Below are 72,089 nucleotides of genomic sequence, written 5' to 3' on the forward strand. Positions count from 1 at the left end.
CACACTGACTCTGTAAGCTTAAAAGTAAACAGGATTTAGAGCCTAATGCCCCAGGAAAGAAAAAAGTTTTTCCACCATGTCTAAATATTCTTTTCTGTAATTTTGGGGAAGATATTAAGCATCAAAAAATACTATTAAAGGTAAAACTAATTAAAAAAAAAAAGAAAAAAACAATTGACATTAAAAAGAGCAGAAGCGCATCCTTTGCTAAAAAACAACCTTGACGAAGAGAAGCTCAAAAGTTACTACTACTACTATTAATCACTTCTATAGCACTGAAGCATACACAGCGCTGTACATTTTGACATTTAATAGATGGTCTCTGCTAGGAAAAACTTACAGTCTAACTTGGACAGACAGACATGACATATAGGTTTGGGGAGTTTAGGAGTTGAAAGCAGTCTTGAAGAGGTGAGTTTTTAACTTGGACTTGAACACTGCCACATGAAATATCCCATTTCTAGGAAAACTTATAGAACAGTCTGTGTCCAACTCAATGACTGGCTAAAAGAGAGAAACTTGCTAGATCCATGTTAATCTAGAGTCAGACTCAGTTATGGAACATAGTCAGTTTTGTATCCTTACAAACCAAAACTGGGGGAAAGTGTGGCACAGTGGTTAAAGCTACAGCCTCAGCACCAAGAGGTTGTGGGTTCAAACCCACACTGCTCCTTGGGACCCTGGGCTTAATCCCCCCCATTGCCCCAGGTACATTAGATAGATTGTGAGCCCACCAGGACAGACAGGGAAACATGCTTGAGTACCTGAATAAACTCATGTAAAACATTCTGAGCTCCCCTGGGAGAACAGTATAGAAAATCAAATATCAGGAAGTTCTGCTTCACGCAACGAGTGGTGGACACCTGGAATGCTCTCCCAGAGGAGGTTATTGCAGAATCCACTTTTCTAGGATTTAAAAGCAAACTAGATGCACATCTCCTTACGAGACGCATAGAGGGATATGGGTGACTAAAATTACGCCAGGTGTACACCTGGCTGGGCCTCCGCATGTGCGGATCGCCGGACTTGATGGACCGAAGGTCTGATCCTCAGATGGCAGTTTTTATGTTCTTATGTAATATTTTCCTCAATATTAATCCTGCTGGATTTCTCAGCAGCTTTTGACACTGGACCACAGTGTCAAGCTAATGTGAATGGCAGAAAAGGGTATCAGTGACACAGTACTTGCCTGATTCAGATCCTACCTATTAAATAGGCAACAGGCTATACTGTTTGCTGGCACCTCACCACTACAATGGGCATTGCACTGTGGGGTACCATAAGGATCGATAATGCCACCTATCCTGTTTGATATCTACCTCAAACCACTAGCCAAATAGATTTGGTCAATGGATATTCAGTTCTACATCTAAGCAGATGGCATGGAGCTACTCAAACCCATGGAACCAGACTTATCCACAGCCCTGAATAAACCGATAGCCTGTTTAACAGCAATTCAATAATAGGCTAAAAACAGCAAACTTTTATTGAACCCAAGCTCCTGTAGGTCCCTAAAGCAAGTGGGCATTTAACTGACAACAAATTCTCTTTTGGGAGATATGAACTGCCCCTTAAATCACAAGTCAGGAACCTTGGGTTATACCTGGGCTCAACACTTAACACTGATCCCTCAAATCCAGACAACGTTCAGGAGCTGTTTATATCATCTGCAACAACTACTTAGACTCTCCCCATACATTGGGAAGGCAAATCTTGTCACAGTGGCTAATGCTATGACTTCAATGCAACGTTCTTTAAGTTAGCCCCCTTAGTCTCTATCTAGCTCCCATTATTCTATCTTATCTGTCTATATATTACACAGTAATTTCAAGTTAGTTCATTATGAAATATATAGACATAACCACTGGAAAGCATCATAAGAACACAAGAATAAACTTCTTGGATGAGACCAATGGTCCATCAAGCCCAGTAACCCGTTCTCATGGTAGCCAATCCAGGTCCCTAGTACCTGGCTAAAACCCAAGGAGTAGCAACATTCCATGCTACCAATCCAGAGCAAGCAGTGGCGTCCCCTATGTCTTTCTCAATAACAGTAGATCTCATTATTCTCACAGTCATCCTACAGATGCAGTCACATACAAGACATAAATAGTTCTCTCTCTCTTTCTTTCTTTGCATCTGGTTTATTCCATTCTTCTGTCTTGTGCCTGAAGCTGAAGAAAATGCTTCTGCACCTGGAAAATGTGTTCCTGTCCTTTACCTAATCACTGGGTCTCAATGTTTTGTGCTAACTCCTGTAGTGAGATCCTGGAAAGCTTGAGGTTTATCAAGTCAGTTTGCAGGTCATGTACGTCTTCTTCCCCTTCATCCTCACCCCCACCTAGTCCCTGACCCCCATCACCTACCTCCATCCCCTGTCAACTTTTCCTGTTTGTATCAATAGCTGCATTTCTGCTTTTTCTGGCTGGTATACAGATTTAAAAACCAAAAAAAAGTGGGGAGCCGCACGTCAAAAAAAACACGTCAGCCGCAGAAACAATCAATTTATTGCAAACATGTAAATCATATAAACATATACCAGTTAAGCAGTGGCGTACCAAGGGGGAGGCGGGGGGGGGGTCCACCCCGGTTGCAGCCTTAGGGGGGGTGCACAGCCAGCCAGGTCCGGAAAATTCTACCGGGCCGATCAGCCTGCCTCTTCCCGACGTCAATTCTCCCCAACGGCAGAATTGACATCGGGGAGAGGAATGCTGGTCGGCCCGATGTAGGGAAGGAGAGCTTGGGGCGGCAGTGGCTTTGGGGCATGTTCCCCGATGACGGTGACTTGGGGGGTGTTCCCCGATGGTGGTGGCAATGGCTTGGGGGAGGGCAGAGAGAAAGAAAGAAGGGGGGCAGGCAGGGAGACAGAAGGAAAGAAGGGAAACAGAGAAAAAGAAAGGGGGCATGAAGAGAGAAAAAAAGAAAGGGAGGCAGGGAGAAAGAAAGGACAGGGAGAGAGGAAGAAAAAGTTGGGGGAGGGAATGAGGTCTGGGGGAGAGGAAGCATACAGGCTGAAAGAAGGGAAGAAAGATTAGATGCACAGTCAGAAGAAGAAAGTGCAACCAGAGACTCATGAAATCACCAGACAACAAGGTAGAAAAAATGATTTTATTTTAAATTTAGTGATCAAAATGTGTCTGAATTTATATCTGCTGTCTATATTTTGCACTATGGCCCCCCTTTTACTAAACCACAATAGCGGTTTTTAGCGCAGGGAGCCTATGAGTGTCGAGAGCAGCCCTGGGCATTCAGCGCAGCTCCCTGCGCTAAAAACTGCTATTGTGCTTTAGTAAAAAGGGAGGGGGAGGGGTATTTGTCTATTTTTGTATGGTTGTTACTGAGGTGACAGTGCATAGAGTCATCTGCCTTGACCTTTTTGAAAAAAATCCAGAATAGGAATAATAATTAACATTTTCTCAGCGTACAATGTTCTTTGTGGTTTTTTTTTTAATTTTATTGTTGATAGATCATTTTGACTTGGTCATTTTAAAAGTAGCTTGCAAGCCCAAAAAGTGTGGGCACCCCTGAGATAGAGCATTGAAGCTGCGTGTTTCTGCCGTAAAGGTCATCTCTGACGCAACCGGAAGCTGCATCAGAGACGACCTTTACGGCAGCCATATGCAACTACAACGCTCCGGCTGCTGTAAGAAGGCAGTTTAGACATCGCCGGCCACAGGGCAGGGAGGTTTGTCAGACCGGGCCTGTTGTCCGGGCCGGGGGGCGGGGGAGAAAGTGCCACGAAGGGAAGGGGCAGGGAGGGTGAAAGGGAGAAAAGGTGGGGTGGAGAGGCAAACAGGTTAAAACAGAGGGGGGAGAAGGATGCTGAAAGCACATGGGGAAGACAGAGTGGGAAGAAGATGCTGAATGGAAATGAGGAACAGGGAGTGGGGAGAAGATGCTGAAGGGAAATGAGGAACAGAGAGTGGGGAGAAGATGCTGCAGGAAAATAGGGAAGAGAGAGTGGGGAGAAGACCCTGAAGGGGAATGGGGAAGAGAGAGTTGGGAGAAGACGCTGGCAGAGAAGAAGACAGAGATGCCAGACTATGGGAGGAGTGCCAGACCAATTTGGAAGGAGGGAGAAAGGGAGAGGCACAGTAACAGAGCAAATGGAAGATGCAGAGAGAAGAAAGACAGTGGATGGAAGGAAGAGAGTAACAAGAAGATGAGGAAAGCAGAAACCAGAGAAGACAAAGGTAGGACAAAAATTTTCTATTTATTGTTTTAGGAGACGTGTCACTGTTTCTGTGGTGTTGCATTGTATGCAGAGTCCAGCTTCTTGCTGGTTCAATTTAACCTTTGTCTATGTATTTCTATTTTATCCCCTCTTTTACAAAACTGTGGTCATTTTTTAGCGCCAGACATGGTGGTAGCAGCTCTGATGCTCAGAATTCTATGAGCGTCAGAGCTGTTACCACTGTGGCTAAAATCCACACTACAGTTTTGTAAAAGGGGGAGGGGTTAGTTTGTGATGACATATTCCATACTAGGCGAAGGTGTTTTATGTGTTCTGTGTGTTCGAAAGACATGGTTTTCTGTTAGGATTGACGGTGTAGAATTAATCTGTACTAGTCTGGCTTGTTTAGTTTTACAAAGGGTGTATTGATGTTGTACTGCTTACTGCAGTATGTAAGATGCTGCCTTTTCCTAGGTACTCATATGTGACATGTGGCTTGTTACTAAAAATCATGTTTTTCGTACAGATGGGGTGGTGCCAAAAAATGATGGGCCCCGGGTGTTACATATGCTAGGTACGCCACTGCAGTTAAGCTCTGTTATTGTCTACTGTAACCTATTTGTTGTCATGACTAGTCTGTTTTCAGCCAATTGTGAATGTCTACTTGTAACCCGTTCTGAGCTTCTGGGAGAACGGGATAGAAATCGAAATAAATAAATAAATGGCTACAAATAAAAATAAAACATAAGGCTAGCTTCATAGAGAGTACATAAGCCCTTTTTGTGCTGGACCCCAACACGGTCCATGTTTCGGTTTCAAAAAGCCTTCCTCAGATATATCTATAATGCAAAACAGCACAAATATAAACAAACATCACATTAAGGGTTCCTTTTACTAAGCCACATTAGGGCTGTAACGCACGGAATAGCACGCGCTACATTGCCGCGCGCGCTAGACCTTAACGCCAGCATTGAGCTGACATTAGTTCTAGAAGTGTAGTGCGCGGTGTAGCGTGCGGTAATTTCCTACGTGCGCTAAAAACACTAGCGCACCTTAGTAAAAGGAGCTCTAAAATTGTGTATTTGAGAAAACAAAAAGATTGTTTTTATCATTTACATGTTTGTAATAAATTGATTGTTTCTGCAGCTGACATGTGGTGTTCCCCCCTTCCTTTTTTTTTTTTTTTTTTTGTATTTCCATACGTGGGGTTGTGCTTTCTTCTTTTTGTGGTAGAGTGCAGCAGTTGGTATACAGATTTTCCATTGTTTGGCAGCACAGTGGCAGCAGAATTCTACTCTTTGGACCAAAGAAAGCTGGTTTAGTAGTTGATGCTCACACCAGAAACAGGGAAAAAGATATAAGTGTGGAAAACTCCTTAAGGAAAATAAATGTATGTGCATGCCTGTAATGTGAAAAAAGAAACCTTTAGAAATATGTCTGAATATTCAAGAAAAGACCATGAGGAATTAAGCCAATAGAGAGAAAATAGAGTGAAAAAACAGACAGGTTAACAGTATTCGAAGGAAATGTCAAATACTAGTTTTAAAACAATTTGTCTGCTCTGTTTCGCCTATGCCTCTTTTCTACCATCTCTAGCTAAAAGGAACTGTAAATAAATTGCTTCTAGCAGTATGTATGTGCAAAGAGGCACCTCTGCTGTCATAAATACAGTCTATCTACCTCCTCTGCAGGCATTTGACTAATCTTTTTGTCAACTTCAGGTCATGCTACAGAATTTTCTCTGATGTAACCTCATCTATTTGCAGCGGGATCTCCACAAAGCTTCCTCTGTGAGGTAATTTTATAAAGAAGTTTCAAGTCTTTTTATGTGGCATAAGAGGGCTTTTAGAAAATTACCCCAGAGTTTAAGTGGATAAAAGATCACACAGCCACAAGAAGGCAGGTACTTTTACATGACCCAGGTGTATTGTGCTCAGGGCCGGTAAAATCACAATTCATATGCATATTTGTGACTGTCTCTGGGAAAAGGTGACTAAAGTCTTAGATCCAAAATGTTGAGAATTGTCAATTTTCATGTCATAAGCAGTCTTAAAAAATTACAAATATGAACTTCAGTAATTTTTATTTCTTTCACATAAAAGGATGGTTTGGACTGTTGTTTTACAAATTGTTCGTTCTAACAGAATTCATAAAATCTTTATTTTTTTTGTTTCTCGTGACTTCAGTCACCTTTTCCCAGACATGGTGATATTTTATTTAAAAAAAAAAAAAATTGCAGGAAGCCCAAAAACAAGCAAAGGCAGTCAAAATTTATCTCATAAGTAACCTGGAAGGGGAAAAACCTGACTAATATCTAAAACCCGGTAAACACACTTTCTCTATTGCAACATTGAAGAGTGCTCAGAAAAAGTTAAAGAGGCCAAACTGGAGTCATGCCCCAACATGTTTTCTCTACTTTTTCAATCATAGCACTGCAAAGAGATTTTGGCCCCGATTCTATAAAGGGCGCCCAAGTCATGCCTAAAGTTAGGCATGCTTTAGGCGTCCAATCTAAGTAGTTAATGAGCCAATTAAGGGCCTTAACAAGCGAAAATTGGTACTTATGTTTCCAAAGGATATAGACGCCACTTTGTAGATGCAGCCACAATTTCATGAACTCCCATATTTAAAACTCGCGCCTAACTCAATAGGCATGGGTGTGGAATGGGCGTGGTTTGGGCAATGACTCAATTTGGGTGTCCTTTGATTCATTTACATAACACTGAGCAACCTACTTTTTAACATAGGCATTGTTAGGCTTCATTAAGTGTGAGAGGGCACCTCCACTTAGGTGTCGCTAGACATCCTAAGAGTTCAGCACCAAACTCTTAAATTGCTTACGTAATTTTTTTTGGTGGGGGGGGGCATTGGCTGAAAACCAGCATGGTTAGGCGCCAATCCTTAACTTAGGGATCATTAAGTAGCTGCAATTAGGGTGCCTATTATAGGCACTATTTATAGAATTCCCCAGATTGTTTATTGAATGGCACTCAGCACTTATGCGCATCACTACCAATTACCGATGCAAATCAGGTGTACAAGTACTACTATTCTATAAACTGGATGCAACACCGGTGTCTAAATTTAGGTGCCTGCTTATAGAATTACCTTAAATGTTTTGGTTGTATACAGTATGTCAAATCAACTTTCAAAGCAGGCTTTCCTGTGGTGTCCATAGATCTTTCTAATTTAGAACTTCCCATCTGCAATCTTCAGGGCTGTCCAGTAAGTTGAGTTTTGGGCTTGTTTTCAATTTAGAATCATTTGCATACAATTTAGGGAAGCAATTGTGATATAACAAAAGAGAAGTTCTACAGAAATGGGTGGAAGAGTTTGATTTCCAAAGCATTAACACATGGTGCTGTCTATGAGGTTTGGCCAAAAAAGTTATATCCAGGACTTGTTTACCTTGACTTCCAGCTTATTACAATAATAGCCTTTCACTTGAACTCATGTACATCTCGTGATCCTGGAAACCCAGACTCATAGAATCTCAAAATATTAAAACTAGGAAACCCACTGGTAGGAAATGTGCATTTCAGAAAGAGAGGACATATGGGAGCCATCACCTTACAGTATATCTTTAAGAGAGAAAAAGATGTGTTATGGAAGAAGATTCTGCTTATGAAGCTGAAAAGCAAGAAATATGAAACAGATAACCCAATATGTTATTAGAGTGCCTCAAAACCAAGATTTACATGTTCCATTAACAGACAACACATGTGCACCAAAAGATTTGACAAGCCTATTTCATGAATATATGTTTGCATAAGAGGGATCCATATTATGCTACTATTGAGACACAGGTTGTGGTTAGGTACATGGAAAAGTTAAAGCAACAGTCCATGTCAAGAGGCTCTCTTTTTTAGGTCCAAAAATAGACACAGGCATAGGCCTATAAAATCAATAACAAAACTGCTGACAAACTCAGGCACTAGCTGAAAAGGAGACTTTCATAAGGCTGGTATCTTCATAGACATGTAAATTGCACCATTGACTGATCTAGTCTTCAACATTTCCCTGAAGAAAGCCTCAGCATGATGGCTGAAAAGTCAGTTCTACCTACCCAGACAACTGCAGCAATCATTAGAGTGTCATGACTGTTTTACATATTGTCTTGCCTTGAAGAGAAAATGGTTACTATGGATGAGCAGAGGTTATGAAAGCAGCTCCATTAGACTTTAAACTATCTCTATTGAATTATCTAACCAGTAACCTAAACAATGGAAAATTCCTCACTAATAATGGTCATATTATAATAACCCCAATCCCAAAAAATTGTAAAGAATCATCATCAGTAACCAACTATAGGCCAGTAGCATCTATTCCATTTATTGTAAAAATCATGGAAGAATTGGTGCACACCCAATTAATGGAATATCTCGACCAATTCTCTCTTCTGCACGAAACTCAATCTGGTTTTAGGCCTCTGTTTAGCACTGAGACAGTAACTGCAGCTATCCTGGACAATTTGCGTTACTTGTTCAGTAAGGGCCTCAAAGCCCTAATCATGCAATTTGACATGAGCTCTGCCTTTGACTTGGTGGACCATGGAAAACTGTTACAATGCCTAGACGCAATTGGAATCAGAAGAGAGGTACTGAACTAGTTTTGAGGTTTCCTTATATCACGCACCTACCAAGTCTGTTTTAATCACGATCTCTCTGACAAATGGAGCAATCCATCTGGCATGCCACAGGGATCACCACTATCCCCTGGGGATAAAACTATTAGCTACGCTAACGACTTCACGATAATTATTCCATTCACTAGTTCTGTCTCAGAAGTCACCCCCAAAGCAACAGAAGTACTAAATTGGATGGAGCAATGGACGACTGAATTCAGACTAAAACTAAACTCAGAGAAAACAAAATTTTTCATAGCATCGCCACACCCACTTGACACTAAAGCACCAATGTGCATCAATAACCTTAGTTATCCCATTCAACCCACTATGAAGATATTGGGAGTAACACTGGACCAGAGCCTGACCATAAAAGACCAGGTAGACTCCTTGATTAGAAAAATCTTTCTCACCCTCTGGAAGCTTCGGTCCCTCAGAACTTACTTCGATGTATCATCATTTCGAATTTTGGTACAATCCCTCATACTGAGTCAACTCGATTATTGTAACATCGCCTACTTGGCACTCCCCCAGAAGAATATGCGGCAATTGCAACTGGTACAAAATGCAGCGGTTAGGACTTTGTGGACTGAAGAAGTTTGAACACGTAGCACCTTCCTATCGACTTCTACACTGGCTGCCGATGGAGGCACATGTGAAATTCAAGTTTGGTTGTTTTTGCTTCAAGGTACTTTATGGCTTAGCCCCTAAATATATAACAGACCTTTTCTCTTTCACAACCAACAGACACAAGCAAAGCTCACACCCGAACTTTAGAGGTTAGAGGTTGTAAATTTAAAAGTCATCAGCAGCATCTTTTCTCACATCAAGCAGCACTATGTGGTAAAGACCTAGAACAATTACTCGTGCCTACTACTTATAGGGAATTCAGGAAACGCCTAAAAACACATCTGTTCCTGAAATACTTAGGAAACCAACCTATACAATCTTAGTCCTCAACAAACGATCTCTAGAACTATCAATCACTAAGTCTGTACTTTGTTTATTCCACTCAATCTGTAACATCTTTAATTATTATAAACCGCATACACTTCACGGTCCTGCGGTATATAAATTGTTATTATTATTATTATTAGATGGGCCATTTGGCCTTTATCTGCCATCATGTTTCTATGATATTGCTTTTATAAAAGATGTAATTCTTTCATTGGGTATTTAACCAGCCATGACTCAGGTAACTATCATCACTGTTTTACCTACAAAGAAAACTTTCTACTGTATGCAAACCATCTTCAGTGTAGGCCAGCAGTAATTAAGAAGGACAGCCTTAATCATCTGGAGCGCGATCATATATAGTCAATAAACTACAGTATATACAGATGTAAAGCAGGCATTCTCATCTGTGGGCCCTCTTCTGTACAGCTGTGAGCAATATTGCCACTGAATGACTTGTGAGTCTCCCTTTTTCCTATAACCTCTCTTATAGCAGAGAATACAAGTCTTTTGTTATTGCAAGATTATCTTTCAGATATGAATATACTTAGCGGTGGAGTGGTAGGGCTGAGGCCTTTCAGAAGAATTAAGATTTACATTCTATTCAGAGTTTCTGAAAGTATTGGTTCATATACAAGTTCCGGATTTATAATTGCATAAAACATTTTTACATCATTAGCTTGAGTGCTTCTAAATTTGAACATGTTACACCTATGTTGTATGATCTCCACTGGCTACTCATTGCTAGTAGGATTGAATTTAAAATTCTCTGTGTGATCTTTAAGGTCCTCGAAGATTATGGCCCACTAGTGGTCAGATCTGTGCTTTGAATACATCAACCAGTTAGGTCATTACATTCTGAGAACACTTTGTGCCTGGAGGTTCCATCTGTGAAAACTGTGAGGCTAGTAAGTTCTCGTAAGTCGATGCTAGCAGTGCAGGGATATTATGGAATGTTCTTCCAGTTGATGTAAGAAATGTCAACAATCTGTTTCAGTTTAGAAAGTTGGTGAAAGCAATTTTATTTCAGCGATATTATGTTTGATTAAGTCTTCGACTTTGCAGAATAAGAATGGCCAAATAGTTTGACTGTTGAGATATTATGTCTGATTTGTGTATGTTTATGTCATGTAGAAAAGTTTTATGATGATATATTGTATGACTGAAATGTATGGCTTGTGTATTTATTTGTATTTTATGCATGTTTTTACAGTGTGACTCACTCAAATAGTAGGATGTAACATAGAAACATAAAAACATAGAAAATGACGGCAGAAAAGGGCCATAGCCCACCAAGTCTGCCCATTCCAAAGACCCGCCCCTCTGACTTTACTCCCTTAGAGATCCCACGTGAATATCCCATTTTCTCTTAAAATCTAACATGCTGTTGGCCTCAATCACCTACAGTGGGAGTTTGTTCCAATGATCGACTACTCTTTCGGTGAAGAAGTACTTTCTGGAATCACCATGAAACTTCCCTCCCCTGATTTTCAGCGAATGCCCTCTGATGGTCGTGGGTCCTATGAGACAGAAGATACTATCTTCCGCCTCGATATGGCCCGTGACATACTTAAACGTCTCAATCATGTCCCCCCTCTCTCTTCGTTCCTCAAGTGAGTACAGCTGCAATTTATTCAGCCTTTCTTCATACGTGAGATCCTTGAGCCCCAAGACCATCCTGGTGGCCATTCGCTGAACTGACTCAATTCTCAGCACATCTTTCCGATAGTGTGGTCTCCAGAATTGAACACAATACTCCAAATGAGGTCTTACCATGGATCTGTACAACGGCATTATGACTTCAGGTCTCCTGCTGACAAAACCTCTATGGATACAACCCATCATTTGCCTTGCCTTGGAGGAAGCTTTCTCCACTTGACTGGCAGTCTTCATGTCATCACTAATGATCACCCCTAAATCACGTTCTGTCATGGTCCTGGCCAAGGTCTCACCATTTAGTGTGTACGTTCTGCACGGGTTTCTCTTACCCAGGTGCATTACCTTACACTTTTTAGCATTAAAGCTTAGCTGCCAAGTCGATGACCACTGGTCCTGCGTCATACTGTCAGGCAAAATGCTTTTACCTACTATGTTGCAAAGTTTGGCGTCATCGGTGAACAATGATACTTTTCCTCTAAGTCCTTGGGTCATATCTCCTATGAATAAGTTGAATAGAATCGGGCCCAAGACCGAGCCCTGTGGCACTCCACTGGTCACGTCCAACGTTTTGGATGGGGTACCGTTTACCACCACCCTCTGAAGTCTACCGCTTAGCCAATCCCCAACCCATGTAGTTAGAGTGTCCCCTAATCCCAGCGATTTCAGCTTATTCAATAACCTGCAGTGTGGGACGCTATCAAAAGCTTTGCTGAAGTCCAAATATACTACATCCGGGGACTCTCCGTCTTCCAGTTGTCTAGTGACCCAGTCAAAAAAGCTAATGAGATTAGATTGGTAGGATCTGCCCTTGGTGAATCAGTGTTGGTGGGGATCACGTAGGTTTTCCTCGTCCAGGATCATGTCAAGTTTCTGTTTGATCAGTGTTTCCATGAGCTTGCTCACTATGGATGTGAGACTCACTGGTCTGTAATTTGCCGTCTCTGTCCTGCAGCCCTTTTTGTGGAGTGGGATAACGTTAGCAGTTTTCCAGTCCAAGGGACTCTTCCTGTACGTAGGGAAAGATTGAAGAGCACAGATAATGGTTCTGCCAGGACTTCACTTAACTCTCTGAGCACCCTGGGGTGTAGGTTGTCCGGCCCCATGGCTTTGTTTACTTTGACTCTTGAAAGTTCATAGTAGACGCTACTGGGCGCAAAATCGAAATCTTGAAACAGGTCTTTCTGGCTGTCTCTTTTCCGAAGCTGTGGACCGGCTCCCGGCACTTCACAGGTGAAGACTGAGCAGAAGTATTCGTTTAGTAGTTTCGCTTTAGTAAAATCCAATTCTGCAAAGTTTCCGTCCGATTGCTTAAGGCGTTCTATCCCATCTTTGTTTCTTTTCCTGTCACTAATATACCTAAAGAAGGATTTATCCTTTTCTTAATGTTCCGTGCTAGATGTAGCAAGTAATCAATTTTTAAATAAAATAAATAAATGGGAGGGATTTACTTGAGGAGCACAATGGGCATAATTTTCTACAATTACTTCTGTAAAGCTTTCTTTTAACTAAAGTAGTTGAATTTTTTTTTCTCTCTCTGAAATCTAAGCAATATTGACTTACCAGGACTGGGTCTTTTTTTTTTTAAATATATATAAGTGGCCTGCACTCAAAACTGCAGAGGTTCAGAATAATATTAGAGATGTAGAGAAAGCCCAAAACTTTTGAGGGGTTTAAAAAAAAGGAAAGAAAGAAAGAAAAAAGCCCAATTTATAGACTATTCTATGAAGAATCCATTCCAAGACAAATGATTCTTTTTTTCTCAGCTTTTTAAGTACCTCTCTTTAGTCCCCATGGAATAATCCATTGATCCTCGAACACTATTACACTGTCACACAATAATTTATGCACTAATTTAAAAAATGTTGTTGTCATGGGCTACTAATGGAAGCTATCTTTTGAAGTATTACTTTAATAACTTTTAGGGTTTTATACAGTGACATTTCAGGGAGATTTTTTAATCCACAGACTTGGACTGGATACTTAATTTTAAACAGAGATTAGTGGGTGACAACAGAAAGAGAAGAGGGTTTCAAAACTTAAAACTCTTTCAAACCTCTACAAAATACAGAAGAATCCTGGAAACCTCCAGAGAATTTTGAGGAAAACCAGAAATTATCAGAAAATTCTGGAGGACATTTGAAATATATTCTTGATCTCCAAAATATCCTAAAACCTCTTAAATATTACAATATAATTTTGCAGGATATTGTAATTCTTGGGAATATAATGCAAGACTTGGTAAATGTCCAAAATTTCTAGTGAATACCATGGTAACATTGGAAAGAAGGAAGACCATCATTTTTGTAAGGCCCTGGAACTGCCCAACTTGAAACCCAGTGAAGGAAAACTACGTAGACAGAAAATGAAATTCATGAGGTTTTACACGGATCTGGTGTCCGTCACAGGAAGACCCTCTTCAGGTACATTGGCAAGTCCTTCATCTACAGCAAATGCCACTGAGAATGGAAATGAGCTGAATTAAGCTTCCAGAAGTATTATACATGGAGGAGCATTTTTGAAAGGATATGTTGACATTTCCTGTTTGAAAATACATTAGATGGATGTCTGTGTGCTAGAGATGTCCAGCATGTACAGCCATTTTACATATTGGAAGGTCCAAATTATAAAGGGGGGGAGGACATGGATACTTGTATGACAGCATTTTAGAAAAACGGCAAAAATAATACTCATGCAGATGGGCAGTCTAGTGGTTAATATAGTGGACAGTAAAGGACCCAGACTGTAATCCCACTTTAACTCTTATTTTGTAATTGTGTACCTTCCATGAACAGAAAAATGTATACTGTACCTAAATGTGCACCGCTTCAATAACCTTCAGGCTTACAGTTGGATTATATATTTACCGTATTTTTTGCTCTATAAGACGCAAAAAAATTGGTGGAAATAAGGGTGCGTCTTATGGAGCGAATACCCAAACCAACCCCACTCCCCGGTTACCTTATTTTAATTCTGGCACCCTCCCTCGCTGGATGCAGTTGCCTCTCTAGTGGCAATGCGGCATACAAGGCTGCCTGCCTGGTTGGCTGACGTGACTGTCTCCCCTTCTCTAGCAGCAGAGCAGCGTACAAGGCTGCCTGCCTGGTCCCGCACCACTTCCCTTGCCTGCCTGGTCCCGCACCGCTCTGCCTTGTGCACCGCTCAGCTGGAGACAGTGAGTCCTGCTTCCCACACGAGTAGAAGCTTCTCCATGGGTCGGGCACAAGCAGCAGCCATCAAAACTGGAAGCCACTGAGGGTCCTGGCATGGCGGTGCGGCCCTGACAAGAAAGCAAGCGGCCACGGCAGTGGCGGCGGCGGGGTTCCGGCCTCCCGCTTTCCTCCCCCTCCCCCCATGGCAGCGCTGGGCAGCACATCTGGGCCTCAGCCGCCTCTACCGCCGCTCCTCTGACTCCCATCCATTTGCCTCAGCCCCTGCGGCAGGCGGGACATGTCTAACTATGCATATGACTTGTTTATGTAGCACTAATTTGTTATACCCATAAATCTACCTACATAACCAGGGTTCAGGAGGAACGGGCGCGTCAAGCTGTGCCTGACAGTAAGTACTAAGTGGAAAAAAACTTGGTGAAAAAATATTTTTTTTCTGGCTTCCTGATCCATTCGCCAAGGTGGTAGTTGATAGATCAGCGCATTGCCATTTTACAGACACTGTGAAGAATACACTTGACCCAAAGTGGAACCAGCATTATGACATGTACATTGTAAAGTTAGATTCAATAACGATCAGTGTATGGAATCCCCAAAAAATTCATAAGAAACAGAGTGCTGGATTTCTTGGGTGTGTTAGACTTCTGTCTAATGCAATCAACCAACTCAAAGAGTATTTAAATTACATTACACGAACAACTCAATGGGTACGACCAACCTGACCGGCTTCTTATGATCTTATGCCTTCCCTATGCCCTGTCCCTACATGCCTGTTAGCCACTAGACCACCAGAGGGGGAACAGGATACAAAGCCTGGCAGGGAGAGGGGGGGGGGACAGGGTACAGAGCCTGTCAAGGAGTGTGGGGTTGGGTGCAGAGCCTGGCAGGGAGAATGAGGATCAGAATGTTTTTTTTCTCATTTTCCTCCTCTAAATCTAGGGTGCGTCTTATGGTCAGGTGCGTCTTATGGAGCAAAAAATACGGTACATTACATTAATGTATATTGATCGCTAATATGTCCCAGAAAGAATTCAATGTGATTTAATGAGATTTATTAAAATACAAATGTAACCAGGGTTTAAGAATTAAATTACCTGGGGCCTGGAGTTGCTGCATCAGGGCCAGTCAGGAGGCAGAGTTTTGTTGAGCCTGGAAAGAAGGTGGAGCTCAGGATGTCGCATTGATAATTGGGTAATTTGGGCCATGGCAGGGTCATTAGTCTGCTGTGACCCTTCTCGTTGTTTAGAGAGTGACAGGAGTGGGCCCAGGTGTGGACGCAGCCTATGGAGGAGTCGCAAGTGCTGGCCACATCCATGCTCGTTGCCGAAAGGGTTGTGGTGGCTGCTGCGTACCCCAATGATGTCATCATGCAATTTTGTAACCGAGGGTTTTTTTCCACAGCAAGAGAACAGGTGTACAAATAAAATATTTCCTTCACCCAAATAAAAATACCAGGTGAAATAGAAGTGACAAAGTTCAATTTTCAACAATTTCAACAATTTTATTTAAAGTCAAGCCTCTCTTACTGGAGAGCAAGATGAAAATAACAATATTATAATGTCTTGTTATCTAATAATTTGAAGTTTGCATTTGTTTAACTATATAATGACATTTAATTCACAGATCTCAAGACAGTTTTCACAATTTTCTTCTCATCAACAGTTTATAATCAGCAAATCAGGTAAGTAAAACTTTCCTCTTTGCTATCTAACCTTATACTGCAATCAGTTAAACTAATATCAGTTAAGAATTAGTGTCTTTAGAATTTGATGCTTTGTGATTTATTTTTCTTACAGATATCCCCGGGAATGCTGTATTGGACACAGAAGCAGCAGGTAAGTAACAGGGGCCAGCAATGTCCAGTTTCTTTCCCTTCTAGTTTCTTTCTCTTCTATATCTTAAATGTTGGGATCCATTGGGTACCAGTTTCTTCTTCTTGATCTTGATAGTTGAAACTCTTAAGTTTTAATCAATCTACTCCCTGACTAAAACTCAAAGGAAGCAAAACCCTGACACCCTAAAATTTGTATTTGTATCTTTATATTTACTAACTACCCCAGAGAAAAGAAAGGATAATTAAAGTTTCCCTAAGCTTAATTAACTTCAGGGAAAACAAAATATTATTTCAATTATCAAACCAATTATCAAGGGCTAGCTTCCAAAGTTAAAGATGAACAGCGCTTCTAAGAAATTTTTTGCTGCTCAAGAGTTTAGGCTAAAGCTGAAAATTACTTTTTAAATTTCAGCAGTTTTTAGAAATTCCAGGTGAGCCACTGAAAAGTGCCACAAACCAATTTAGTCAGACAGACTGAAAGTCTTGAAGGAACCAGCTGTCACCACTGCACAGCTTTGAAAAAAATCAGCTATCACCAGCACACAATGGGGTCCTTTTACTAAGGCGTGCTAACCGATTTAGAGCATGCTAAAGATTAGCACGCACTAAATCAGTTAGTGCGCCTTAGTAAAAGGACCCCAATGGATTTTTTTTAAGAGTCCAAGGCACTGCTTGTGACAAATAGCTTGATAGCAGTCAGCAGAAAAAAAACCCCTCAATCTCACAAATCTAGCCTTTTTCACAGTCTCAGAGGCACAACTATAAATAGTACACATCTCCCTCTGTATTTGCTGTGATAGGGGATTAACAAAACCGCAAATACAGAAAAACCATGACTAACTTTTTCATACGTTATTCACTGTTTTCTATTAAAAACCATTGTGAATATGGTGAAACCATGAATAACATGATGGGAGACCTGGCCTGTTCCTGAAGGAGAGGCAAAACACAGTGAAGAAAGTGCTGGGAATCGGCGTTTTTTCTGTAAACGCTTGGAATCAGCGATTTCTCTATGCAAGCTGATGTAATTTGGTGGAAGGAGCCAGCAAGCTAAAAACCATGAATAATCGAAACCGCGAACACTGAAACCGCGAATACGGAGGGAGAAGTGTACCTCTCTAACAAATACTATCACCTGTCAAGCAGAAAACCATCAAAGTGTCTATATAGAATGACTGTCTCACACAACTTCTCTACAAGTTCAAGTTAACTTGATCTCAATCAAAATGAACTATTTAAATACTTTTTTCAAAACTTTTCCTTAAATAACAATCTTTTTCTTCAACACAGACTAAAAACAAGGCTCCCTTCACAAGGAAAACCACCCAACTGAACTCTGTGGCAGTTTAGAACTCTCACTCAAATTTCCAAAACTCCAAACAGCAAAGTTACAACACAAGCCAGAAAAAAACACCAAAGACTAAAAGCTACTTTTATGAAGGTGCGTTAGGGCCTTAATGCGCGGAATAGTGTGCGCTAAAATGCCGCATGTGCTAGCCGCTACCGCCTCCTCTTGAGGAGGTAGTAGTTTTTCAGCTAGCGCGCACTAATCCGGTCCGTGCGCTAAAAACGCTAGCACACCTTCGTAAACGGAGCCCTAAATTAAAAGCAGAAATAAATCAATGCATTTAATGAAATCAAATCTAAAACTACCTTCGCCTTCCTTCAGCTGTCTTCAACCATTTTCAAAAACCTTTAAATTTTCTTCTTTAGTCCTCCTCAGCAGTGTCCCGTGCTCATTGCAGACTCCCACCACGAGCCTGTTCAGGAGCCGTTGCCATGGCTCGCCCTGACGCTGCTGGCTGTGCCATGAGCCAGCACAAACCTACGCCACTAATTCACAATAAAACTCTGCCTCTTGCCCAGCCCCGATGCAGCAACTCCAGGCCCCAGGTAACTTCATTCTTAAACCCTAGTTACACAAGTAAGTATTTTTCTGTTCCTGGAAGGCTCATAATAAAAAAAACAGAGTAAAAGTGGGATTTTAACCTGGGTCCTTTAGTATAGTCTACTGCACTAAGCACCAGGCAACTCATTAGACTTACTTCCTACTCTATTAAGAATGCCCATAATACCTGAAGCTGTCATGGAGCCTGAAATCCCCATTCAGTTTCACTTTCAAGAGAGAGGGAGGGGGGGCAGAAACCACTGGGAGGCTAAGGAGGTGCCATGCCTTAATCCCACCAGTCATCAGCTGCTCAATTAGAGCAATCTTTTGGACCCTGGACATTTCTGAAACAGGTCTAATCAATAAGGACATCCAGATAGGAGTAGAGGTAGGTTATAGGAATAGTCAGGGACCACTGCACAGGTGATAGGCCTGATGGGCCGCCGTGGGAGCGGACCGCTGGGCGGGATGGACCTCTGGTCTGACCCAGTGGAGGCAACTTCTTATGTTCTTATGTTCTTTTTAGACTGATGTTTCTTCCTCTTCGATAATCACTGTTGGATGGCCTGATTTTGGCCCTCCCTAGTCCTGTCCAAATCATACCCACAATACTCCCCTTTTCTATTTGGACAGAAGACAGAATTAGACATTTCCAGCACATGGATTTCAGCATTTGAGAAATCCATATGCTTCGAAAATGAGTGCCTTTATGTATTTATTATGTGCATTATTTATTGTATGATTAATTGTTTTTATCTAATATTTTTGTTATTTAGGGGCTCCTTTTCAAAGTACTATGGCACTTTGTGTGTCTAAACACCTCCTCCTCCCCCATCCTTTTACAAAGCCATGCTAGCGGCTTTGGGACTTTTTCTACATGGCAGCCACTAACGCGGCTTACGTGGGGTAAGTGCTTTGAAAATGAGCCCCTTATTGTGTTATTTAATTGTAAACTCCTGTGGCTTGTTCTGCTGGCTAGCATAATTGGGGCTTCTATTATTAAATGTGTATAAATTTAGGTAATTTTCCAGTGATTTAGGGGTTCTTTGAGGGTACAAGAATTGGTGTTTATCAGTCTTTTCACTCCATTGATATTATTGCCAGGTAGAATCAAATATGTATGTTTGTAGGAGTCATTAGCACAGAAAAGGCACACATCATGAGAAGGGTTAGAAAGAATTAGGAAAAGTGATGTTTTTCTGGTGATGATCCAATAAGCACCTATTTAATGTTGTTTCTGTCAGGTACTTATGGCCTGGATTGGCCATTCTTGGAAACAGGATACTGGGCTAGATGTATCACTTTTCTGACCCAACATGGCTATTCTTAAGTTGTCTTTACACTAAAGTGCAGCAAAATCTGGGTTTAACACTTTTTAACCCAGGTCTTTCCCATGCGCTAAGTCCAGGCTTAAAACTGCATTTATGGGGAGTTTTTTCAAAATATTTTATTGCAAGTTGTGGGTTAATGTCATTAGCAACCTAATTGCACCTGCCAAGTGACACCTGAGTTCAGGATCAGCGCCTAATTTTTAATTTTTTTTAATTTGGCTTAATCGGCTTAGTAATTGACCATGCTGGTTTTCAGTCAATCAAAAGAAATAATTAATTAAGCAATTAAGAGTTCAACGCCAAACTCAGAGGACACCTCTGATGCCTAAGTGGAGGTGCCCTCCCACACCTAACTATGCCTAATGATGCCTATGTTAAAAAGTAGGTGTGGTTATAGATGGAGAATAGGCGTGGTTGAGCTTGGCATCGGTAGGCGTCTGACATAGGCACCACCAAATTAGGCAAGTGAAAAACTGGCCTAATGGAATGGCACCATTGTCTAGGATGCCTAGCAACACCTAAGTCTGCTTAGGCACCTCGAAGCATGATTCTAGAAATGGCACCATTTTTTGATTGACAACTGCATTCGGTGCAGTTTATAGAATCTGGCCCTAGGTGCTCCCATGTTAACTCTGCTTTATCCAGTTAGCACACACTAATCAAAATGCGCTAGCAGGATAACACAGGAACGCCCACTCTGTGCCCTGTATTTTCCTTCCCTAATTAGCACCAAGTTTAAAAGTGGACATTTTTAACTATGATGCCTAACTTCTAAGGTGCGAACATCCTGGATAGTCTGTCCTTAACAAGGAGCAAGTGCAAAGTGATGCATGTGGGAAAGAGGCATGTGATGCTGGGTTATGTGTTAAGAGTCACTGTTCAGGAAAAGGATCTAGGTGTCATTGTTGAGGATACGTTGAAACCCTCAACTCAGTGTGCGACAGCTGCTAAGAAAGCAAATAAAATGTTAGGAATTATCAGGATAGGAATGGAAAACAAAGATGAAAATGTTACAGTAGTAAATTTAGAAAAGGTACAGAGGAGGGCAATGAAAATGATAAAAGGAATGGGGCAACTTCCCTATGAGGAAAGGCTAAAGCAGCTAGGGCTCTTCAGCTTGGAGAAGAGGCGGCTAAGGGGTGATATGACAGACGTCTATAAATTAATGAGTAGAGTTGAAAGGGTAGATGTGAATCACTTGTTCACTCCTTCCAAAAATACTAGGACTAGGGGACAGACTATGAAGCTACTAAATAGATTTAAAACAAACCACAGAAAATATTTCATCACACATAGGGGTAATTAAACTCTGGAATTTGTTGCCGGAAAATGCTTTCAAATCAGTTAGGTTAGCGGGGTTTAAAAAAGGTTTGGATAATTTCCATAAAGAGAAGTCCATAGGCCATTATTGAGATGGCTTTGGGAAATCCACTGCTTATTCCCAGGATAAGCAGCATAAAATCTGTTTTAGTATTTGGAATCTAGCTAGGTACTTGGGACCGGGGTTGGTCACTGTTGGGCTTGATGAACCTTCTGTCTGTCCCAGTATGGCAATTCTTATGACTGTCATAAAAAAGATAATCCTACCCTAAAGAAAGCCACAGAATGATGGCTGAAATGTCGGTTCTTTCTAGAAAGACACAGTGAGACCCGGAAACCTGCTACAATTGTAATCCTTTCTCTCCAGACCCTAAGTCTGAAATCAGGTCATTATGCAAAAAGATGACAATGTATATATTTAGACAAAAGTAAAAATGAGATGAAATTTTATCTGTGTACAAACTTTTCAAAAGTATAAGGTATGTATGAATATGCAAGCCTCATCTCCCCATAAGACCTCTCTTTTATATAGATGAGTTTTGTTGGTTATAAAAATAAGGCTATCTTATGGGAGTTAATTGTGCTATTGCCCATGTAAGAAAGAACTCCTCCCTTGGGAGGGGCCTGGGGCATCTGAGCCAATCAGGGACTTCCTTAGGGCTGAGCCTTAGGAAGCCCCTGATTGGCTATTGCTTTGACCAATCAGGGACTTCCTTAGGGGGTAGGCCTAAGGCCGACATTAGCAGTGTGTCATCCAGCAGAAGCAGAAGCAGGAGAACTTTGTGGTTCCTCCTGCTTCCCAAAGACTTTGTGGTTCCTCCTCCTCCCAACTTTTTGGCACAGGGGGAGGAGTCGGGTCGGTCCGGACCCGACCAGGGGTGGGCCGGGCAGATTGGAGAATGGGAGGCCTATGGAGCAGAAGGGACTGAGCATCTCTCCTGCTCCCAACTTTTTTAATGGGGTGTCGGCCGTGCCGGTGATGTCGGGCCATGCCAGTCGGGGGTGAGCCGTGCCGGTCGGGAGTGAGTTTGGTGCTCAGGGGGTGAGTCAGTTGGTGGCAAGAGGGAGTTGGCATTCCTCTTGCCATATTTGTATGGGTGGGGAGGGCAGCATCGGGTGGTGGCAGGAGGGAGTGGGCATCTCTCCTGCTATTTGTCTGTCGGGGGGGGATCGCTTTTTGCAGGGGGGGAAGCCTTCGGCCATATGACAGGTCTGCCTGTCTTTTCATTTTTTTTAATGGGGCAGATATTTTGCGTGTAACACACACAAAATATCTGTGCCATGGAAAAAAAACATGAATAAAAAAGACAGGCTTTTTGTATTTATGTTTTTATGTTTTCCAAAAACCAATAAAAATTTTTTTTTTTTTTGAACTGAAAAAAGACAGGCAGGCCTGTCAAAAAACCTGCAGACCTATCAGTAACTCAGTTACTGACAGGTCTGCAGCAGTCGGGTTTGCCAATAGTAAAACCTGATTCAAAATAGCCAAGCAATTGTTAGTGAATCAATTGCTTGGCTATTTTGCATGGGGTTTTACTAATTTGCATGGGAGGATCAGGATCGGTTCGCTACAGGCCTTAGTGAATGGGGTTGGAGGGAAATCGCGTTGCAAAAGTTTCGTAAACCAATCGGTACATGATCGGTTTGCTTAGTGAATCTAGGCCTAAGATTGGTTGCATGTATATCTTAATTCAATGCATTGACTGTTAATTGGAGTTAACAAGCAATTATAAGCTAGAATTGTCCTTAATTTGAACTAATTGACACCGATTGGCAGTTATGTGTGAACTTTCCTAAATTGCTATTTTATAAGTTGTGCGCTCAAATTTCAGAGCGCACAACTTCAAGGCATGGACCTGGGAAGGACATGGATGTGTTAAGGGCGTGTCAGGCAGATACACTCATGGCCCTGATTCTATAAAAATGCCTAAAGTTAGGTGCATAGATTGGTGTGCATAGCTGATCTAGGCGCCTAACTTAATTATTTAATAAGCTTTAATTGGCTTTGAGGTAGGCGTCTACTCCAAGGCACCTACCAGAAATTAGGCAACGTTAGGGATGGGTTGTGGGCAGATCTTGGGTGTATTTTGACTTAGACCTACTCATTTAGACCAAGAAATGGAATAGAGTGTGCCGAAGGTTTCAGTGCCTACTGGCACCTAAGACTGCTTTAGGCACCACTAGGCATGCTTCTATAAACGGCAACTAGCTCTTCACCCATAGGTTGTGAGATCAAATCCCAATGCTGCTTTTTGTGACCCTGGTCAAGTCACTTAATCCTCCAGTGCCCACCACTTTGAAATGCCAAAGCCACAAAAGGCAGTATGCAAGTCCCCATTCCCTTCCCCTCTGATTGAGACTTGCACTCCTCAATACCTGCATTAGGTGCCATTTATAGAAACAAGATCATGGGTTATAGAATACTATCATTTACACAGCTAACTTCCTACAGTTATCCACAAACATGTACACCGGTCATTGAGCTGGCATAAGTGCTTGCACCTAAAGATAGGCATGCACAGTTTATAGAATTTGTGATCGAGTGTATCATCCTGGTCAATGACATAGTAAGGGGGGGCGAGGGGGCGGTCTGCCACAGGTGCCATCTTCCTTGGGGTGCCGGAACCTCTCCTCCACTCCGTCCCCCCTTCACACTCTGCCCCCTGCCACTCGCGTGCCCTTCTCATTCCCCATACCTTTTTAACTTCAGCGTGAGCAGCCACCAACTTACTGCCCGTGTCGGCTTTGGTGCTCTCTCTGACGTCAATTCCGGGACCCACGCCTAGGAAGTGACGCCAGAGAGAGAGAGCACCAAAGCTGATACGGGCAGTAAGTTGGTGGCTGCTCACGCTGACATTAAAAAGGTATGGGGAAGGAGTGTGTGCGTGCGGCAGGGGGTGGGGAAGAGGGCAGGGGAGAGGTGCCACCCCCCAGGCGGCGTTCACCCTCGCTACGACAGTGATTCTGGTGCCTAAATTTGGCAGCTTTTTGAGAATCTACCCCCTAATTCTTAACAGTTTATAAACTTCCTCTGGTAAAGAGTTCCAGAGTTTAACGGCGCTTGAGAGACAAAATATTTTCTCCCATTTGCTTTACATGTTTTAAATGTACTGCTTCATAACTTCATTGCATGTTCCCAAATCAGTGCACTTTTTGAAAGCTTAAATAATTGTTTTGCGTTTACCTCTATTGTATCTTCCTCAGCTGTCTCTTCTCCATGCTGAAGAGCCCTAACTTCTTTAGCCTTTCCTCCTATGAGAGTTTTTCCATCCCCTTAATCATTTTGATCAACATTTTCTGTACCTTTGCTAATTCCTTACTGGTCCTTCTTGCAGGGTGACTTATTGTAAGTTACTCCATTCTTAGAGTTCCCAGTGCAACGCCAAGGGAAATCCATTTTATGTTTCTTATCAACACAGAAGGGGAAAATGCCTCCATCAGTTACCATAGTGCGCACTTGAGAGAGAGGTACTGAGTCATAATCCAAGGGATGCCAAACTGGAGGTGATAAAATGACCTTTAGTAAAACACATAAAGACCTTTTAATTTTGTATATGTTTTAATATGGCCATTTTATCATCGCCAGGTTTAGCATTCCTTGGATTATGGTACTCCGGTCTTGGAGGCATAGTTATTACATGGGCTACTATTATTTTACCCTGAACTTATGCTACTTTAGTGCAGGTCCCATTTTATACAATGAGACTTAGGGCTCCTTTTACAAAGGCGCACTAGTGGGGTTAACGCGCGTGACTTTTCATCACGCGCTAACCCCTGCGCTGTCCAAAAACTACCACCTGCTCAAGAGGAGGCGATAGCGGCTAGTGCGTCCAGTGGTTTAGCGTGCGCTATTACGCACGTTAAACCGCTAGTGTGCCTTTGTAAAAGGATCCCTTAGGGCAGGATTCTGTAACTGACGCCATTGTCAGCGGCCGCCTTAAAAGTATGACGGCGCCGGTTACAGAAATGCGCCCCCGGCGAAGGTAGGCACCAGAAATGTAGGCCAGGGTTTTCCAGGCCTATGTTTCCAGTGCCTACCTTTGATGTGAATCGTGTCTCCATAGGTACTTTAGGCATTAGCCACATCTAGATTGGCATTTGGCCTAAAGCGCCTGCAGTGGAGCGATTGTAGCACCAATTTTTTAGGTGACTTGAAACTCAGTTAAAAATGTCATTTAAGCATTTTGTACTGAGCTAAGGTGCCTACCGGCACCTAGAACACCAGTGTTTAGAGACTCCAGGCTTTAGTTCCCAATAAGTAGGATTAACAATGAAATATATCTTAATAGTAGCCCACGTTGATAACTTGCCCCCTGAGATGTTTATTTTCATGTTGCAAAAGATGATCACTTCCTATTTCAAAGAAAATCTTTGTTGAAAATCACATGGTTCATGAAAAGCATAAAATATCCCCCTGGGAAAAGAGACAACAAACTGGCCCTTACCTGAACTTCTCAGCTTAGTGAGTAGCCTTATTTGAACCCTTAAATATATTTAACCAGGAGTGGCCAGTTCAGTGTTCAGTAAGAATCCTATGGTCAGAGTAAATAGTTTTCACAGGGGTCGGTGCCATGCATTAAATTCATATTTGGCAAAGCATATCTCACACAAGATAATGTGATTCAAGAATAACTAAAAGACATTTCTTTCTCCTCAAACACTGACTTCCCCTCGTCCTTGATATACCACATTGTGCTTAAATTTTGACCATGTATGGCATCGTTATCCCTGAACAGTAGTGACCATCCTTTTGCTTCCCTCTCCACAGTGCGCATCAGATGCTCCCTACCCTTCCTTTCAGAGGCACAATGTTGTCTATTGTGTTTAAAAATGTTGTGGCATTAACTGTGTTTCATTAAAGATACCCTCAGCTCCTTATCAGCTCACCTTCCCACCCGGGCACAGTCTTAGACATGTTTCCTTGCTTCCATTTTCTCTTCCTGTCTCCATCTCTGAAATGGATGCCACAAATTGCTCTCTTACAACTTGCAACCGGGCTTCAATCTGCTGGAATGACAAAGGCAAATTCCCTACGAACAGCTTTATGTTCTGTAGAAAGGTCGTCAATGTCAGAGGCACAACATCCCCAAGCTGTAAGCATAGCTTTAAAGTGAACTTCAGGCAGAGTGTGCATCCCACTGCAGCCTCATGGGGATGGTAATTGAGTCTGGCCTTTCTATTCCCTACATGTGAGTCAGAAAACAGAGTCCCGTTTGTTGGAGAGACTGAAAGATACTCCGGTTACACAGAGAAGAACTGGAAATACTGCAGCATGGTAGATTTACCTCGCAGTCATCTGAGAGTAAATGTACCAAGAAGTTAAGCCTTGAATAAGGCGCCATTCATAGCATTGTTAGTAATAATAATACCCTTAGCATTATATTTTATATCAAAGTAATTCTAGATAAAAAAGGAGAAATCAGTCCATATGTCATCATCTGCATCTATATGCCTGGAAAGAACTTTGGAATCACTGAGGGTGTAATCGTATAGGTTTTGATCTCTCTCTGCTTCTGTATTCTTCTTAGTGTTGCATTACTTTCATATGTGTCTTATACATACAGCACACATGAATATCTATGTTGTGTGTGTGTGATATATAATTTATTTATTTTTAGGGTTCCTTTTATCAAGGTGCGCTAGCGGGGTTAACGCGTCAGACATTTAATCACGCGCTAACCCCCGCGGCAAGCCAAAAAACTACCGCCTCATTAATGGAGGCGTTAGCGACTAGCGCAGCAGGTGGTTTAACACGCAGTATTCCGCATGTTAAACCCCTACCGCGCCTTGATAAAAGGACCCTTTAGTATTTATATACCACTAAGAAGTTTACATTTAGGTATTCATCTAACTATATTTTATGTTCTATATAGATAGATAATTGAATCTATATTTTATGGGGGGGAATATTCAAACTGATTTAACTGGCCAGAAATGGCTCCTGGCCAATTAAATAGCCTGATCATGGCTAACCGCTAATTTTCTGGTTAGTGCCACAAAAAAATAACAGGTTAGCACTGAATTGAAAACTGGCTATTTTAGGGATGTTCTGGAGGCGGAGTTGGCATTTGGCTGATTAAATGCCAATATTCACCACTTAACCAGCCAGGTTAACCACGTCACAATCCTATCATTACGTGGTAACCCATAGCCAGCCGGTTAAATGCTGAATGTTGCATTTAAACACTCACACTACCGCCTATGAACATTGGAGCTGTTACCGCCACAACCGGCGCTAAAAACTGTGCTACCGTTTTGTAAAGGTGGGGGAGGGGTTTAACCAGTTAAGCATTAGCCTGCCAGTGCCTGGATATAGCCTGCCATTATATTTCCAGGTTTAACACCAGCGGTTAACAGCAAGACCTTTTAGGCTTGGGAGGAACGAGTCCTTCGCCTAAAAGCACGATTCTCTAACCGGTGTCTATCATAAGTGCCAATTAGAAAATTGTGGAACCATCCCCCCTCCCCCGCAATATTTGCAGCAAGAGGGATGCCCAGTCTCTCCTATCCGGCACTCACCCCAACCTCCCTCCCTCCCCCGCAACAATCACGGCAGGAGAGATGCCTAATCTCTCCTGCTGACACCCCTGAACCCTCCTGCAATCTTCCCCGGCAGGAGGGATGCCCAATCTCTCCATCCACAATCCCCCAAATGCTCCTGCAATCTTCCCCGGCAGGAGGGATGCCCCATCTTCATCTAAGTCAAAATGTATAAGTTCCGTCCAGGCAACCTGTCAAACTTTTGATTATGGCTGCTGGACGACTAAGTCTAGGTCGGCCCACATCCCACCCACTTCCCGCCTTACCCATCCCTCCAAAAATGCCCCTTTTCGCTCTAGGCGCACAGTGGCAGGGAAAAGGGCTAAGCTGGTTATAGATACATCTAAAACCCTGTTCGATTATCAGTACTTGCACGACCTGTCTTTTTGATCGTCCAAGTTCCGATTTAGGTAGGTTTGTAGACGGTTTTTTAAAATTATGTGTGTGTATATATATATATATATATATATATGTATATATATATACATGTGTATATATATATATATATATATGTATATATATATATATTTATATATGTGTGTATATGTATATATATATACACTGTATATATACATGTATATGTATATATATACAGTGTATATATATATACAGTGTATATATATGTATACTGTATACTGTATGTATATATATGTGTGTATAATGTATATATATATTGTATAGTGTGTATATGTGTATATATATATATATATATATATATACTGTATAATGTATATACAGTATAATATGTTTATATATTTATTTATCTAATTCATTTTCTATCCTATTCTCCCCAACAAGCTCAGAATGGGTTACAGGTTAACAAACATAATATATAGACAACGATTTACAATTAGCTAGACTTACTATACAATCTTTATTGCCTACTTGATATATATATATATATATATATATATATATATATAAGTTCTGTGAGTGAATGTGTGTGGGGGGGTGTATTCATTTCTTTCACATTTGTGTGATATATTCTATTTTATAATTTGAAGTAAGATTATTTTGGAGAGTCCCCTGAAACAGTGCATGCATCTTTCAGACGCTTTCAGGTCCTGTCTTCCTCTCCTCTAATTATGTGAAATAAAAAGAAAACAACTTTGCAAGGAGTTCCATATACTTTTTTTTTATTTCACCCTCTGTGAATGATTAAACCAGTGACTCAGGTCTCTGCTACTTGTTGAATGATTGACCCTCATAAACCACAAAATCAAAATCCCATGTTATGTATGTACTGTATATGTTATAAAACAGCTTGAGGAAATACAGCAAGCTAGCTGTCCAGCATCATTCTCACCTGTCTACATATCACAGCATGAATGCATAAATTAGGAAGTCAGATGCAGTATTCAGAGGTATCTTCCTGATTTTGTTAATGGAAAAACTGGGGTCATCCATTTATAAATGCAATAATACACAGTAGGCCAAGGGTCTGATGCATACTAAAGGATCTTTCCCATTTGGTATCCATGGGGAAAAAAATGCTTAGGACATAGGCCCCCTATGTATCTGTATTAGGATAAACATAGATTCTGGATGTTTAAAGGCACTCAGGGTTCACTTCCTGCAGCTTGACACTGCAAGAACATGCAGTTCTTATAACCCGGAAGAACAGCCTGTTGGATGTTATCGCTTACATTTTGCTACATACCATCTGGATGCAAAAAGCATTTCTTTTTTTAATAATAGCATTTCCTTTGTTCTAAATATACTTAAGCTATGTCCCTACTGCAGAACAAAAGCTTCTTTCGTGGTTTTTATTTTTTCATTTTTTTTTTAATCATCAGCTAAAGGCACCTGCAGGCATGTGCAAAGTCTTAACAGAATGGAGATGTTTTGTTCACGTAAGATAACATATAATATTGTACAGGCAGTGACACAGTGAGCCTGCCTGGTGCCTGAATTGGAATCCCTCAATTAATCTGAACCAGCCAAACTTTTACATATGCATTTTTCCCCTGCTGTAGCACATGGCAAGCAGTTGCTGTCATACTTTCTCTGTCTCTGTCCCACTGTCTCTTCCCTTACCCGTTTCCATTCCCTTTAGTTTCCCATTTCAGCATTTTTCCATGTATGGATTGAGTAGGAGCACAGTCAATTCTTGCTTATTTCTCTTGCTACAAGATTAACCCAGTACTTGTGTGTCGGTCTTTTCTTGTTGTGACCTTCAAGTTGCTGATGGCATTACATGTTCCAGTGAAGGGTGTGCATAATGTGCGTGCTTGTGTCTAGTTGATATACTAGATGAAAGAGACCCTTCCCCTTTATAATGACTGGCAATAGCACAGCAAGAGATGGATTTATTAAAGCCTTGGCAAAACAAGTCGGGGAGAAATAAAGTGGGTATAATATTCAATAGTCCCTTTGAAGACTAGAGTGCTTGTGCTTTCAACCCTTTCAAAACGTAAAGTGGAAGAACAACTCCTAAGACCTTCAATGGCCATTTCTCAAGCCTTTCCAATCCTGGTAATGCAAAAAAGGTGCTTGTGGCTAGGGTTAAAACCCAAATAGTGCATGGGATGGATGTGTCCAGCTTCGGGTTCTTTGGTTCCTGTTCCCTTGCCAAAATGTGCAAATCCAAGAATTGAATTGGCCTTTGTTTTTTGGGGAAACATTATATCTTAGAACATGCATCACCATTCCTAAGATGCTCAGCAACTGATCTTTCCATAGGGTGCACAGCAGAAAGGGGTGAAGAATAAGAAAATCTGGTCTGCTCCTTGTTAAGAGGTCATACTGGTTTATCCAGGGGCCTAGGGAATGGTGTGCCACTGGATGAAGAGATCTTCCGGCAGACGGTGTTAGTATGATTTTTGCAACGGCAACCAGGACTTTTTATTCTATCATAACCCCTCTGGCAGAGTTTGAGACAACCCCTGGCAGGAAGATAGCAGCATAGGCAGGGCATGAAAAGGGAGAGGAAGCTCATGGTTGCCCAACGGGCACAACAGGACCCCTGGCTGAAGGAGCAGGGGTCATCAGCACAGTTGTCCTCATCATCAGTAGAGCAGTGGTAGAAGAGGCCTTTAACACAGCAGAGGCAAGTTCCATATTCGATGACACTTTCTGGAGAACAGAGGCAGCGCTGGTTACACACCCAGCAAGATGGCAGACTGTAGGCAAGGGTGCATTCATCACATTTGCATTTCCCACATTCCTCACAGATGAAGAGGTGACCAACATGAAGGTTTGGTTTTTCAATCATGCCTTTCATGAGCTCGTCATGCTTCAAGTCACCTGGTTTGGACTGCATCCTGATGAAGGAGCTCCCGGAATGTGAAGGGGTAATCCCTGTTAGCAGTCTCTGATCGGATGCAGTGGTGCTGCGGGAAACTGAACTGATAGTGTTGGAATGGCTCATGCCATACTGCAAATGCTGTGTTTGGTTGTGATGGTTTTGGCTACGGTGAAGGTCCTGGTGAGTAGAAGACACCAGATGATCCTGCGACCACTCCTGTTTTGGAGTTTGTGAGAGAGATGGACTGGACCTAGCTTGCTTAAAAGTCACTGTAACAGGCCTGTCCACATAATCATTGTTGGTCCGGATGGAGCGGATTTGATCAATCGAGAGGACCTGCTGGATGTTGGCAACAGATGGATCCATTCTTCCCTGACTCTTAACCTGAAATGTGCTTAATGAGAGTGGCACTTCCGATAGCAACAAAGACTCGGCAGAACAGTAGTGTCAGGGTACATCTGAAAATCCTAAGTAAAAAGAAAGAGAGAGAGACCACACTTTATAACACCTTATGACTGCAATCATTAAATAAACTTCTTAGCTTATCTCAATGTTCTGCTGTAGTTCTATGACTTTATAATCACATTAGCAAGCATTAGTTTTAAAGGGCAGTAAAGACAGTCAATTAAAACCGTAAGGCAATACAGGTAGTCCCTGAGTTACAGATGCCCAACTTAAGTACGAATCATACTCAAGAACATGGTGGTGGCTTCATTTGATTTCACTGAGCAGTATTTCCAGTGGTATAGACTCCTATACTTATCCTGTAGCAGATACAGGAATGATACATGGCCACATTAAGAACAGTGGTTGTGCATGCTGAACCTTAGGGCCCTTTTGACAGCTGGGAGTACAGTGTTCCCCCGGTCGTTCGCGATCAGTATTTTTCAACCGCGAACCACCGACAAGGAGAGGGTAGCGGGAGAGGCAGGAGAGAGCAGACGAAGCTCTGGAGAGTGCAGAAAATCACTCGCTGTATGCTCCGACCGCCTCTTCCTGCACTAAGTCAGGCCTTATCCAATCAGGAGCTGCTTTGACATGCAGCTCCTGATTGGTAAGCCCCAACTTAGTGCAGGAAGAGGCGGTCGGAGCATAAAGCAAGTGATTTCCTAAACACGCTGGCGCTCCGGCTGCTCTCTCCTGCCTCTCCCGCTGCCCTCTCCAGTCTCCCCCATGAAAAACCGTATTCGCGGTTTTTCAAGATTTGCGGGGGTTCCTGGAACGGAACCCCCACGAATATCGGGGGAGTACAGTAGAGGTAAGCAGCAAGAATCTTAAAATCTACAAGTTCTGAGTTACATACAAATCCGACTTAAGAACGGCTTTAAAAACATAACTCGTTCTTAACCCGGGGACTGCCTGTATATCACTTATGTAACATAGATGCAAATATGTTCATCAAAGGTAAATCTATATGTGAAATAGCTTTACAAGCAGACTTTTAAGAGCTCATACTCTAGACAATTTTTTTAAAGAATTCATTTCCACAAATAAACGTCTGTTTTATGCATGAAATTTAAGCTGCCATTTCCCCCCAAAGGAGAGCAACTGCCAGAGAAGTTCTACTGTGTCGGGCTGCGCTTTCAAAAGCAAGACAAGAAAGCCTGGTGAAATGACCATAGTCCTCTGAAGGGCAATTACATAAAGTATGCGGTAACAGTTACCCGCCAAGTACCGTAAGCATGTAATTCATTAGCACAATGGCACATATGCATATATGTGTGCACGCATGGGTATAAATGCCAACGGTTTGCCTAAGCTATTCTGTAAATATATGCATATCTTTTACAGCATGCATTTTACAGGTAGGCATGCGTATAGGCAAAGTCTGAGTGGAACATGGGCGGAACACACAAGCGCATAACAGAATACTGTAAGTTACAGCATTTAGACACAAGCACTTATATCAAAGCTATGATGCATATAATTTACATGCAAACATTTACACCTGCTTCCAAGCAGTTTCATCTGTGCTGTTATTTTAGAAGGGAACATAGGCTACGCCAGTGGTTCCCAACCCTGTCCTGGAGGACCACCAGGCCAGTCGGGTTTTCAGGATAGCCCTAATGAATATGCATGAGAGAGATCTGCGTATAATGAAGGTGTCAGGCATGCAAATCTGCATTAGGGTTATCCTGAAAACCTGACTGGCCTGGTGGTCCTCCAGGACAGGGTTGGGAACCACTGGGCTATGCTACAAATAGGCACTTTCGATTCTGGAAGTGGCGCCTGTCGGTAATTGACATGGGGCAGGCACCCATTTTGTAGGCACCTGCCATGGCAGGCAGTGGAATAGCGAGGATGAGTGGCACCCCTCTTCCGCCCTCTTTCCTGCCCCCTGCCGAACGTGCACGCCTTCCCTGTACCTTTTTAACTTCGGCATGAACAGCCACCCACTTACTTGCCCATGTTAGCTTTGGTGCTCTCTCTGATGTCACTTACTAGGCGCGGAGCCCTTGAGGAAGTGGGATATATATATGAAAAGTTCTATGCGGTTTACAATGATTAGAAAGCTGCTACAAATTGAGTGGAACTTACATAGTTGAAGATTAGTGGCTAACAGTTAAGAGATCAGTTGTTATGGGAGAGATTGAGATGGGAGATTGTGATGGGAGAGATTGTGCAGATCAGCTACCTAGGAACAGGTATGTTTTTAGGTGTTTCCTAAATTCACCATAGTTATTTGCATGCATAATTAGTTTTTCCAGGTCTTTGCCCCATATTGCTGCTTGATAAGCGAGGACTATATGTGCTGGACATTAGGACTGTCTTTTTGATCTTATTTGTGGTGATTTTTTTAATCTTTATTTTGGATTTTTCTTTTTTGCACTTGAGACACTGTTTGCTTGATTTTAAGAGATTTTATCATCGTTTCCTGGATCCTGTTTAGGCGAATATTAAGCTAACCATCCACCATCCTCAGCTGCAAGAGATAAGTACTTTACTTCTTATTTTTTGTTATTTTGATCAGTTTTTTTACTGATCTCAAGCCTTGGCTGGTTGGTAGGGTTCTGGTGCAATGATATTCTAACATATTATTGCTTTCTTGGCTGAGGTATGCCATACTGAGCACTTAACGATTTTAAAAGTCATTTTTTTGTGTAAGTGAGATTTTTCTGTTTTGCATTTTATAAAAGTTTTTGGAAAAATCTAAATTTGTTTAAAGATATATTTTTCTCCTGGGGTTTTTTGGTGTATTCTTATGATGCAACAATGAGCAAAGATTAAACCTGAAGTCCCTCCCATTTTAATGCTCACCATAGTAGATTAATAAACCACAGGCACTATTGGACTTTATCATAATTATAGCTCAAAAAGGCAAGGAACTGGTTTTAAAGGATATGAGTTTACAGACTCATGAAGTTTTCTGCTTGCACATTAGGTCACTTCCAATAGATATATGGGATTAAAGGTCAATATATAATATAATACATTTTTGAATGGCTTTAGAGACATATTTTTGAAACATATTCACAAGTAAATAGGAGCATTTATACTGTATGCATACCTTGTACATTTGTAAATTCCAATTTCAGTAAGTCACTATTTTCACATGGAGATCTAAACTACACTGGGATTTCAAGGGGTGTGGTTTAAGCGTGACTGAGGCAGGACAAAAATATACCCACATATTCCCCATTTTACATAGAAAATACACATATATGGAAAAAATATCCACATCAGGGTTTACAACATTTCAAAAGCATTCAACCAGGGCTTCACACAAGGGATTAAAGGAGCCATTTCTCTTAGTCCCATGTAATTTATTTCTGCCCTCCAACATGAAACCAAGTTAAAATTGTGGCCTCACTAATCCCTTCTTTTACAAAACTGCTAGCGGATGCTGTATGGCAAAAGCCCCGAAGCCCTTTAAAACCTTATGCCGCTAGCATAGTTTTGTAAAAGGGGTGGGGGTAATTAACTAGTGACACTTACATACTTAGGTTTGTAAAATGAGGCAGATGAAATTTAATGTGGACAAACAAAAAGTGAGGCACATTGGGAAGAATAATCCAAATTATAGTTACCGAATGCTAGGGTCCACCTTGGGGGTCAGCGCCTAAGAAAAATATTTGGGTGTCATCTTAGACAATTTGCTGAAACCTTACGTCCAATGTGCAGTGGTGGCCAAAAAAAGCAAACAAGATGCTAGGATTTATTAGAAAAGGGATGGTAAACAAGACTAAGAATGTTATAATATGCCTGTATCGCTTCCTGGTGCGACCTCACCTTGTATTACATTCAATTCTGGTCACCTTATCTCAAAAAAGATATAGTAGAACTAGAAAAGGTTCAAAGGAGAGTAACCAAGATGATACGGAGGATGGAACTCTTCTCGTATGAGGAATGACTAAATAGTTTGGCTTTTTCAGCTTGGAAAACAGACAGCTGAAGGGAGATATGATTGAAGTCTACAAAATCTTGAGTGGTCTATAATGGGTACAAGAGGATCAATTTTTTACTCCATCAAAAATTGCAAAGACTAGGGGACACTCATTGAAGTTACAGGGAGATACTTTTAAAACCAACAGGAGGAAATTTTTTTTTTTTCACTCAGAGAATAGTTAAACTCTGGAACACATTACCAGAGACGTGTTAAGAGTGGTTAACATAGCTGATTTTAAAAAAGGTTTGGACAAGTTCCTGGAGGAAAAGTCCATAGTCTGCCATTGAGACAGACATGGGGGAAGCCACTGCTTGCCATGGGATTGGTAGCATGAAATGTTGCTACTATTTGGGGTTTTGCCAGGCACTTGTGACCTGGATTGGCCACCGTGAAGACGGGATACTGGGCTAGATGGACCATTGGTCTGACCCAGTAAGGCTATTCTTATGTTCTAAATGGAAGTGGTATCACTCATGGAAGTTGTACAATTGCCACGTCATGTGTAAGGGTTAAACCTCCATGTGGAGGCTTCTGGGATTACACCACTCATTTTTTTTCTAGATATATATTTGCAAAATAGCTTCTCCCACTGCATGTGCCAGCAAATGCATGTGCACTTCTGTGTGTATTTTAGAGAAGGACCTATGTCATCAGGGGGGGCAGGAGTGGTCCACCCTGGGCGCCATGTTGTTGGGGGCACCCGCACCCTTTCTCCTCTCCACCCCCACCTCTCCACCCCACGCCCTCCCCTCGCCACGCATGTGCCCCCCTTCTCTTCCCCGTACTTCAAGTTCACTGCTGTGAGCAACAACTTTAACATTCTCCTCACAACCGCATCATCTCTCCTAATGACATCACTTCTGGGTGCTGTGCATAGGATGTGACATCAGCGGGAGAGATGGCAGGTCACGAGGAACACGTTGGAGTTCTTGTTGCTTACGGCGGTGAACAACTAGACGTAAGGAGGCAGTTAAGGGGGTGCGCTTGCGGCAGGGGGGATCGGGGAAGGAGTGCAGGGGTGGAGATGAGAGCGGGGGAGGGGCTCTAGCACCCTGGGCACCTCTAACCCTCACTATGCCACTGTATGTCATTATGCCATTGTATAGATCCATGGTAAGGCCCCACCTGGAATACTGTGTGCAATTTTGGAGGCCACATTATCGCAAGGATGTGCTGAGACTGGAGTCGTTTCAGAGAATGGCCACCCGGATGGTCTCGGGACTCAAGGATCTCCCGTATGAAGAACGGCTAGACAAATTACAGCTATACTCGCTCGAGGAGCGCAGAGAGAGGGGGGACATGATCGAGACGTTCAAGTATCTCACGGGCCGTATCGAGGCGGAGGAAGATATCTTCTTTTTCAAGGGTCCCAAGGCAACAAGAGGGCATCCGTGGAAAATCAGGGGCGGGAAACTACGAGGTGACACCAGGAAATTCTTTTTCACTGAAAGGGTGGTTGATTGCTGGAATAGTCTTCCACTGCAGGTGATTGAGGCCAGCAGCGTGCCTGATTTTAAGGTCAAATGGGATCGACACATGGGATCTATTCACAGGGCAAAGGTAGGGGAGGGTCATTAGGGTGGGCAGACTAGATGGGCCGTGGCCCTTATCTGCCGTCTATTTCTATGTTTCTAGATGATTTTCTAAAATACCATCAACCACCTTGGATATCTCAATTCCAATTTTTGTTCTATGTCAAATAGAGCTCCCCATGTCCTTATCAGGTAAGTGACACATAAGCCAAGTATGATGATATCTGAACATAATTATTGGAATATAACCTGTAATTATTTATCTATTAATCTGATTTATCTATTTAACAATTTATGAGTTGCTCTATACCTGACTAGGTTCACGGCGATGTACAATTTAAGTGACATACAAAATGCAGAGAAGAATATAGTAGGATTTTGGTGGGTTTTGGTGGCCTCATACTTTCCACCATAAATGTAGTGGTTAGAGTATCTTATGGGCCTGGGTCCTTCTCCAATAGCCCATCCACTAGGCTACTTAAGACACCTGTGCTCTACTAACCTTTCCCATACCAGGTGCTGCAGTTCTACAGACAGGTATGTACTGTTTTATTCATATTGGGGATGGGGGGGGACGGGAGAAGAGTCCACCAGATTCTTATAAGTGTCACCTGCAGCCATAACGGCTATTGGGGTGGGAGACAGATGGGTATAATAGGTTTTGAGGGAGTTTTAGAGGGATCAGAATGGGGTCATGGTGAATTGTATATCCGGTGTCCTTTATGTGAAGTTCACAGCAGACAACAGTGCCCTCTAAGGTACCCCACTGCTCTATTGGGATGTTTATATGGCCAGTCCATTATAATGCTGTCCCCTCCTACATCTAAATGGTGCCTAGTTGAATGTTTCTATCTTGGATTTTTTTTTGTTCGAAAATAGTGAATAAAGTTAGACGTCCTGACAGCCTAAATGTCACCCAAGATTTTCCAAGTAGGGGATTTAAAAAAAAAAAATTATTTGGACATTCTGTTTGAAAATAACCATTTTTCTACCTGTGACTTTAAATATTTTTCAGGAAATGTCCAAAGTCGAACTTAGATGTCCTATCAAAAATGGTCTTATTTTAGAAGTATTATTCATGTTTTAGATGTTCATAAACTGGCACTTAAATGTCCATGTTGCACAGACATCTAAATCCTGGTTTTACGAAGCCAGGTCATGAATGTCTAAAGCTGCAGAACACACCTCTGAGAGGGAGCATGATTTGGGTGTGTTTTCAGTGGGACCTGGGAGGTTTTAAAACATGGACATTCATTCCTCATTTCAGAAAGGGAAGAAATGCCTATGCCCTAACAAATGGACATGGGGACATGCTGCTTCGGACATCCAAGAGGCTCTGTTAGGAATTAGCAGTAGGTGTTTGCACTTACCCTATTTTAGCATCAAAACATAACACAGTGTACATGCAAAATCAGTGAGGCAAATGTAGGGAGCAGGCCTAGCATATGCCCTGCATGTACTACATAGGGGTTTTGCTTCACCCACTGCATCCAGAGCCCCCAGGACCCCAAAATTCATGGTGGTGTACCTCCAAACCTATCGCCCTTCTCTCACCCACCCACTTCACCCCAAGGCATGAAAAACCCCCTCCCTCTCCTCATTCAGTCCCAATCCCCCTTTGCCTCTCTCCCCCCCCCCCCCCCCCCCGTTTAGTCCCAGTCCCACCAAACCATATCCCATATTATATACAACATTGCTACCAACCCAGAATTATACTCTTTACCACCCCCATATCCTCCCCCACACCTACTGTGACCTATCTGGGGTATAGCTGGGCTGTGGACTGTTTCCAGACATTTCCACTGCTGCCTTCATTGGCACCAGGATCCAAAATGGCACTTTTGACATCTTTTCTGCTGGAAAGCAAAGGTGCCAGGATCCAAGATGTTATCTCTTCCATGATCCTATATAGCACCCCTGCCTTCTACCACTGCTAGATCCTGACACTATTGTAAGCAAGAATGAAGATAGACCTCTGCTGCTTGGAAACACTGCCAGGGTGCAACTATTTCTCAGGTAGGCCCTGGTGGTTATGGGTGGTTGAAGGTAGGCGAGGGTAGAGATCTGAGTGGGTGCCAATGTTGTGGTCCTTTGGTGTAGGGGAACTGAGACCATATGGGGAGGCCAGAAGGGGATCAGTCCTGAATGGAGGTGTCAAACTGGAATCAAAACTGAATGGGGGGTCGGGGGATTGGAACTGAATTGAGGTGGTGGAGGGGGGTTCGGGACCAAATGGGGATTTGTATGACAGCAATATGAATGCCTATGTTGCTATTACATAATATAGATGTTCATGAGCTGTGAAATGGACATCTCCATTCTAGTTGCTTCCCTCTCTGTAGTTTGGTTTGTTCCTGAAATGGAACTTCCTGCTGAATGCAGTGGCACATTGATGTCCATGTCATCATGTATTTTAGAACAGCACCTATGTTGGCAGATCCTCTTCTAAAATACTGGCGGAACTCAGATGTCCTGATTTGGACATCTAAATTCCTTTTTGAATGTCCTTTTTAAAAGTCTTTGAATGTTCATTTGAGATGGAGGAACGATGTCTAAGTAAGCTAACCGCTTTTTATGAAACCATGTATTGGTTTAGTATTTATGTTGTTTGTGCAATTTTACTGGGAGGGTCGAATTGGGAATTCTCACATCTGGAAACAAGTGGATGGCCCATTCCAGTACAATTTAGTAAACCAGAACTAGAACTTATAGTATGAGGAGTTCCAGATGAAACTATGTTTGATTATTTTTGGTGTATGCTATTTTCCTGTCCCCCAAGGAAGTGGTTAGAAGCTAAGGAGGGATTTAAAAAAATTAAATCAGAATGCTGCTCATTATGATCATATTTTAATAATTGTAGATAAAAATCTGCATCTTACGAAATTACCAAATCCAAAGGTTAGAAATCTATTTGATTTTCGAAACTCTCTAAATTTTACCTGGGATAAACTGTAAATATCACATGAGAAAGGTCATCGTCTATACTTGATAGCCTTCACTAATCATACATCAGCTAATTTAAAAATAGATTCTAGTTGCTGACAACAAATTCCATAGTCAGATCACTTTTCATTAGAATTAGTGATTAAATGGAAGGAAAGGGGAATAAAGGTTCCCTTAGCTAGGTCCACCCATCTTTCAAGAGGTTAAATTAGTGTATTGGAATTTTGGAGTAAGTTTCACTTGCAGGTTATTTTGACAAAGTAAAATGCAATTAGTTTAATTGAAGAATGAAATACTATGAGCAATAAAATACTTGTAAAAAGAGATCTGGTATAAAAAGAAAGTCAAATCCTTGGTTTGATAGGGAGTTGTTAATGCAGAAACAGTTATGTATAGTCTTGAGAGGAAATGAAGAAAAATAGACTAGGCATTGAAAAGGCAAACTGGAAATCTTTTATTAGACTATGGGCTCCCTAGCGGTTTTAGTGCATGCTTAGCGCGCACTAACTTGCCGCATGCACTAGACGCTAATGTCAGCATTGAGCTGGCGTTAGTTCTAGCCATGTATTGCGGGTTTAGCGTGCGCTAAAATTCTGCGTGCACTAAAAACGCTATCGCAGCTTAGTAAAAGGAGCCCTATATACTGTAAACAGATTTTAAAAGAAAAGAACAAGAATTATTATAAGCAGGTGATCAGAAGAAATATAGTAAATCAATCAAAACTCTAAAATTATTCACTTTCTGAAAGATCCAAGTGAGCTTCTGTGGTCTCCTAATTTAAAGATAAAGTTGAAAAAATATACAGTCAAATTTCATTTTGCCAACTGAAAAATCATTTTGGCACAACATTAACAGGAGATACTGAAATTCAACATAAGAATAGCCATACTGGGTCAGACCAATGGTCCATCTAGCCCACTATTCTATTTTCACAGTGGTCAATACAGGTCACAAATACCTGAGAGGACCCCAAATAGTGCAACATTCCATACTACCATTTCCAAGGCAAGTAGTGGCAGTGGCTTCCCCTTTGTCCATCTCAATAGCAGATTATGGGCTTTTCCTCCAGGAACTTGTCCAAATCTTTTTTAAAAACCAACTACATTAACCATTATTACCATGTCCTCTAGCAATGAGTTCCACTGCTACTAATTATTTCTATAGGGCTACCAGACATACGCAGCGCTATACAGTCACGAAGAAGACTCCCTGCTCAAAGGAGCTTACAATCTAAACAGACAAGACAGACAAACAGGATGCCAGAGCTTAGCTAGTCTTTGAGTGAAAAAAATATTTCCTTCTGTTGATTTTAAAAGTGTCCCCTATCTTCGTAATTTTTGAAAGTAAAAAAATCGATTCACTTTTACTCATTCTACACCACTCAGGGTTTTGTAGACTTCAGTCATTCTCCCCTCAGCCATCTGTTTTCCAAGTAAGCAAATTGTGGATAAGGTACCTCTCAGGCATTCTTTGACTTGTTAAAGGATTGACTGAATCTTTTTTTTGGCAACGGTTCTTTTCCTAGTTAAGGGGGGTTACATAGTACTATCACCTGTTTTTAAAAATACAAAAGTAGATACCTAAGATATGAATTATAGACTGATTGCCTCCATTCCCCTTTTTACTAAGGTGATAGAGTTCTGGTACAGTTCAATTGGAAGACTATTTGGATAAATTTAATGTTCTGCATTTTTCTCAATCCAGTTTCTGCAATAATAAGATCAAGTTTCAAGTTTATTACCAAAGCGGTTTACATTATCATTAAAAATATTTTATTGAGCAAATACAATCAAAATCGGGAACAAAGAACAATAAAATAGCTCAAAATTGTATAGAAAAACCATTAATCCCACCCCTACCAACCTCACCCATCCCCCCCACCCCACCCACCCCACCCATCCTCCCCCTCTCACTGATGCTAAACATAATGAGGTAAATAAAAGATTAACACCCTAACAGTTCAAAAGGCGGCTACGAGCCACCGGAGATAATGTAGACCAAAAAGGTTCCCAAATCCGTTGAAAAGCCCGTCCAGGCAAGGAAGAAATGTCTTGAACACCTCTCCGCTCCCAAGAAAGCAGCGTAATCATTTGACTACGCCAAAGGAAATAATCAGGAGCCTCCACTTCCATCCACTTAATCAAGATGCACTTAATAGCCACCACAGCCATCCAGCGAAGAAATGCAGAGGCCCCAGGATAATTAAAAACAAGGGAAAAGACACACATATGAAAATTTGAATTGTCAAGACATGGCAAAGGAGGAAAAAGGGGAGGGTTACAATTTGTAAAATTAAAAAATTGAGAAGGTAATGGGAAGAACGATACGGATATGGGGAAGACGGGATCTAAATCTTAAAAACATCCTTAAAGAAGGCAAATCACTTCTAGGAAAAGGTTATAAGGCCATCCTAATGCAGTATGATCTAGCAAGTGCCTTCAACGTGGTAGAACATAATCTTTTGGTTAGAGCAGTAGGCTGTGAACCGGGGGAACCAGGGTTCAAATTCTACTGTAGCTCCTTGTAACCTTGAGCAGTTCATTTAACACTTCTTCACCTCAGGTACAAGGTACAAACTGAGGTAAAAAGTGGCCATCACATGTCCTTGTGCAGGTCATTCATGTGTGCTAACACCATTATTATTACTGGTGTAAAATAGCCAATTAAGGGCCATATGTTAATTAGCATGTGAGCCCCGAACACCGCTCATTATGTAGAGGGTAAGGACTGACACGCTAGTTATGCGCTAGCAATGTAGCTGTGTTAACTTATTAATGCAGAACACGCCCACTCTCTACCCCCAGACCAGCTCTCAGCACTAAAAAAATAAAGTTTCTTTTTTAGTCACAGACAGCATGCGCGCATGCTTATAACTTTTAATTAAAATGAATTTGTGCAATCGTTGCTCATTAAGATCACAATTATTGGTGCTGATTGGCTCCTTACTCAATTAAATTGTGCGTGCAAATCGGGCACGTGCCCAAGCAATTTTTAGTGCTTTTTATAGAATTTGGAGAATTATGTTAGCATGATCTTTGATCATTTTGCTATTGTTATGTCGTTAACCAAATTGTAATTTTTATGCTTAGCTGTACCTACTGTACACTGCCTTAGGTGAATCTCTTCATAAAAGCAGCTAATATATCTAATCAACAAAATGAGATAAATCACTGTGAAATCAGAATATCATATTCAACAAATCTAATCTAATCTTTTATTTGTGCATCGCTCATACCTATATAGGCTCAAGGCGACTGTAAAGAGAGGTAAGAGGGGAGAGAAAGAGGAGGGAGAGAGAGGAGGTGGATAGGTAAAAGGGAGAGGAAGGGGAGAGAAAAAGAAGGGAGAGAGGAGGAAGGGAGGAAGGGAAAGAGAGAGAAGAGAGGATAAAGGAGATTAAGTATCAAACAGATGGGTTTTCAGTTTTCTTCGGAAGATGATGTGGCAAGGTTCAGTTCTCGTCTTTTCTGTAAGGCCATTCCAAGTTTTGGCTCCTAGGAAGGTAAGCATGGAGTGGAAAACTCGTTTATAATGAAGATCTTTAGTGGATGGGAGATTTAGTAGGTTGAGGGTTCTGCGGGAAGTAGACCATGCTATTGAGAAGAGTTGGATGAGTGGGGCCACAGAGTTTCCATAAAGTATGTGGTGAATGATACAAGATATTTTGAATGTTATTCGTGATGGGATGGGTAGCCAGTGCATTTGTTTGATGAAGGTTGTGACTGAGTCGTATTTTCAAATAATGTAGTAGAAAAAGGATATCGAATTTCAGTGCTTAAGGGCCATAAACAAGTCTGATTTTCAGAATATCTAAAATGTATCAATTAATATATATATTTTTAGGGGGCCTCTTACAAAGCTGCAGTAGCAATGCTGCCATGGCTTTGTCATCAAGAGAGTCACCCAAAGCAGTTTACAGTATACTGAATAGTAATCAGGTGCTCTTAAGTATTTTCCCTATCTGTCCTGGCAGGCTCATAGTCTATTGTAAAGTGGTACTTGGAGCAAAGGAGAGTTAAGTGGCTTGTCCAAGGTCACAATGAGCAGCTCTGGGATCAAACATGCAACCTCAGGCTGCTGAGGCTGCAGCTCTAATCACTCCTCCACTCCTGTTAGTTCAGTCATCTATATTAAGCATCCTTGACTACTGTAATATAATTTACTTGGGCGCCTATAAGAAAATCTTTCAAAAATTACAAGTGGTATAAAATACTGCAGTACGATTGATTTTTGGTCTGAAAATATGGGAGCGTATTAGCCCCTATTACCAAAAATGACACTGGTTGCCGATGGAGGCAAGAGTCTTATTTAAATTTGCTTGTATCTGTTTTAAATCAATCTTTGGTATGTCTCCAGCTAGAAAAATGAGTTCCCACGGGGACGGGGAAAAATTTGTCCCCGTGTCATTCTCTAGTGCCTAACTCTACTAACATTTAACTCAAAAAGGGGTGTAATTATGGGCACATCAGGGGTGTTTTGAAAAGATGCACATGGCATTATAGAATATGGCCTCAGCGCAACTAACTTGGATCCCACTATTTACAACAGGTTGTAGTAGTTTAGCAGGCAGAAAACTGATGCCTAAAGTAATGAATGGGGATCTACTCTAAGCGTGATTCTATAAAGAGCGTGTGTCCTTTACAGAGTCATGCCTAGTGATAATTTTTTCCTTAATTCGATTTTGAGCATTATTCACTACGTAGGCAGCAGAATGCTTTTTTTGGTTTGGGGGGCCCAAAAAAGCTTCGCCCTAGCCCTAGCAGAATCCTACAACACGACCTCTCTCTCCAGCTCCCTACTCCCCCATCTACCTATCCCGGTCGCTGTAATGTTAAATATACAGGCAGCCGTCGCCCAGCGTCATCAAGCAGACCTGTCTTGGAACTCTTCATTCTGCAGCAACTTCCTGTTCCTGCATAGGCGGGATGCTGCAGAATGAAGGGTTCCGGGATGGGCCTGCTTGTTGACTGTGCACGACGGCTGTCCGAAGATTTAAAATTACAGCAGCCAGGAGGAGGTAGGTGGAGAAGTAGAGCCATAACTGACCACCAGTTTTTGGGGAGGCCATGGCCCCTGTGGCTTCCCCCATTCCGACGTCCATGCACTAAATCTGGAACATACTGCATGGTAAGTAAAAACTCTATCACACTATAGTAAAAGGGTCCTTTAATGCCATTTAGCCTACAAAAGCTAAAATTCCAACGGTAGGCCATTGACAACAAATGTACTGTCCAAATGGAATTATCACTGCTGTAACTTAATTTTGCCTTTTTAAAAGTTGAACGAGCTTTGAACTTTTAATGATATTTTTGTAAATGCAGAAGCCATGAAAACACTAGTTAAGTCAATTAAAGCATATTTAGGGAATTTAAAATCTGCATTTTAACCAAATAGATCACTTACAATCAAACTAAACTTTTTGATATTCTGTGAGAAAAGGTTTTATGAAGGGAATGAGCACTGAGACACAGTTGATATGACTGTTAAACTGTGATGGATGCCTTAGGACCCAGCGGAGGTAGCCAAAGGATGAACAGTGCAAAAAAAAAAAAAAAAAGGATTGAATGACAATAAATTGTTTGCCATTCCGGACGTGCTGAATCCGATCCTGCAGGATGGACTGAAATAGATACTGCAGGCGTAGGCAAAAGGAAACAGAAAAAGTCACCAGGATGAGTGGCAGGCACAGGCATTATGCAGAAAAAATGAGGAAGACAATTCAATTACAGTCAGATAAGCAATTCTAGGGAGGAGAGTGGACTTCACCCAGGAAAGTGGCCTGAGGGACTGATCAGGTTCATTCCACGGAAATGAAAATAATTAAAGCTGCATCTTCAAAATTCTACAAAGAGAACGATTTGAATGTCCAGTTTTTAAATGGATCCAGGAGACAGTGCAGAGGAGTGGTTCAGTATCTTCTTAATGTATATGTATGTTTTTTGTTAGGGTAGGTTGGGGGAGAGTTCTCAAACTGAGTCTTGCTTTTTCTATGCTGCTAATTTGATAACCGATTGAACTCAGCAGAAGGAAAGAAAGAGCTTCCATTGCATAGGTCCATCACCTATTCTTGTACTGGGCTAAGATTTGATTCCTTTGTAAAACAAACTGTTTATCTCAAAATGCAACTCCAATTTGTCTTAACACAAACACACTCACACATTCACCTTTCATTTGAAACAGAAAATATCTTGTGCATAATTAATTTGGGGGGATTAAAAGCATTCCAGTAATTGAATTACATAGTGCCCTTACATTTTTTAAGTTTTAGCAATGTAACAATAACAGATTTTTTTATTTTTTTTTAAGTATAAGGAACTCATATTACTTCTTCTTGATTATTCATACAAGTTTCTTGGAAGCAAAAGAAAAATCCTCCTTTAAATTCTGGTTAACTGAAGCCCTGCCTGTCTGTTAAAGTACCTATCTGCCTTTTAAATACTTGGTGTCATCCTGAATATTATAAATAATAAACCATTCAATGAAAGCATTAACCAAACTCCTGCCTCATGGGAAATGTCTGACCTTGTCTGGTTCAGATGCTGTTTGAAGTAAGGCACTTTGTTTCTTACTGTGCACTAATAGCATTTCCAGATAGGCCATCTTTATCCATATATTTTCCACATTTGTATCTTGAAAGCAATGATAATTTTATTTGTTAGGCACTGAAAACTAGACAACAGCCTAACCTCAAAAATATATCATTTGCATGATTGCAGAAGCAGGTTTGGTGGATGACTTGGTAAGGGACGATTTTTCGACCTCTTTTATTTACAACTGGTGATTCTTATTAATTGAGATAATACTGGCTAAAGGTCTTTGGCATTTGGTTTCCTTCTCAGAATTCACAGGGTATCTGTAATGGTGCTGAATATTATTTGCAAGTTTGGAGAATATATTTAACAAGGGGCTGTTGCTTTTTCCGAACCAGTGTCCTAAAATGATTCCCAAATGACGGCATTCCTTTTAACAATGTTAGCTCTTAAAATGCTTTCCATGTAGCCATCATGCTACATAGGCATTGGCTGTATAACTTGACTGGAGATTCATCACTACATTTATTTGTACTAGGACTGTATTTATGCGAGCTTTCAAAAACAAGAGGTCTCATTATTCATGAGTGGCAGATTAGTGATGAAGGAACCAACAAACAAACCAACCAATAAAGTAGGGGCAGTCTCCATCGAGGGCTATTTTCCATTTTTTTTTTTGTTCTGTATTTTTCCGATGGAATGAAAAAAGTGGAACTCCACTGGACTAAATGTAGAGCCCTCAGTGGAGACTGCCCTAACTTTGTTGGCTGGGCTGAGAACTTTTCAATGGTTTCTCGTACCACCAGCCACCACAGGATTTTCAAAGGAAATCTCTATGGGGAGCTTTTCTTTGAAAATCAACTTGCAGGCCAGTGGCTACAATGCAAATTTTGTATGAGGTTTGAAAATGGGCCCCTCTAGGGTAATGCAATAATTTTCCACAACTGTAAAAAGTACCCACTTTCCACTTCCTTCAAATAGCAGAATTTTCAAAGTGAGATATACATGTACTTTTCCTTTGAAATTACTCCAGAAGACGTATCCGCATGCATTTACATCTACAAATTGTAGGGATATTTTTCAAAGGAAACCTGTGCACATACTATTTGAAAATTGAGAAGTCTGTACATCAATGCTAACTGCTCCCCACAGTTGTGTAATAAGGGTAGGAGGTACCTGGGGTGGTGATGCCCCCCCTGCACCCTCCTCTCCATGCCTCCCCACTCCTTCCCACCCCCACTCCACACTAACGCTCTCCCTCCCCACTCCCCACGTACTTCTAAATCTTTGCCAGCATGAGTGGCTTTTCTCCAGCATGCTTCTCATGCCAGCGCTGGATTTCCCTCTGACATCACTTCCTGGCCTCATGACCTGGAAGTGATTCAGAGGAGAACCAGGCTGGCACAAACAACAGGCAGGAGAAGTTGCTCGCGCTAGTGAATATTTACAGAGGTATGGGGTAGGGGGTAGGGATGGCACGAGTGTGACGTGGTGTGGCGGGACAGGTGCCAGTGGCAAGAGGTGTGGCAAGAGATGCCAGTGGCCCCATTGGCATGGCATCCAGGGCAGTCTGCACCCTTCTCAGCCCCCCTTACTATGCCACTGGCTCCCCACTCCCACCATTGGGAATGCCTGCTCAAAAGTGCAAGAAAACTTGCATGGGCTAGATTCACTGAATGGCGCCCATAAAAGAAATCAGCACCCAGCACTAATCTATAAAGGGCGCTCCAGGATAATTGTTCTTTATAGAATAGGGTTGGGTACCGAATTCCAGGCCCAGATTTGGACATGAGGACTAACACCAACTGAAACCTGGCGTAAATCATATTAGGCACAGATCCCCAGTATTCAGTAATAGTGCGTACATTTTAGCAAATGCCCCTGACTTGCCCATGCTCCTCTCATGACCACTCCCCCTTTTGAGTTGTGTGATGCCCTATAAAATTTGCATATGGGTCTTTAGAGAATAGTGCTTAGCAAGATGCATGCACTAATCCAAATTGCTGCCAATTAATGCCAAATGGTGTGGTAGCCATGTTAGTCCTCTTTTAAAGGTAATACAGGTGTCATAATCCAATAAAGGGGACCAAATCTTAGAAACTGAGTTATTCAGCTGGCTACGTCATCAAGAAGATGCTGATTCAAATGCAGCAAACCACATCTTTCTATCATTTCATTTGCTAGACATATACCGTTTCGATTAACAAATTGTATCTGATAAATAGAACCCAACTGACATTGCTGCTTCGTTTCTCAAGTAAGCGTGCACTAAGACTTGGTGCCTATTCTTAAACTGCGGCACATTTAGAAATAAAACCAAACAAAATAAAGGAGATAAGGTGATACCTAATTTGATTGTTAGCACCCAATTATTGGATAGTGTCAATCTGAGTGTCAGTACGTTTACCCTCACATAGAGCAGACCATTTAGTAAAAGCTTATTTCCATAGGCAAAATGTGCAGAGATGTACTTTTATAACTACTCAAGAATAAACTCAGGTATGCAGCTAAAGTATGCCCAAAGGTTTGTATTTTATAACTTACCCACCCAAGCTCCTCCCTAGGTTGTTTAAAAGTATGCACCTTCTTATCAATGTGCATATATTTACATATGTGATAAAGGCCTTTTGCATACCTATAAAGGCACATTGCTATGCTTTTGAGTATTTTATGTGGATTATCCAATTGTATATTTTTCAATGAAGCCTGCATCTCGAGCATCGCCATCTCCACAGATCCTTGTTTTCGATGCTTTTGAGTACCTTCATGCTTCCCTATGTATTGCTTATCATGTCATGATCTAAAATGTACTGTCATGTTCTACATTACTATACCCTGTTATGTTTTATTACGTATGCAACCTTGTAACCCGTTCTGAACTCTTCTGGGAGGATGGGCTATAAATCCAAATAAATAAATGTATGAGTGAAAAATAAAACCTTTCTAAATAAGCCGTTAAGTGTCCATGTGTCTTTACATTTGTTCTTTCCTTAGATATTAGCTAAACATCTGAACTATGGGCAAGCCATGCACACTGTAACATCAGCATTACAGATGCCTCCGCTTTCCAAGCAGGCCTTGGTTATAAAGCTAATACTAGCAAGGTCAGTGTGGCCAGATATTTCAGGCAATGGCTTTGCACACTGAGATGTTTGGGGGACTTTGGGTGTTGTTTTAACCATGAGTCTTGTAAAAGCAAAATGGGAGCTGATTAGGCCTGGAATAACTTTACCGGTAGAGGTGGTGCAGGTCAACACCATAATAGTATGCAAACACACTGGAGACAAATACGGAGAGCGACTGTGCGAGTTTCAAGTTTTATTAAAATTTGATATTCTGCTTATCAATTTTCTAAGCGGTATACATTTCAAATCTATACTCAGGAAGACATTAAATCAGGAGAGATTGAGTAAAAGACATAGGAAGAATTAGTGATGATGTGAATATGTGAATCTGCATGCTCGTCTAACATAAATGGTCTTTATCTGCTGTCTTTACTCAGTTACTGTTGCACAAATAGATAAATTTTTTTTTTTTTTTTTAAATTCCTGCCTACCTCTTAGTATGCAAACAACATAATGACATACATATGCATTCTGCCTGAACTACAATGTTGGCATCATGAGTATTTCCAACATGAAGAGGTTGCTTTGGCTGATCCTGCAGTTCATAACATGTGGCCTGACCATTTGGAAGAAACTTGCAATGTAGGCACTGTGGCTTGGTTGGATATGGGCAGATAGCAGTGCGGAGGCAGAATTTCTGTTTGATGTCCTCTAAGTATTCTCCTGCTTAACTGCAACCCCCCCCCCTTCCCACACACACACACACACACACAAGCTTGCTCACTGTATCAGAACCAGGGCTGGGGCTGATGGAAGAAGAAAGACAGATCGCCGAAGATAGAATGGGGGTGGGGGTGGGGGCATCTGCTGGGCCAAAGCAGGAAGACAGAATAAATGGTGTTTAGTGGTAACAGAAAGTCTCATTCTATCCTTTTCTAAAGACTTCCCCATCAAAGGAAAAGCTGAATGAAAACGTGAATACTCTGGCAGAGTCATTTTCTTTCTCTTCTCAATTTGTAGAAGATGGGGGCAGCAGTGGTGGTAGGCGCCACCTTCAAAAACTTCCCACACTACCTGCAGCACGAGGAGAGGAAGGAGGTACTGGGGACATTACAAACACGGACACGCTGATTTCGCTCATGGGCCTCCCCCTATCAGCGTGCGTGAAGAGGATCCCCACCCTAGAGACAAACTTCAACAGGGGAGTCCCTCTGCAGACTGCAACGGGAACAAAATTGTTTCTAAAGTTTGCTGCAAAACAGCAGGAGGTAGCCAAAAAATCCAATAGTCTCGGAGAGGTGCTGGGTCCGTCGACTTTCAGCAGCACATGCACAGCTGCTAATGCTACCAGGCTTCCTAAACAGTGTGACAGTGTAGTGCAGTACAATGACTGCATCGCTGTGTGTTTCAACACACAAGGCAGGCGGATATTTATTGTAACCAAAGAAACATGGTTGCCTGAAGGCAGAAGGCTTTTTGCCTCCACTCTGAGTCCAGGGAGAGCCCATCACACCTAGAACATATATGTATTTTCCAAATCCCCATTTCAGAGACCCTTTTTTTAAAATATTAGCTTGTTCACAGGGCCCATAAGATTCCACAGAGATTCTAAAGCTCTGTTCAAGCTCTCTCCACCATAAATGCAAAGCACAAACATATGAGTCACATTGTCTGATGTATTTTATGCATTCAAAAAGGCATATGTCTTACTTAGGGGAATGATTACTTTTCCCGTTGTTTACAATGTGCAACTTAGTCAAAGCATCATTTTTATCATTTCAGCTTCATAAAGAAGAATGTATTTATAGTAAGCCCTACACTGATCTTCCACCCTCCCATCTAGTATCGGACAGGGAGGAAGACAACTAGAAAGACATAATAGCTAAGAAATAGTGCAGATATAGAGATAGATTCTGTAAATATGGATAGGAATTTGCAATTAAATGACCTACTTTAGATTGATGTGTACTAGAAAGAGAGCTGAAGTTAACATAAAATTTTCCATGCAAGTTTCTATATGGTGCACCTTTGTATACAATATATTACATATTTTATGACAAGTCACAAAATATTACATATTTTATGACAAGTTTCATGTGAGATATATATATATATCACATGAAACTTGTCCTCAAGGAATAAGTAACTTACCTGGGTGAGACTGTGGACCCATCTCGGTATTAACTGCACAGATAATTCCTACTCAGCATTGGTGATGGAGCTTCTGCTGTTTGGACTTTTTCTGGCTCCCTCGCTCTGTATATCTCTCCTTTCCCTTAGAAAGTCTGAATGAAAAACTCCTCAGTCAGTGGAGCAAGCGGCGGAGATCTGTGTCTCCCTGGAGCTCCGTCTCTTTGATGCAACAGAGAAATGAATAAGCATAAGATAAAGGCTTTTCTTTTGCTCTCTGGTTTATATATTAAACGATTAGCAACATCCTGGGTTGCCCGGAAAGCTGTCAAGAAGTCCGCTGATCAGAGAGATGGACAGGAGCTGCAGTTGTAGAAAGCAATTCACCTATGTAATTAGGATTGGTGCATATTTTATGTGATTAAAAAATATATATAAATATATACTTGTATCTAGATATGATGGGAGATGCAGGAGATTTGTAAGGTTGCTGGGTCCCGTGTTAGTTAAGTAGGCTGGCTGTTTTGTGAATGTGAATGTTTTCTGAATGTCTTGTGAATGGACTAGAGAGGGAAGATGGAAGGGGGTGGGGTTTATTGTTCATGCAATAATTTTTTTTTCTCTCTCTCTCTCACTCGCTCTCTCTCTCCTTTGCTTTCCTTTCCCGGAGCTGTAGCTCTTAATGCCTGGCTAAGTGGCGTCATCCAGCTGAAATTGAATCGGCCCATTAGCACTCCCCATAGGGTTCTCTGTATCCGGTCCCTAGGCAATGACTGCAAGAGAATTAAAAAAAGAAGGAGGAAAAAGCCACATTTTTTAAGGAGGACCCATATAAATATTTCAGTCTGAATCTAGATGTGCTGTACTTTCCAGATTTGCCATTTCTGGAATTACATTAAACCACACGCTGACGTAGATGCTTCTTGCAGGTTTTCCTGCTTTTCCCTGGTCCTCTCCTGTCTCTCTTCATTTTTTCCATCTTCCACCTCCGCCAATATAACTTCAGTAAAACTTTTGTCATAATGCTGGCTAATTGTTAGGGCATCTTCACTATATCCAGACAATCTGCAACCAGATCTCCAGTTTAATCACAGTATTTTCAAATTATGACATACCAAAGCCATAGTATTGCCATAAACATAATTTCGTGGTATAGTGTACCAAAACAAATTTGCATTAGCATAAGAGTACTTTAATAAACAATCTTTCTCCTCCCCCCCCCCCCCCACCCCTGTTTATCAAGCTGCGCTAGAGGTTTTTAGTGCGGGCTGGCAAGGCATGTGCTCCAACACTCATAGGAATTCTTTGAGCGTCTGCACATTTACCACACTGGCTGGCGCTAAAAACTTCTAGCGCAGCAGCTTGATAAAAGGGGCCTAATATTAGATAGACCTCAAAAGTAAACTTTCATCCTGCACCCCTCTACAATTGTTTTTCATGCTTTTAAACCCCCCTGAGATTTTCATAATTAATTCCAACAATCGTGATTATTCAACATCACCCATCCCAGAAAAATGCTGTAAATATATAAGGGTCGGCATCACACTTTTAAACACTAAGAGCTCCTTTTACTAAGCTGTGCTAAAAAGAAAAAAAAAAATGGCGTTAGCACACCCTTGTGCAGGTCTTTCACTAAGATCATTTTAAGTGCATTTGGAAAATGGCCAATTTTCCATTTTCTGAGTTAATACCCTTGTGCTAATGTTACCATTAAACAAAACTTAGCATGTACTGACTGTTATTTTGTAGGCAGTAAAGGCTCACATGTTATTCAGCTAGGCAGGGGTAGGCAATTCCAGTCCTTGAGAGCCGGAGCCAGGTCAGGTTTTCAGGATCTCCACAATGACTATGCACGAGATGGATTTGCAGACACTGCCTCCTTGAGATACAAATCTATCTCATGCATATTTATTGTGGAGATCCTGAAAACCTGACCTGGCTCCGGCTCTCGAGGACTGGAATTGCCTACCCCTGATGCTAGTTTGCAGTGATACTGATGTACTAACTCAGGGGTAGGGAACTCCGGTCCTCGAGAGCCGTATTCCAGTCGGGTTTTCAGGATTTCCTCAATGAATATGCATTGAAAGCAGTGCATGCAAATAGATCTCATGCATATTCATTGGGGAAATCCTGATAAACTGACTGGAATACGGCTCTCGAGGACCGGAGTTCCCTTTCCCTGTTCTAACTGATTATCATAGAAACACCCACTCTCTGCCCCAGACACAACCCTTTGCGCAAAAAATAAGTTATTTTTTTAGCATGTGGTTCACAGGCACAGATTGCAAAATTGCCACAGGATTCCTCAGCACATCCCACAGTAAGCCCTCTTAAACTGCAATAAGCATGTGCTAGTGCTTACTGCAATTTAGTAAAAGGATCCCTAAAACTTTTGAGTTAATAAACTCGTATATCCATTTCAGAGACTTATTCAAGTTCTCCCCACCATATACACAAATATATGAGTCATATTATCTGATATAATTTTATTTGTTCAATTTTCTATACCATTCTCCTAGGAGGGCTCAGAATGGTTTACATGAGTTTATTCAGGTACTCAAGCATTTTCCCTGTCTGTCCTGGTGGGCTCACAATCTGTCTAATGTACCTGGGGCAATGGGGGGATTAAGTGACTTGCCCAGGGTCACAAGGAGCAGCGTGGGTTTGAACCTATAACCCCAGGGGGCAGAGGTTGTAGCTTTAACCATTGCACCACACTCTCCCCTCTTACTTTGGAATGATTACTTTTACTGTTGTTTACAATGTGCAAATTTTACATATATATATCTATATCCCCTTTTACTAAGCAACAGTAGAGGTTTCTACTGCAGCCCAGAGCGCTCATTCCTCTGATGCTCACAGAATTCCTGTGAGTGTGGGAGCATTTAGCGCTCTAAGCCATGATAGAAACCTCTACCATGGCTTTGTAAAAGAGGACCATAATGAAGGCAATTTCCAAAAGCCATTTTTCATGGTAAATTACTATTTATCCAGATAAATGGGATGTTTGAAAATGGCCCACCCACTGTGTCTAAAAACATACTGTATGTTGATAGCTTTATAAGGTGGCTGTTAAGATGTGTTGTGTTGCTTTTGCTGTGGCTGCTCTCTGTGCCACCCCACAGAAGCAGCCATGGTAAGCAAGGGCCTAGTTTGACTACTGGTTAAGCCAGCCCGGCGCGAGTAGCGGTGGGTACAGCGATGCTTTAAAGTTTTTTTCTGCTTATTGGAACAAATAATTGTTTTGCAGGGTTCCTGAGGAAGGGGCTTTTTGCCCTGAAACCAAGCCTGGTCATACCATTGTATTTTTTAAGCAGTGGATATGGAAAACATTTTTAATGAATGGTTTATGACCGTTGTGGTGGATCAATGATGCAGTGCTCTACATCAGTGTTTTTCAACCGCTGTTCCGCGGCACACTAGTGTGCCGCGAGATGTTGCCTGGTGTGCCGCAGGGCCGCCATCAGGGCAGTACTACCAGTCCTGCATTCAGGGGCCCGGAGCTGACAGGGGGCCCGAGGCAAGGGTGCCAGTAGTTCGCCAAGGCAAAGTGAGTCGATCACCCAGGACTCACTTTGTCTTGGCGATCTAATCTATCGAGCCGATAAGTCTTCTTCTCCCCGATGTCAATTCTGCAGTCGGAGAGGAAGTTCGGGCCAGCCAATCGCTGCCTGGCTGGGCGGAACTTCCTCTCCGATTGCAGAATTGACGTCAGGGAGAGCATGCGTCGGCGTCGGCTTTGGGGCCTGTTATCCATTGGTGGGTCCTGTTCCCCGATGGCAGCGGCAGTGGCAGTGGCTTGGGGAACAGCAGGGAGAAAGAAAGAAAGAAGAGAAACAGAAAAAAAGAAAGAAAGGTCAGGGAGAGAGGAAGAAAAAGTTGGGGGAGGGAATGAGGTGTGGAGGAGAGAAAGCATACAGGCTGATAGAAGGGAAGAAAGATTGGATGCACAGTCAGAAGAAGAAAGTGCAACCAGAAATCACCAGACAAGGTAGGAAAAATGATTTTATTTTAAATTTAGCAAAGTGGAGGCAGTATTACCACAGTTTTCAAAGGAATTTGCCCAAATAACTTAATAGTTAACTGGGTAAATTCCCAGAGATGAAAACTTCCCTTCACTTACTATGCACAGTTCTGAATTTATATCTGCTGTCTATATTTTACAATATGGTCCCCTTTTACTAAACCGCAATAGTGGTTTTTAGCGCAGGGAGCCTATGAGCGTCAAGAGCAGCGCTGGGCATTCAGCGCAGCTCCCTGCGCTAAAAACTGCTATTGTGGTTTAATAAAAAGGATGGAGGGTATATTTGTCTATTTTTGTATGCTATAAAAACCAAATACAGAGAGAGACTGAGAGCTGTTGACGAAGAGCTACGTGTGTGTCTTTCTTCGATTCCAGCCAGAATATCAGCTTTGTGTTCAGCCAAACAGGCCCAGGTTTCGCACTGAATAAAGTATTTTATAATTTTTCACTATTCTGTTTACTTAATATTTCATAATAAAGTAATTATAAAATACTTTCTTTGTGTTTATTTGATTCCTATTCAAGAGAATTACTTTATATATAGTCAATATAGGCACAGAGTTAAATTTTTTAACATTTTCTAATGGTGATGTGCCTCGTGATTTTTTTCATGAAACAAGTGTGCCTTTGCCCAAAAAAGGTTGAAAAACACTGCTCTACATAAGCTAAATACTATCTTTGCTGTTATAAAACACTGTTCTCATTTCAACCCTTGGGCTGATATCATGGGCCTGTGCTTGTGGACACTGAAAAAAAATATTTTGGCAATTTATTATACCTCACATTACACATTAATCCCAATTTATTTTGCACACAGGTGAATTCCAATGATGGTGTGCGGCTGAAAATGTGAGTAAGGTCTTCCACTGATAAAAAGTCAGGAGCCCAGTGGAGTATTGGCGTCTCGGCCTCTTTTTGAGGTTGATTCTGCATAACTCTTCACCTCATACTGAAGATTCACAATATTATTTAATATTACTTTATATGATTTTTGTTGTTTTTCTTCAAGCATTGACATGTATTGCACTTTGCATGTTATATTGGATCTTTCAAGTACCATAGCAGTGGTTTGGATCTGTTATAGTTTAAGCTCTATTAAAGCAGTCTAGGAATACTACAATATTCTCAGATGTTAAGTGTGAGCTCAAGGTACATTGAAACCACAGAAAAATTAAATTTATTTATTTATTTGTTTTCTATCCTGTTTTCCCCAGGGAGTTAAACATACATAAAATACAGTTAACAGGTTTCAATATGACAGTTACAGATCAATTTTTACAATACAAGGTTGTGTTCTAATTCTACTGTATACATACTAGGAGTCTAATACCAATGAACCTAAAATAAAGTTCAGAGGTTAAAGTTTGCCATAGTAATCCTCAACAGTATAAGTTTTTCAATACAAGTTTTCTATCCTAACTAGACACACATTAGGGATCTAATACCAATATAGATAAAGTACAGTTACAGGGTGAATTTGTCATAGTTACAGTGGAAGATGTTTCAATACCAGATTTTTTTTCTAACGTGATACATATTGGGATCTAGTACCAATAAACGTTTCTTTGTAATCCATTGGTCATGGATTTATTTGAAGAGATATGTTTTTATTGCTTTCCTAAAGCTAAGGAGTCCTTCAAGGGATCTGATCTGCGGGGGGCAGTTGGTTCTAGTGCTTCAGTATGAAGTGGAAGTAGGAACTTCGTTTGGCGGTTTGCAGTTCAAGGGCACGACCAGGAGGCGTTTTGAGGCATGTTGCATTCTGGGAGCAGAGGGACCTGCTTGCCTCATACAGAGGAAGCTTTGCCATCACATAGTCCAGCGCCAGATTTGAACGTTAGCATCAAGCCCTTGAAGACACAACGTATGGCCACAGGCAGCCAGTGAGCCGACGATAGAGCCTGGGAGACAGGATCACGGGCACAGAGGTTTTTTAGAAGTCTGATTGCCGCATTTTGTACACATTGGATGTGTTGTATGTTGTTCACCATGAGACCATTGAATAGGGCGTTGCAGTAGACTATTTGTCTTCCCACTCTGTTCATTTGTGTCCATCTATTGTATTGTCATAATTAATGCATTGTCCCCTTCAACCACTGACCTGCCATGTGAGTTTCTTTTGTATCTGTCCCAAGCATGCTGAAATTCTTTAGCTTCCATCACCTCTTCTGGATGTTTGTTCCAGGTGTCCAACACATTCCTTTGGAGCCTATGTTATGCTTTGCTTAAAGCAATGTTTTGTTTTTTTCAAATGATTGCTAATGAATTGCCAACTATAAGAACTGGTGTTGCAGAAGCAAAATAAAAACAAATAAAACCTTATTGAAGGAGGAAGTTGTCAACATGGACTTCTAAGATTTGTTATTTTACTGTTAACCACAGTTATTAGTAACTACATTGATCTCATTGCATAAAATGGGACCAGTGCTGGAATAGCAAGAGTTAACTGTAGACCACGTTGATAACTATGCCTCTGAAACACAGGAAAGGAAGCAAGAAATTTGTTTTAAATGCTCTATGACGGGGTGCTGAAAAGTTCTTAGCCCAACCAAGAAGAGAATAACGTGGATATGGCTAGTCTCAGTTAGGGCACTGGTCTTTGGTTCATAGACAACAACGCGGAAGACAAAGGCGCGCACTGACAACTGAGCGCAAGACGGAGGCGCGCGCCGAAGAAAATTACTGTTTTTAGGGGCTCCGACGGGGGGTTTTGTGGGGGAGCACCCCCAGTTTACATAATACAAATTGCGCCGGCGTTGTGGGGGGTTCGGGGGGTTGTAACCCCCCACATTTTACTGTAAACTTAACTTTTTCCCTAAAAACAGGGAAAAAGTGAAGTTTTCAGTAAAATTTGAGGGGTTACATCCCCCCAAACCCCCCACAACGCCCTAAAAACAGTAATTTTCTTTAGCGCGCACCTCCGCGCTGCGCTCAATTGTCTGCTCACGCCTTTGTCCCGGCGCACTTTTGACCTGACACCCTGGTCTTTGACCTAAGGGCCACTGCAGGAGCGGATGGATCACTGGTCTGACCCAGCAGCGGCAGTTCTTATGTTCTTAATCAATGGTCTGAAACAATGTCAAAACATAGAATTGCCTTTCTGCAAATTGGCACTTTACGAAATAAGATAACACTCTTTTCAACTACAGTGGCAAAATAACACTCAAAATTTAGGAAGTTGGCTGGGCTGAGAACTTTGCAGTACCTCCTGATAATTGAAAACTAATATAAATAAGATGGCTTTGCAATAGATAAATCCTTCATTTGAGGTCATTTGACTTTGGTCTATAATTTGTCCTGTATGTTTAACTTAAAAATTAAGATTATTTTTAAGATCCTGAAGATCCAGAGATGTGGAAAATTTCTGTGGGCAATCATACGAGCATATTCCTTCTAACTCATAATGCAATAGAGGCCAAGAACAAAAGAAATTCTGTTCAGTCAACTCATCATTGTACAAGATCCTCCTTCCGCATGAAGAAATTCTTCCTTTTTGAAGGACTGAACTCTAGTGACATGACTATCCGCTTTTTTTTTTTATATGGTGCGTCAAGTTTATAACACTTTTAACCATACAAATATTTAGTTAATTAGTTTTATATCCCGTCCCACTCAACGAGTGCGGAACAGGTAACAAGGTTGATATACATAATGCATAGACAAACAAATTATGAATTTACATGTGTACAGTAACATTAGATATACAGAGAGTCAAATTTAGCATACAATTTGGTCAACTAAGTTGTCTATTTCCATTAGAGAATGACACGGTGACAAAATTCATCACCGTTCCCGTCCCCGCGGATTATCGCGGGAAATAATCCCATGTCACTTTCTAGTGTCTATTTCAACCTCAGTCCTTCTACACCAGCATTCTTCAAAGCAAAGCTTGCGGGTCAGTGGTTGTGGCCATTCATACTCTGATTCTTATGTGAGCCAAGGATAATGAAGCCATTGTGACATCACTGATGTGATTGGCTCTTAGGCACTGGTGGAATGAGGCATTATGACATCACAATATCTGCTCTGGATACCAGAGACTGTCATTCTGTAGTGTCTGTTTCAACCTCGGTCCTTCTACACCAGCATTCTTCAAAGCAAAGCTTGTGGGTCAGTGGTTGTGGCCATTCATACTCTGATTCTTCCCTCTCTCCTTAAAGAATGACATGAAGATGGTTTCCCGCGGTTATCCGCGGGGACGGGAACGGTGATGAATTTTGTCACCGTGTCATTCTCTAATTTCCATCTTCAGTTAACAGAGTGAATCTAGTTGAGCATACATTAGAATACATATGGTTGGAAGGGTGTGACTGAATTTATGGGAAGAGGTAAGTTTTTATTCAGAAGCCCTTTGAGGGATCTGATATGAGGAGGCAGTTGATTCTAAAAGCTTGGTAGGAAGTGGGAGTAGGAACAGCGTCTGGTGCTCTGGAGTTGGAGGGTACAACTAGGAGGTATTTGCAGACGTGTTTCCTCCTGGGAGCGGAGTGAGGCTGAACAACTAACTCTCAACAATTTTGGATCCACTTCTATTTCTTTGTTTGTATTTAATGGGTCAGATCAAACATGGAATGCCGTCATCTTCCATTTCCTTCCACCTATTATGAGAAGCCAGTCAGCTAAAAACCTCATTTGCTAGGGTGCATTAATGCACATTTACTTGCATTAATTTGTTTTATGCATGTGAAAAGCAATTCTAGAAATGGCGCACAGCAAGGGGGCACCAGTATGAGCAGTTATGTTCTAATACACTGCACATTGTTTCTGCAGTTGCACCTAAATGCCTTAACATGCATCTGAAAAGGAGGTATACATGTGGGTGGGACATGGATGGACCTTGGGCATGTCCGTCACCAAAGACTGCATTTGATTAACTACTATCAGACGTGTACATTGAGTGGTGCTGCCTTTGACTTGGTGAAAATAGATACATCATCCTATTGAGTGCACTAATGCAGGTTTGTGTTAGCATTCTTTAATGATTCGGTTATAGAATTGGCACTCCCTGAGCTGCATCAGAAGCCCAAAAAAAGATCCACTTTATAGAACTGCTCCCAGATTTTGTAAATAGGCTCCAGTGTAGATTACGGGTCTTGCCTTATGTAACATATATTATTGTGCATTACTAAATTCCATTCCAGTTTTTTTTCCATTCCATAGCAATAAAGTAGTGTACATGGTACACATGAGAGTCTATGAAGCACACCATGTACTAAAAGGGTCTTAATTTACGGAGAAAGTTAGGTAGGTAGAAATCGGAATAAAAGCAACACTGATAGTCTGGCCCAGTGGTTCCCAAACCCTGTCCTGGGGGACCCCCAGCCAGTCGGGTTTTCAAGATATCCCTAATGAATATGCATAAGAGAGATTTGCATACCTGTCGCTTCCATTATATGCAAATCTCTCTCATGCATATTCATTAGGGATATCTTGAAAACCCGACTGGCTGGGGGTCCCCCAGGACAGGGTTTGGGAACCACTGGTCTGGCCTCTGTGGTAAGTAAATTAATGGAAATGCTTCTAAAGCAGAGAATAGTGAGATTTCTGGAATCCAATGGATCGCAGGCCCCAAAGCAGCAGGAACAGGGTTGGCTTCTCATTATGTGTCGTTGCACCTGCTTTTGAAACAGCTGACAATACACCTTTTAAAAGTACACGAGTGCCTTGTAAAATGAAAGCCTCAGCGTTCTCTTCATCCCCTAAACCAGGGGTAGGCAATTCCGGTCCTCGATAGCCAGAGCCAGGTCAGGTTTTCAGGATATCCACAATAAATATGCATGAGATAGATTTGAATCTCAAGGAGGCAGTGCCTGCAAATCCATCTCATACATATTCATTGTGGATATCCTGAAAACCTGACCTGGCTCCAGCTCTCGAGGACCGGAATTGCCTACCCCTGCCCTAAACTCACCAAACTCCTTCCCAACCCCTTTTTTACCACATGTAAAAATATTTGTGTTGTAGCACATAAGGGAGCTTAAGGAAACAATTTCCAGTGGATCTTTTTTTATCAGGTAATGAGCTCTTTGTCCATCAAAAAAAGGTTTGAAAATTTTCATCTCCACAGTGAAATTAGTGCCTTTTAAGCAAAGAAAAAGCTTGAAATTCTGCCTTCTGCTGCTGTACTAAAAACACTCACCCAGCAAAAGGGAAAAGGCTAGATCTTTACTGAGTCATGTTTCACAGCAAACAGTTCCTTCCTGATCAAATTATTATACATCATTCCCCAAATATTGTTCATTCAATTACTGTAGGATACAAATGGGAGAGTTGCCTGGCAAGAATATGAATTATTAAGGGAAGAGGGGGAGATAAAGCGAGAGAGAGAAAGAAAGAGAGAGAGCAGCACAGTAGTTATGGACAAGTCCTTGAGGGTTTTCTGAGACATGGTGTTAATACTCTTTTTTAGCAGGCTACCCCTAGATTAAATTTTGCTTAAATCCTGAAGTGCTTAAAGAGGGAAACATCTGTTGGCTGTTGGACATCTTAATGGATTCAGAAAATTAAAACTTGACCTTTAATTGTTATTAAGGCTGAAACTTCAGACATAGGAACCAAATTGAACTTTCCTCTTGGAATCTTTCATTTCTTCGTATTGGAACAAACTAAACATTTTTGGGGTCCTCTAAGAAAACAAAAACCAATAACAATTAGCACAGCTAAATATTATACGTCTCAGCCTCCAAAAAGCAACCATATCTTTGTGAAATAATGCCACCATTAGTTCATTTGCATTTTTCAATGTGCAAAAGCGCAACTTGTGCCATAAATAATATCCAATCTGATTTTCAGTTTCTGTGGCATTCGTACAGTACCTGATGGCATTGTGTCCTACATTGCTGGATTATTTTTACCCTCCAGTGAAGAATGATTTGGCATGAGTCAGGCAAAGCTTTTCCCCACCATTATTCCTGCACTTTTCCCCATCCTGGTCCCTATCTTTGCATACATTTCATTCTTTAATTCCCTCATTCCAGCCAATACTGTACCTAGATGATACCAGGAGTCCTTGCTATTCCCAAGGGTTGGATGGAGTCTGCTTTAAAACAGTTCCTCAAGCAGGGTTCCCACCACTCCTTCCAAGTCTTTAAAGACTCCCAACCACAAGGCTTTGTTACTACTTATTATTGATTATCCTCTGTCTTTTACGAGACTGTATCTTCTGTCTCCTATTATAGTTTGTGTTGAGATCTGTATGATACATCTGCCAATAAGCAGATTTTAAAAAAACCAAAAACCAGTTCCTTAGCCCCACTCTTGATGACTGACAGGAGCCACCATATTGTTAGAAGTCATGTCTTAGCCAACTTAACTTCCCTGCTTTCTAAGCCCAGTCCAAAGTCCCATTTCCAAGAGAAGAGCAGAGTCTTCCCTGTATGAAACAGAAGGAGACCACATTTTGCTGTCCCAACTATTGTCTAGCTCAAGGGTGAGCAAACTTTTTGACTTGTGGGCCACAATGGGTTCTTAAATTTGACAAAGGGACCAAATCATGAGCAGATGGATGGAGTGTTTATGTGAACTAATATAAATGAAATGTAAACATCAAACCATAAAAGATTTGGGGTTTTAAAAGGTAGCAAAGCATGAAAACGTAAGGCTTTTTGTACAAAACGAATGATCATCTGTCCCTTCCTCTCCTTCACCCCAACCCTTCCTCTTTCCTTTCTCTCCCCAACATATGCAGCATCTTTCCTCCCCTCTCACCCATCCCCTTTTGCCTTCCCTTGTGCCTTCCATCTTTCTATCCATCCCTCCCTCCCATCCCTTGTGCAGCAGAACACTTGAGCACCCGCCCCCGCCATGCAGCCAAACCCTACTGACCCTCCATCCTTCCCTCCCATCCAAACTCTGCCGATCGCAAGCCCTACATACCTCCCTCCAGAGCAGCATTGGGCCGGCAGCATTCTTAACAGGCTACTTCATGGCCTTCTCTCGTCAGGCCCTTCCATGTGCCGCGTTACTGATGATATCATCAGTGATGTGGCAGAGGGAATTCCCCAATGAGAGAAGGCCACAAAGTAGTCTGTTAAGAGTGCTGCCAGCCCGATGCTGCTCTGGAGGGAGTTATGTAGGGCTCGCGGTCAGCAGACCAGATTAAAAAACTAAACAGGCTGGATATGGTCCGTGGACCATAGTTTGCCCATGTCTGGTCTAGCTGATAAGAAAAACTTTATGCCCCAGAGGAAGAAACAGCACCAGCACCATGCTGAAAGTAATATAGAAAAATAATGGTCATCCCTATTGTCCCCTCTTTCTCCTTTTGAAGAGCATATCTGGCTTAAAAAAGAAGCGGAAACTAGAAGATAGAGAAATAAGCCCATTGTGGGGCTGCTCAGAGCTGAGATATATTTGCCCCTAGTTAAAGCACACGTGTACTGGCACTACCCTGGCAGCACTGGTGCTATGGTGTGTGTTTTGGTTTCATTGGGACTAGGTGCCCCAAGTCCTGCGGCATTCTCAGCTCTTGCCTAAGCTGGATTCTCAAGACAAAGATCCTCGGCTCCAATCCCTTTAACTAGTACCAGTGAAAGAGACAGCCAACGATAAAATCAGCTGCTCTTCTTTTTCTCCTCCTACTGCTGCCTTTGCCAGTAGCACCAAATGCAACATCTTCAGGGCAGCAGCTTCTCCATCACATCTCAGGAATGGGACAGTCCGCTCACCCACAACACACGACAGTGCAGTATCCTGAAACATTGTTGCTTCTCTCTCTGGGTTTCCTACTTTCTAGAGATCTTGAAAGCACTGAGAGAAGGTGCAATGTGAAATCCTGGTTTCTGTTAGGCTTACTTTACTTTTGCTATAGAATGATTGTGTTTCTTTCCTATCCTAAATGGAGTTCTCTTCATTTTCTATTTAATTTTATTATTTGGTGAACCGCTTTGGCTTGCTTGACAGAAAGAGATGGTATAGCAAATTCCTAATAAACGATAAGTGATAGAGAAGAGAGCTGATAGAGTGAAGGAGATTTTGACGGTCAAGAAGAGTGAAGGTTACAGAAGAATTAATGAAGGGCCAGGATAGAAGAATAGAGTGGGGGATTGAAGAAAAGCTTAGAGAGGGTAACCCCCCCCCCTCGAAGTCCCCCAGCAGGAGGGATGCCTGCTGGAACCCCCAAAACAACCCCCACACCTGCAATAGGCAGGAGGGATGCCCACTCCTTCCTACCAGCAGGCCCCACCAAACTCATGACCCCCCAGACTCAAACCTCCCACCCTGGTACCCCAACAGATCCAAACCCCCCACACTGGCACCCCAACCCCAACCCCCTCCCCGACCCCCCAGTACTTTCTGTAGTTTGGCCAGCCAGACGGATGCCTACTCCTCCGTGACTTCTGCTAACCAGGCTTAATTAATAATCTAAAATCACTCTGTATTTCTTTAGGTCGTGCATTTGCTAGACCATTAATTGTTATAATTTCTAATTTCAACTTCCTTTGATTTGGAACATTTCCCTCCCCCCCCCCCCCAATTTTGTGGACTATGTTCATAGTATTAGTAGGTGTGAAGAATGTTTACACCTATTTTCCTTTATATTAATGGTTTTTCAAGAATGATTATTTATTTCCTTTGGCAAAGTGTATTTTTCTTTGATGTGAAAATGAATGAATAAATAAATAAATGGAAAAAAAGAAAAATCTGAAGGAGGTCTGATGCGGTGATTGTCATTGAGAGACCGTGGAACAAATGGCAGGTCACAGAAGTTGATCCAACGCTTTTAATAAACAACAGTTGCTGGAGGGGTAAAGAAACAAAGCCCGACTTAGCTAAGTTTCGCCCTAATGGGCTGCTTCATGGGGGGGCTATAAAACTTTTCTCTCCCTCACAGTAGTCACTGTTGTTACCCCTCCAGCAACTGTTTTTTATTAAAGGTGTTGGATCGACTTCTGTAGCTTGCTCTTCCATTTGTTTCTTGCAGCTCTGGTCTTTGTGGACCAACCAGCCTCTTGGTTTTATCGAGAGCCCAAGGTCATGGTCCACATAGAAAGATATTTGGAAGCTCTCCTTTAGCTCATTTACGTCCAAAGAGCACTCACTTAGAAATTCATGAAGACAACTGGCCTACAGTTAGGCACTTATAGGGTTGGGGATGGGTGAAGTGAGAGGAGTTAGGAGTTGAAAGCACTCTCAAAGAGGCGGGCTTTTAACTGGGCCTTGAACACTGCCAAAGACGGAGCCTGCCGTAGGGATTCGGGCAGCTTGTTCCAAGCATACTGTGCAGCGAGGTAGAAGGGACGGAATCTAGAGTTGGCAGAGGAAGAGAAGGGCACAGAAAGGATGGACTTAACAGCTGAGTAGAGCTGGTATAAATACTCACACCAAAAGTTAGGCACATAAATGTACGATGGGCTGCTGAAAAGTTCTCAGCCCAACCAAGAAGAGAATTACGTGGATATGGTTCAATCAATGATCTCAAACAAAGTCAAAACTTAGAATTTTGTTTCTGCAAATTGGCATTTAACGAAATAAGATAACACTTTTCAGCTACAGTGGCAAAATAACGCCCAGAATTTAGGAAGTTGGTTGGTTGGGCTGATAACTTTTCAGCACCCCTTTGTACTACTACTGCTACTATTGATTAGTTACAAAGCGCTATCAGGTGCACGCAGCGCTTTACAACAAACACATAAGAGATGGTCCCTACTCGAAAGAACTTACAATTAAGATGCCCCTTTATGTCACTTTTTGAAAATGTGCCCCTTGATGTCCTATAGACTTACATACTTTATTATGGCAGCTGTGCACAAAACTACTGTTATTGAATCTGCACTTGGCGCACATCATCCCGAAAGATTGGAGAAACTGGGCTCTTTTCCCTGGAGAAGCGGAGACTTAGAGGGGACATGATAGAGACTTACAAGATCTTGACGGGCATAGAGAAAGTGGAGAGGGACAGATTCTTCAAACTTTCGGAAACTACAAGAACGAGAGGCCATTCGGAAAAATTAAGAGGGGACAGATTCAGAACCAATGCTAGGAAGTTCTTCTTCACCCAACGGGTGATGGACACCTGGAATGCGCTTCCAGAGGGCGTGATAGGACAAGGTACGGTATTGGAGTTCAAGAAGGGTTTGGATAATTTTCTGAAGGAAGAGGGGATTGAAAGATATAGATAGAGAATTACTATACAGGTCCTGGACCTGATGGGCCGCCACGTGAGCGGACTGCTGGGCATGATGGACCTCTGGTCTGACCCAGCAGAGGCATTTCTTATGTTCTTATGAAAATGTATTACTAGAGGTATTCCATTTGCAGTAACTACAACAACTTTCCTCTCTTGGTCTAATTAGTACGAGAAATAAATTGGTTACTAAGGTGACTGCACAATTGAAGCACCTGAAGTGGAATTTCATTAGGGATTAGGGACGGGCAGCCATTTTTTTTTCTGCGGGGAAGTTTTCATTCCAAAACAAATGTCAACAATGGTGTGCATTCCTCTTAAAGAGTTTGCAACTCTGGTTAAAAACAGTGTACACAAAGTGAAAGACTGTGTTTCCATGTCACGTCCCTTTTATTTTCAAATTACAATTTGAGAAACATTAGTAACAAACCAGACATGAACTGTAAAAGAAAAGGTACATTTCCCTTTTAATGTGGTGCATAACTAATTACTGTGAGAACCAGTCTGTTAGGCCAGGGATTAGCACTCTGCCTCCAGACGGAAGACTTGAGTTTGATTTTTGCTTCAAATTCCTGCTCTGCGTGTTGGTTGAGCCTGAAGCTGGCACTGCTGATGAAACAGCCCTCACTAGACAGCTGGCCATGCGGAAGCACTGAAAATAGCTTTGTGAGAGAGTCTATACCCCCCTGCATACTCTCTCAGGCACAGAATGCCATGATCAACTGGCATATATTTAAGATTTATGATTTTAGATTCCAATAGATAATCACTGATAAAAACCCCTTGATATAAAAAAGTTTTAAATAGGTATTTATTAGATTCCACATCCCCTAATTTATTAGTTTTATTTATTTATTAGGATTTATCACCTTTTTGAAGAAGTTCACCCAATACAGAGCTCCGGAAGAATCAGCCATTTATAGCAATAAACAATTATAACTGTAAAAATATTCAAAAAACAATATGCATCTTGGCACTGCTTTTCATGCCCAGCCTGTTGGGATTTCAAGATATCCATAATCCATATGCATGAGATAGGTATGCATTGCTTCCTTGTGTGAAGTTCTGTCTATCTCATGCATATTCATTGTGGATACCCTGAAAACCTTTCTTGCTGGATATACTTCAAGGGCTGGATTGAGAAGCACTATGTTATGGTATAGTATGCTAGCTACTCATAATGTAAAGACTAAACATTATATTTATTTTAGCATTATATTACATTTATAGCCCAAGTGGTTTACATTCAGGTATTCAAACATTTTTTCCTGGTGGGCTCACACTCTATCTAATGTACCTGAGAGTTGTGGAAGGTTTTTTTTTCCATAGATGTCTAAGTTTGACTTTGGATGTTTCCTGCAAGACGACCAAAGTCAGAGGTAGAGAAATGGTCATTTTTGAAACCAGCAACACCACAAGACATTTTTTTGAAAATAGTCTAATTAGATGTCTTGATTGCCAGGACGTCCAACCCTTAAGACGTCCAGCTTTATTCATCATTTTCGTTTTTTCATTTTTAAAACTTTTTATTGAAGTTTCATAAAATCATACAAACAGTAAAAGAAATAACAAGTCAGGTAGCGAATATATAAAAGATTGCCTTGGTATTTGTGACCAAAGAAAAACTGTCATGTAGAGTCAAACTGTCATGAGCCAACACTAAAAATCATGCCCTCTACCATGTACAGAAACCTTAGAACAGAGCAACCTTATTCACCATTTTCGACCACAAAACTGCCTATAGCACGCCTCCGACATGCCCCATTTTCTCATGGATAAACAGCGGGTAGAATAGCTCGCTAGATATCCAGAAAGGCAGTTTCAAAAATCATCACTTGGATGTCCTGGCAATTAAGACATCCAAGTGCCAATTTATGCCATATTTTTAGGATGTAGAGTTTTGAAAATGCCCCTAATAGGCAACAGTCACCTTCACTGTACAGTCCCTCTCCTATATCTCAGGAAGAGGAGATGACTTACCATACTTCCGCAATGCCTTCTCTATTAATCCATCAAAGTGTCTTTCAATGTAAATTCAACAGCCAGCCAGGAGTTACATATTTTAGTTAGGTATTTGCTGCCTCCATGATGCCTCTTATTTACTCATTTGTAATTAACACTTAACCTTAGCGGTTGTAAGTGATGTTGTCCTCATAGAAGACAAGGATTCTGCATATTTAATTCTGGCCATTAATTAGTAAAAGGTGGTGTTATTTCTCCCGTTGAATGACTGAGCTAGATGCTATATTTTCCACTATGTTTAAATTATCCACAGCAAGCCTGGTGACCTCAATATATTTCTGCTTCTGTTCAAAGCACTTTAGTGGTTTTTTGTATGTTTAAAATCCTCACTGAATGATTGTTTTATTATCTGATGTTCTTAAAAGCCAAGGAACTTTTTGTAAGAATGGTGTCTATTACTCTAGTGAGTAATTAGAGTTATATTAATATTTATATGGAAAAATAAATAGCTTTTATCTTGCAAGACCAGTGGCTCTCAGTCCAGTGTTTGGAACACATCTTGCCAATCAGATTTGCAGGATACCCACAATGAATAAGCATGAAGTGGATTTACATGCATTGGAGGCAGTGCATGTAAATTTATTTCATGCATATTCATTGATATCCTGAAAACCTGTCTATCTAGGCGTGGCCCAAGGACAGGATTGGGAATCTTGTACAAAGATATTTTAATCTTCTGTCTTCTTTGAAACACTATGGTCTTCAAGATAGGGCATATACTAGTGACCTAGGTTTGAGATATCTTGAACCAGTTATTTGTAAGACTGGGAAGAAAACATTGTTCACTGTACATTGGAGAAAGTGACGGTCTGTTAAGATATGAATGATGATTTAAACATCTCTAGTGAACTCCCTAGCTATGAGGGGGTGCTGGAAAGTTCTCTTCTCATCCAACCAACTTCCTAAATTCTGAGCGTTATTTTGCCACTGTAGCTAAAAAGAATGTTGTCTTATTTCATTAAGTTTGCCTATGCAGACAACATCCAGCTTCTTTACTCTCTAGATCCTGAGAACCCCTCGGAAGTCCAATCTATCAATAAGAAACTCAAACAAATTCACCACTGGCTTGATACAAATTGGTTGGCGCTTAATGTCAACAAGTCTAAGGTAATGCTCCTCCCTTGGAAAGAAGGACTTAAACTTGACTCTCCCATTACTCTGGTAGGCAATACTCTTCAAGCAGTCACCTCCATCAAGCTATTAGGGATCTTTTTTGATCAGAAACTATCTTTCCATGAGCACATTAGTAACGTAGTCAAATCCACATTCTTCAAACTATGATAAATTAGCTGTTTCAAAATGGCTAGAACCCAAATCTTTTAACATATTAATTCACTCATTTCCAGGACTGACTACTATAATGCCTTGTTTACAGGAATCCCCCTTAAATAAATTAGACGCTTATAACTTATTCAAAATGCCTCAATCAAACTCCTAATGAAAGCAAAGAAATTTGACCATGTTTCATCACTCCTCAAAAAATCTCATTGGCTCCTGGTGGCACATCGAATAACCTAAGATATGATTACTAAGCCTTAAAATTAATCAATACTCTATAAAACCCCTTCTTTTATTGATAGAGTCTTAATACCCTCTGCCCCCACCTGATTACTTAGATCTAATGATCAACATTTGCTAGTTGTTCCCTCTCTCAAATCCATCAACACATGAAGACAATACATTTTCTCAGTTGTGGCTTCACATTTGTGGAACTCCCTCCTAATACGCATAAGGGAAGAACGCCTTATCGACAGATTTAAAAGCAAGTTAAAATGCTTTCTTTTTAAAGATGCTTTTGACTGCTAGTTCTTCATAGTTAGGGCATACTTTTTAATTTCAGCTTCTGATCTTTTAACCCTTCCTTTTGTTATTTCCCTTATTTCATTTACTTTCATATAATTCTACCCCCACTTTCATCTTGGTCCTGTCTATGCTATGGGGCTCATAATCGAAACAGAAAAACGTCTAAAAACCAACCTAAATCGGCACTTGCAAAGTGCCGATAATCAAACCGAGTTTTAGACGTATTTAAAAATGACTTAGGTCTTCACAGTCCTGCTGAATGACCAGAGCTAAAAGGGCATTTTAGGAGGAGTGGTGAGGGCAGGATTTGGGCGGGACGTGGGCTGTCCTAGACTTAGTCGTACTGCATGTATAACCGAAAGTTTTACAACACTGCCTAGACCGGGATGGGCAACTCCAGTCCTCGAGGGCCAGAATTCAGTCGGTTTTTCAGGATTTCCCCAATGAATATGCATGAGATCTATTTGCATGCACTGCTTTCAATGCATATTCATTGGGGAAATCCTGAAAACCCAATTGGATTCCAGCCCTTGAGGACTGGAGTTACCCACCCCTGGCCTAGACGGAACTTGGACGTAGTAACTTAGGCCATCTAAAAGCAGGTCTAAGTCCACAAAAGATATCCAAAGTGACCAGATTATCACTGCACACACAAAGTACAGATCCCCACACACTGCCCCAGTGATTACTGACCCCCCCCCCCATAAAAATCGTAATAACAACTTTACATATCTGCCTCCAGAACATCAGCACCTGGCAGCCTGGCATAGGAAAGCCTAGTAGAGCTGCACAGAGGTGGCTTAAGTGGTCTTGGGGGTGGGTGAGTGAATCATGGAGAGGAGGACCCAGGCCCATAAGCCACTCTAATCACTGCATTCATGGTGAAAAATGTGCACCCCCTAAAACCCCCAAAACCCTTTTGTACTGCCATATAAGTGGCTCCTGCAGCCATAATGTCTATTAGGGTGGTAGATAGGTGGGATCTGGGGGTATTTTGGGGGGCTCACCATGATCGATAAGGGAGCTGTAATTAGATGTTTCTGTGACACCCTTTTTGTGACGTTCACAGCAGTGTCAGGTACCCCACTACTCTGGTGCCATGTTTGGGTGTCTAGTCCATCACTTTTCTGGCTCCTCCTGCGCCAAAAGGTCTTTTTCTAGGCGTTTGTGACTTGGACAAATTTTTGGACAAAAATGGGGTATAAAGATGGACAACTTAGTGGTCTGGATGATCAGACTGCTGGACATAAAGTTGGATGATTTTGGGAAAAAAAAATGCTGGACATATTTTTTGAAAATGGGCCTTTTCCCGTGTCTGACTTTGGGCGACTTGCGACTTAGGCCAAAATGGACTTAAACGTTTCTTTTGATTATGCCCCTCCACATGTCTTGTCTATGTTATTTGTGCTGTCTCCCCAAATATTGTGATGTACTATTTTCTAGATTTGTTCATCGCTTTGTATTAAGATTAAGCGATTCATCAAATTTTGAATAAAACTTGAAACTTGAAGTGCCAATTTGCAGAAATTAAATTCTATGTTTCAGATCATTGATTTAACCATATCCACGTCTTGGTTGGGCTGAGAACATTTCAGCACCCCCCTTGTAAATGGTTCTTTCACTCCTCAAGTATCATGGCATGAAGCTTTAAGGTAAGAGAATGAAAAACAATGGTGGTTTGAAAAGTTTGGTAAAAAAGCAAGTGGCTAGGACACCTCTCAAGACATCCAGAAGATGGTTTTGAAAATCGGCACTTGAATATCCTGGCAATTAGGACATCTAAGTGCCAG

General features: G+C 41.5%; 1 protein-coding gene across 1 annotated transcript; it reads right to left on the reverse strand.

Annotated features, from left to right (window-relative positions):
- Positions 1-28,610: 28,610 nt before the first annotated feature.
- SPRY3 (sprouty RTK signaling antagonist 3) lies at positions 28,611-51,931 on the reverse strand. Its single transcript, XM_033947287.1, has 2 exons — positions 51,347-51,931; positions 28,611-31,205 (listed from the first exon to the last, which is right to left on the reverse strand). The coding sequence occupies exon 2, from the start codon at positions 31,102-31,104 to the stop codon at positions 30,232-30,234; it is 873 nt and encodes a 290-aa protein (XP_033803178.1). The 5' UTR covers positions 31,105-31,205; positions 51,347-51,931; the 3' UTR covers positions 28,611-30,231.
- Between the last annotated feature and the right edge of the window lie 20,158 nt (positions 51,932-72,089).

Source organism: Geotrypetes seraphini, chromosome 5 (genome assembly GCF_902459505.1).
Source record: "Geotrypetes seraphini chromosome 5, aGeoSer1.1, whole genome shotgun sequence".
In the NCBI taxonomy this organism is placed as follows: Eukaryota; Metazoa; Chordata; class Amphibia; order Gymnophiona; family Dermophiidae; genus Geotrypetes; species Geotrypetes seraphini.

Excerpts from the sequence above, each read along its gene's own strand:
- SPRY3 (XM_033947287.1), bottom strand. The coding sequence starts at position 31,104 with ATGGATCCATCTGTTGCCAACATCCAGCAGGTCCTCTCGATTGATCAA.